Consider the following 71,382-nt stretch of genomic DNA (forward strand, 5'->3'; position numbering starts at 1 on the left):
AAGGTAAGAATGCCGGTCCATACATCATCAAAAGCGAGAGAGGTGGTGTTCTGCTGAAAGTAGGTGTGAATGTCCAGCTATAATTACTCACAAACAGGTAAGAAAATGTAGTATTGCCAGATCATACATGATCAAAACAGGGAGCGGAGGTGGTTCAGCTGCAAGAAGGTGTGAATGTCCGACTAAAGTTCAAATATATTCACAAAAGCGGGAGGAGAGGTCTTGGGATGAGAGTGGTTGAGAATTTCCAACCATAATCCATAAAATGCGGTGAAAAAAAGGTGTGATAGAACACTAAAAGGTGGAGCAGACGTGTTCCGCTGTAAGAAGGTGTGAATGTCCGACCATAGTTTGTAAAAAGCGGGTAAGAAAAGGTTAAAATACCCGACTGTACACCACCAATAGCGGGAGCAGGGTTGTTCGGGTACAAGAAGGTGTGAAAGTCCACCCATGGTTTGTAAAAAGCGGGTAACAAAAGGTTCGAATGCCCGAATATATACTATCAAAAGCGGAAGCGGAGGTGTTCGGCTGCAAGTAGGTGTGAATGTCCAGCCATAATTACTCACAACCGGGTAAGAAAAGGTAGTATTGCCAGACCATACATAATCAAAACAGGGAGCAGAGGTGGTTCAGCTGCAACGTGTGAATGTCTGACTATAGTTTGCAAAAAGCGGGTAAGACAAGGTGCGAATAACCGACAATGTATGATCAAAAGAGGGAGCGGAGGTGTTCGGCTGCGAGGTCTGAATGTCCAACCATAATTTCTAAAAACCAGGTAAGAAAAGGCTCGAAAGCCCGACTATACACCATCAAAAGCGGAAGCGGAGGTGTTCGGCTTCAAGAAGACGTGTACCTCCGAACAAAGTTTGTAAAAAGCAGTTAAGAAAAGGTTCGAATATCCAACCAAACATAATCAAAAGCGGGAGCAGAGCTGTTCGACTGCAAGTAGGTGTGAATGTCAGATCATAATTTGCAAAAAGCTGATGAGAAAGGGTGAGAATGCCCGACTATACACCATCAAATGCGGTAGCGGAGTTGTTCGGCTTTGAGTAGGTGTGAATGTCCAGCCAAAATTACTCACAAACGGGTAAGAAAAGGTAGTATTGCCAGACCATACATGATCAAAACAGGGAGCGGAGGTGGTTCAGCTGCAAGAAGGTCTGAATGTCCGACTAAAGTTTGTAAAAAGCGCGTAAGACAAGGTGCGAATGCCAGACAATGTATGATCAAAAGAGGGAGCGGAGGTGTTAGGTTGCAAGAAGGTCTGAATGTCCAACCATAATTTGTAAAAACCGGGAAGAAAAGGCTCGAAAGCCCTACTATACACCATCAAAAGCGCGAGCAGAGGGGTTCAGCTGCAAGAAGGTCTGAATGTCCATCAATAATTTCTTTAAAACATGAAAGAAAATTTTCGAATATCAAACCGCACATGATCATAAGCGGGAGAGGATGTTTTCAGCTGCAAGACGGTGTGAATGTCCACCCATAATTCCTGAAAAATGGGTAAAAAAAGGTGCGAATGCCCAACCATACATTATCAAAAGCAGCTGTGAATATCAGATCATAATTTGCAAAAAGCTGATGAGAAAGAGTGAGAATGCCCGACTATACACCATCAAATGCGGGAGCGGAGTTGTTTGTCTGTGAGTAGGTGGGAATGTCCGACCATAATTGCTGAAAAATGTGTTAGAAAAGGTAAGAATGCCGGTCCATACATCATCAAAAGCGAGAGAGGTGGTGTTCTGCTGAAAGTAGGTGTGAATGTCCAGCCATAATTACTCACAAACGGGTAAGAAAAGGTAGTATTGCCAGACCATACATAATAAAAACAGGGAGCGGAGGTGATTCAGCTGCAAGAAGGTCTGAATGTCCGAGCATAGTTTGTAAAAAGCGGGTAAGAAAAGGTTTGAATGCCCGAAAATACACCATCAAAAGAGGGAGCGGACGTGTTCCACTGTAAGAAGGTGTGAATGTCCGACCAGAGCTGGTAAAAAGCGGGTAAGAAAAGGTTAAAAAACCCAACTGTACACAATCGATAGCGGGAGCAGATGTGTTCGGCTACAAGAAGTTGTGACAGTCCGACCATGGTTTTATAAAAAGCGGGTAAGAAAGGGTGCGAATGCCCGACAATGTATGATCAAAAGAGGCAGCGGAGGCTTTCGGCTACAAGAAGGTTTGAATGTCCGACCATAGTTTGTAAAAAGCGGGTAAGAAAAGGTTCGAATGCCCGACTATACACCATCAAAAGCGGAAGCGGAGGTGTTCCGCTGTAAGACGGTGTGAATGTCCGACCATAGTTGGTAAAAAGCGGGTAAGAAAAGGTTAAACTACCCGACTGTACACAATAAATAGCGGGAGTGGAGTTGTTCGGCTGCAAGAAGGTGTGAACGTCCGACCAAAGTTTGTAAAAAGCAGTTAAGAAAAGGTTCGAATATCCAACCAAACAAAATCAAAAGCGGGAGCAGAGCTGTTCGACTGCAAGTAGGTGTGAATGTCCAGCCATAATTACTCACAACCGGGTAAGAAAAGGTAGTATTGCCAGACCATACATAATCAAAACAGGGAGCAGAGGTGGTTCAGCTGCAACGTGTGAATGTCTGACTATAGTTTGTAAAAAGCGGGTAAGACAAGGTGCGAATAACCGACAATGTATGATCAAAAGAGGGAGCGGAGGTGTTCGGCTGCGAGGTCTGAATGTCCAACCATAATTTCTAAAAACCAGGTAAGAAAAGGCTCGAAAGCCCGACTATACACCATCAAAAGCGGAAGCGGAGGTGTTCGGCTTCAAGAAGACGTGTACCTCCGAACAAAGTTTGTAAAAAGCAGTGAAGAAAAGGTTCGAATATCCAACCAAACATAATCAAAAGCGGGAGCAGAGCTGTTCGACTGCAAGTAGGTGTGAATGTCAGATCATAATTTGCAAAAAGCTGATGAGAAAGGGTGAGAATGCCCGACTATACACCATCAAATGCGGTAGCGGAGTTGTTCGGCTTTGAGTAGGTGTGAATGTCCAGCCAAAATTACTCACAAACGGGTAAGAAAAGGTAGTATTGCCAGACCATACATGATCAAAACAGGGAGCGGAGGTGGTTCAGCTGCAAGAAGGTCTGAATGTCCGACTAAAGTTTGTAAAAAGCGCGTAAGACAAGGTGCGAATGCCAGACAATGTATGATCAAAAGAGGGAGCGGAGGTGTTAGGTTGCAAGAAGGTCTGAATGTCCAACCATAATTTGTAAAAACCGGGAAGAAAAGGCTCGAAAGCCCTACTATACACCATCAAAAGCGCGAGCAGAGGGGTTCAGCTGCAAGAAGGTCTGAATGTCCATCAATAATTTCTTTAAAACATGAAAGAAAATTTTCGAATATCAAACCGCACATGATCATAAGCGGGAGAGGATGTTTTCAGCTGCAAGACGGTGTGAATGTCCACCCATAATTCCTGAAAAATGGGTAAAAAAAGGTGCGAATGCCCAACCATACATTATCAAAAGCAGCTGTGAATATCAGATCATAATTTGCAAAAAGCTGATGAGAAAGAGTGAGAATGCCCGACTATACACCATCAAATGCGGGAGCGGAGGTGTTCGGCTCTGAGTAGGTGGGAATGTCCGACCATAATTGCTGAAAAATGTGTTAGAAAAGGTAAGAATGCCGGTCCATACATCATCAAAAGCGAGAGAGGTGGTGTTCTGCTGAAAGTAGGTGTGAATGTCCAGCCATAATTACTCACAAACGGGTAAGAAAAGGTAGTATTGCCAGACCATACATGATCAAAACAGGGAGCGGAGGTGGTTCAGCTGCAAGAAGGTGTGAATGTCCGACTAAAGTTCAAATATATTAACAAAAGCGGGAGGAGAGGTCTTCGGATGACAATGGTTGAGAATTTCCAACCATAATCTATAAAATGCGGTGAAAAAAAGGTGTTATAGAACACTAAAAGGTGGAGCGGAAGTGTTCGGCTGCAAGAAGGTGTGAATGTCCGACTATATTTGGTGAAAAGCAGGGGAAGCAAGGTCTGAATGCCCAACCTTACATCATCAAAAGCGAGATCAGAGGTGTTTGGCTGCAAGAAGGCCATAGTTTGCCAAAAGCGGGTAAGGTGCGAATGACCGACTAAATATCAACAAAAGTGGGGGCGGAGGTCTTCGGATGCAAGTGGGTGTGAATCTTCCACCATACAAGTATGGTGGAGAGGAAGCTGTGAATTGCTGACCATAGTTTGCAAAAAGCGGTTGAGAAAAGGTGCGAATGTCCAACCATACATGATCAAAACAGGGAGCGGAGGTGTTTGGCTGCGACAAGGTGTGAATGTCCACCCATAATTAATGAAAAGCGGGCAAGAAGTAGGTTCGAATGCCCAACCACACATCATCAAAAGCAGGAGTGGATGTGTTCGGCTACAAGAAGGTTTGAATGTCCGAGCATAGTTTGTAAAAAGCGGGTAAGAAAAGTTTCGAATGCCCAAACATACACCATCAAAAGAGGGAGCGGACGTGTTCCGCTTTAAGAAGGTGTGAATGTCCGACCAGAGTTGGTAAGAAGCGGGTAAGAAAACGTTAAAAAACCTGACTGTACACAATCAATAGTGGGAGCGGATGTGTTCAGCTACAAGAAGGTGTGACAGTCCGACTATGGTTTGTAAAAAGTGGGTAAGAAAAGTTGCAAATGCCCGACAATGTATGATCAAAAGAGGGAGCGGAGCTTTTCGGCTACAAGAAGGATTGAATGTCCGACCATAGTTTGTAAAAAGCGGGTAAGAAAAGGTTCGAATGCCCGACTATACACCATCAAAAGCGGAAGCGGAGGTGTTCCGCTGTAAGACGGTGTGAATGTCCAACCATAGTTGGTAAAAAGCGGGTAAGAAAAGGTTAAACTACCCGACTGTACACAATCAATAGCGTGAGTGGAGTTGTTCGGCTACAAGAAGGTGTGAAAGTCCGACCATGGTTTGTAAAAAGCGGGTAAGAAAAGGTTCGAATTCCCGAATATATACCATCAAAAGCGGAAGCGGAGGTGTTCGGTTGCAAGAAGGTTTGAACGTCCGACCAAAGTTTGTAAAAAGCAGTTAAGAAAAGCGTCGAATATCCAACCAAACAAAATCAAAAGCGGGAGCAGAGCTGTTCGACTGCAAGTAGGTGTGAATGTCCAGCCATAATTACTCACAAATGGGTAAGAAAAGCTAGTATTGCCAGACCATACATGATCAAAACAGGGAGCGGAGGTGGTTCAGCTGCAACGTGTGAATGTCTGACTATAGTTTGTAAAAAGCGGGTAAGACAAGGTGCGAATGCCCAACAATGTATGATCAAAAGAGGGAGCGGAGGTGTTCGGCTACAAGAAGGTGTGAAAGTCCGACCATGGTTTGTAAAAAGCAGGTAAGAAAAGGTTCGAATGCCCGAACATACACCATCAAAAGAGGGAGCGGACGTGTTCCGCTGTAAGAAGGTGTGAATGTCCGACCATAGTTGGTAAAAAGCGGGTAAGAAAAGGTTAAAATACCCGACTGTACACAATCAATAGCGGGAGCAGAGTTGTTCGGCTACAAGAAGGTGTGAAAGTCCACCCATGGTATGTAAAAAGCGGGTAACAAAAGGTTCGAATGCCCAAATATGTACCATCAAAAGCGGAAGCAGAGGTGTTCGACTGCAAGTAGGTGTGAATATCAGATCATATGCAAAAAGTTGATGAGAAAGGGTGAGAATGCCTGACTAAACACCATCAAATGCGGGAGCGGAAGTGTTTGGCTGTGAGTAGGTGTGAATGTCCGACCATAATTGCTGAAAAATGTGTTAGAAAAGGTAAGAATGCTGGACCATACATCATCAAAAGCGGGAGAGGTGGTGTTCGGCTGCAAGAAGGTGTGAAAGTCCGACCATGGTTTGTAAAAAGCGGGTAAGAAAAGGTTTGAATGCCCGAATATACACCATCAAAAGTGGAAGCGGAATTGTTCGGCTGCAAGAAGGTGTGAACGTCCGACCAGTTTGTAAAAAGCAGTGAAAAGCGAGAAAAAGCTTTTCGTTAGTTTTGCATGATTTGGGATTTTGCTTATAAAATGCATTCCTTCACTCAAACTATGTTAAAACTGATTTGTCCTTCATATTTACCTTGTCTAGAAAGATTTAAACAAAAAAAAACACAACGTACTTTGCAGTAAAAGAAAGAGCAAATCTAAGATCTAAAAGTTTCAGGAATCCGAGTATAAGCTTGCTTTCATGAGTTCTTCACGATTTCGGATTTTGCTACAAAATGAATTGCTTTGCTCAAACCAAGTTAAACCTGCTTTGTCCTTCCATATTTATCAATGTCGAGATAGATTTAAACAAAACAAAGAAAACACGTTGTACTTTGCAATATAACAAATAGCAACACTGAAGGATCAGGAATCCGAGAATAAGCTTTTCATGTGTTGTGCATGTTTTGAGATTTTGTTTTAAAATGAATTCCTTCACTCAAACTATGTTAAAACTGCGTTGACATTGATAAATATGAAGACAAAGCAATTTTAACTTGGTTTGAGCAAAGCAATTCATTTTATAGCAAAATCCCAAATCATGCAGAACGTATGAAAAGAAGCTTATTCTCGGATTCCTGTTCCTTCAGTGTCTCTCTTTCTTCTACTGCAATATACAATGTTGTTCTTTGTTGAAGTCGATCTAGACATTGATAAATATGAAGGACAAAGAAGTTTTCACTTGGTTTGAGTGAAGGAATTCATTTTATACATAAAATCCCAAATCATGCAGAACGTATGAAAGTAAGCTTATTCTCGGATTCCTGTTCCTTCAGTGTTGCTCTTTCTTCTACTGCAATATACAATGTTGTTCTTTGTTGAAGTCGATCTAGACATCGATAAATATGAAGGTAAAAGCAGTTTTAACATAGTTTGAGTGAAGGAATTCATTTTATAGCAAAATCCCAAATCATGCAGAACGTATGAAAATAAGCTTATTCTCGGATTCCTGATCCTTCAGTGTCTCTCTTTCTTCTACTGCAAAATCTAATGTTGTTCTTTGTTGAAGTCGATCTAGACATTGATAAATATGAAGGTAAAAGCCGTTTTACCATAGTTTGATTGAAGGAATGCATTTTATAAGCAAAATCCCAAATCATGCAGAACTCATGAAAAGCTTTTTCTCGGATTTCTGAACCTGAACTTTCTTTTACTGCAAAATACTACGTTGTTTTTTGTTCAAATCTATCTAGACATTTATAAATACCAGCCGAACATCTCTGCTGCCGCTTTTGATAATTTATGGTTTGGTATTCTTACCTTTTCTTACCCGTTTGTGAGTAATTATGGCTGGATATTCACACCTTCTTGCAGCCGAACACCACCTCTCCCGCTTTTGATGATGTATGGGCTGGCATTCTTACCTTTTCTAACACATTTTTCAGCAACTAGGGTGGGACATTCACACCTACTCACAGACAAACACCTCCGCTCTCGCATTTGATGGTGTATAGTAGGGCATTCTCACCCTTTCTCATCAGCTTTTTGCAAATTATGATCTGACATTCACACCTACTGCTTTTTACAAACTATGGTCAGACATTCACACCGTCTTACAGTGCAACACCTCCGCTCCAGCTTTTGATGGTGTATAGTCGGGCATTCAAACCTTTCTTACCCGCTTTTTACAAACTTTGGTCGGACATTCAGACCTTCTTGTAGCCGAAAACCTCCGCTCCCTCTTTTGATCATACATTGTCGGGCATTCGCACCTTTTCTTACCCGCTTTTTACAAACCATGGTGAGACTTTCACACCTTCTTGTAGCCGAACACATCCGCTCCCGCTATTGATTGTGTACAGTCGGATATTTGAACCTTTTCTTACCTTCTTTTTACCAACTATGGTTGGGCATTCACACCTACTTACAGCGGAACACGTCCGGTCTGTCTTTTGATGGTGTATGTTCGGGCATTCGAAGCTTTTCTTACCCGCTTTTTACAAACTATGCTCGGACATTCAAACCTTCTTGTAGCCGAACACATCCACTCCTGCTTTTGATGATGTATGGTTGGGCATTGGAACCTACTTGTTGCCCGCTATTCATTAATTATGGGTGGACATTAAAACCTTGTCGCAGCCAAACACGTCCGCTCCCTGTTTTGATCATGTATGGTTGGACATTCGCACCTTTTCTCACCCGCTTTTTGCAAACAATGGTCAGCAATTCATAGCTTCCTCTCCACCATACTTGTATGGTGGAATATTCACACCCACTTGCATCCGAAGACCTCCGCCCCCACTTTTGTTGATATTTAGTCGGTCATTCGCACCTTACCCGCTTTTGGCAAACTATGGCCTTCTTGCAGCCAAACACCTCTGATCTCGCTTTTGATGATGTAAGGTTGGGCATTCAGACCTTGCTTCACATGCTTTTCACCAAATATAGTCGGACATTCACACCTTCTTGCAGCCGAACACTTCCGCTCCACCTTTTAGTGTTCTATAACACCTTTTTTTCACCGCATTTTATAGATTATGGTTGGAAATTCTCAAACACTCTCATCCGAAGACTTCTCCTCTCGCTTTTGTTAATATATTTGAACTTTAGTCGGACATTCACACCTCCGCTCCCTGTTTTGATCATGTATGGTCTGGCAATACTACATTTTCTTACCCGTTTGTGAGTAATTATGGCTGGACATTCACACCTACTTTCAGCAGAACACCACTTCTCTCGCTTTTGATGATGTATGGACCGGCATTCTTACCTTTTCTAACACATTTTTCAGCAATTATGGTCGGAGATTCACACCTACTCACAGACGAACAACTCCGCTCCCGCATTTGATGGTGTATAGTTGGGCATTCTCACCCTTTCTCATCAGCTTTTTGCAAATTATGATCTGACATCCCTCCCTCCTGAGCTGTCACCTTATCGTGGTGGGGGAGTTTGCGTGCCCCAATGAGTCCGGGAGCTATGTTGCTCGGGGCTTTAAGCCCCTGGTAGGGTCACCCAAGGCAAGCAGATCCTAGATGAGGGACCAGACAAAGAACAGCTCAAAAGACCCCTTATGATGAACAAAAAATTTGGACCTCGTGATCCCTTGCCCGGATATGGGACACCGGGGCCTCCCCCCGGAGCCAGGCCCGGGGGTGGGGCCCGGCAGCGGGCGCCTGGTGGCCGGGTCTGTGCCCATGGGGCTCGGTCGGGCATAGCCCGAAATGATGACGTGGGTCCCCCTTCCGACGGGCTCACCACCCGTGGGAGGGGCCAAGGGGGTCGGGTGCGATGTGAGCTGGGTAGCGGCCGTAGGCAGAGGCCTTGGCGGTCTGATCCTCGGCTACTGAAGCTAGCTCTTGGGACGTGGAATGTCACCTCTCTGTTGGGGAAGGAGCCGGAGCTGGTGCGCGAGGCTGAGCGGTTCCGGCTAGATATAGTCGGACTCACCTCGACGCACGGCTTGGGCTCTGGAACCAGTCCTCTTGAGAGGGGTTGGACTCTCTTCCACTCTGGAGTTGCCCGTGGTGAGAGGCGCAGAGCAGGTGTGGGCATACTTATTGCCCCCCGGCTGTGTGCCAGTACATTGGGGTTTACCCCAGTGAACGAGAGGGTAGCCTCCCTCCGCCTTCGGGTGGGGGGACGAGTCCTGACTGTTGTTTGTGCCTATGCGCCAAACAGCAGTTCAGAGTACCCACCCTTTTTGGAGTCTCTGGGGGAGGCACTGGAGAATGCTCCTACCGGAGACTCCCTCGTTCTGCTGGGGGACTTCAATGCTCACGTGGGCAATGACAGTGAGACCTGGAGGGGTGTGATTGGGAGGAACGGCCCCCCCGATCTGAACCAGAGTGGTGTTATGTTGTTGGACTTCTGTGCTGGTCATGGACTGTCCATAACGAACACCATGTTCAGACATAAGGGTGTCCATATGTGCACTTGGCACCAGGACACCCTTGGCCGCAGTTCGATGATCGACTTTGTGGTTGTATCAGCGGACTTGCGGCCGTATGTCCTGGACACTCGGGTGAAGAGAGGGGCGGAGCTGTCAACTGATCACCACCTGGTGGTGAGTTGGCTCCGCTGGTGGGGGAGGATGCCGATCAGACCTGGCAGGCCCAAACGTATTGTGAGGGTCTGCTGGGAGCGTTTGTCAGAATCCCCCGTCAGAAGGAGCTTTAACTCCCACCTCCGGCAGAGCTTCAACCATATCCCGGGGGAGGTGGGGGACATTGAGTCCGAATGGGCCATGTTCCGTGACTCCATTGCCGAGGCAGCTGATCGGAGTTGTGGCCGTAAGGTGGTCGGTGCCTGTCGTGGCGGCAACCCTCGAACCTGCTGGTGGACACCAGTGGTGAGGGAAGCCGTCAAGCTGAAGAAGGAGTCCTATCGGGCCTTTTTGGCCAGTGGGACCCTGGAAGCAGCTGATAGGTACCGACAGGCCAGACGGGCTGCGGCTTCGGCGGTTGCTGAGAAAAAAACTCGGGCCTGGGAGGAGTTCGGTGAGACCATGGAGAACGATTTCCGGACGGCCTCGAAGAGATTCTGGTCCACCATCCGGCGTCTCAGGGGGGGGAAGCGGCTCACAGTCAACACTGTTTACAGTGGGGACGGGGCTTTGCTGACCTCAACTAGGGATGTTGTGAGTCGGTGGGGGGAGTACTTCGAGGAACTCCTCAATCCTACCAACACGTGCTCGGAAGAGGCAGAGTCGGAGAGCTCGGAGACGGGGCCTCCCATTTCTGGGGCTGAGGTTGCCGAGGTGGTCAAAAAGCTCCTCGGTGGCAAGGCCCCGGGGGTGGATGAGGTCCGTCCTGAGTTTCTCAAGGCTCTGGATGTTGTAGGGCTGTCTTGGCTGACACGCCTCTGCAGCATCGCGTGGACATCGGGGACAGTGCCTCTGGACTGGCAGATTGGGGTGGTGGTCCCCCTCTTTAAAAAGGGGGACCGGAGGGTGTGTTCCAACTATAGGGGTATCACACTCCTCAGCCTCCCTGGTAAGGTCTATTCGGGGGTATTGGAGAGGAGGATCCGTCGGATAATCGAGCCTCGGATTCAGGAGATGCAGTGTGGCTTTCGTCCTGGCCGTGGAACAGTGGACCAGCTCTATACCCTCGGCAGGATCCTGGAGGGTGCATGGGAGTTCGCCCAACCAGTCTACATGTGTTTTGTGGACTTGGAGAAAGCGTTCGACCGTGTCCCTCGTGGAGTCCTGTGGGGGGTGCTCCGGGAATATGGAGTGCCGGACCCCTTGATAGGGTCCGTTCGGTCTCTGTATGACCGGTGCCAGAGTTTGGTCCGCATTGCCGGCAGTAAGTCGGATACGTTTCCGGTGAGAGTTGGACTCCGTCAGGGCTGCCCTTTGTCACCGATTCTGTTCCTAACTTTTATGGACAGAATTTCTAGGCGCAGCCAGGGCGTTGAGGGTGTCCGATTTGGCGACCTCAGAATCGGGTCTCTGCTTTTTGCAGATGATGTGGTTCTGTTAGCGTCGTCAGGCCGTGACCTTCAGCTCTCACTGGAGCGATTCGCAGCCGAGTGTGAAGCGGCTGGGATGAGAATCAGCACCTCCAAATCCGAGACTATGGTTCTCAGCCGGAAAAGGGTGGAATGCTCTCTCCGGGTCGGGAATGAGATCCTTCCCCAAGTGGAGGAGTTCAAGTATCTCGGGGTCTTGTTCACGAGTGAGGGACGAATGGAGCGGGAGATTGACGGGCGGATCGGTGCGGCGTCTGCAGTGTTGCGGGCTCTGCACCGACCCGTCGTTGTGAAGAGGGAGCTGAGCCAGAAGGCGAAGCTCTCTACTTACTGGTCAATCTACGTTCCCATCCTCACCTATGGTCACGAGTTGTGGGTAGTGACCGAAAGAACAAGATCGCGAATACAAGCGGCCGAAATGGGTTTCCTCCGCAGGGTGTCTGGGCTCTCCCTTAGAGATAGGGTGAGAAGCTCAGTCATCCGGGAGGGGCTAGGAGTAGAACCGCTGCTCCTCCGCATTGAGAGGAGTCAGATGAGGTGGCTCGGGCATCTGGTTAGGATGCCCCCTGGGCGCCTCCCTGGGGAGGTGTTCCGGGCACGTCCCACTGGGAGGAGACCCCGGGGAAGACCCAGGACACGCTGGAGAGACTATGTCTCTCGGCTGGCCTGGGAACGCCTCGGGGTCCCCCCGGAAGAGCTGGAGGAAGTGGCCGGGGACAGAGACGTCTGGGTTTCTCTGCTCAAGCTGCTGCCCCCGCGACCCGACCCCCGGATAAGCGGCAGATGATGGATGGATGGATGGATCTGACATCCACACCTACTTGCAGTCGAACAGTTCTGCTCCCGCTTTTGATTATGTTTGGTTGGATATTCGAACCTTTTCTTAACTGCTTTTTACAAACTTTGGTTGGACGTTCACACCTTCTTGTAGCCGAACACATCTACAGCTGCTTTTGATGATGTATGGTTGGGCATTCGCACCATTTTTTTCCCCTTTTTTCAGGAATTATGGGTGGATATTCACATCTTCTTGCAGCGGAACACCTCCTCTCCCACTTATGATCATGTGCGGTTTGATTTTCGAAATTTTTACTTTCATGTTTTCTAGCAATTATTGATGGACATTCAGACCTTCTTGCAGCTGAACACCTCCGCTCCCGCTTTTGATCATACATTGTTGGGCATTCGCACCTTGTCTTACCAGATTTTTACGAACTTTAGTCGAACATTCACACCTTCTTGCAGCTGAACACCTCCGCTCCCGCTTTTGATGGTGTAAAGTCGGGCTTTCGAGCCTTTTCTTACCCGGTTTTTAGAAATTATGGCTGGACATTCAGACCTTGCAGCCAAACACCTCCGCTCCCTCTTTTGATCATACATGGCAAATGGATTTAATTTTAACAAGTCAGGGGTGAAACTGTTCACCTCCAACATATTTTATTTCCTACGTCATCCATCTGTGCTCGGGGCCAAGGCTGAGATAAACAAGGAGTTATCTCATAGAGAGGAACAAACAAATCCCAGCAGAAACCTTGAGGAGGAACTCCATCTGCCCCCACCCAAGAGGAACTTTGGAAAGGAGAGACATCAGAGGCAAGAAGAGAGGTCTTTATTTGCCCCAAACCCTCTCAACAGCACTAATGACCAGGACCAGGGACCAGGACCAGGACCTTCCCCAGCCCCCCAAACCCCTGACAGGTCATTGTGCTCCTCACCCTCCCTTTCTCCCTCCTCCTCCCCTCACCTGAAATTCACTGAGGAGATGATGGAACGGGTCAATGCTGGGCTTAGATCTACCCCCCAGCCCAATCCCTTTTTATCCCCCATAAACCCCCCACCAAAGCGGCCAAAGGTTCCCCGCCGAGCCCCGCCCCTACTAGAGCAGCCGAAGCGACGGAGCCCAGCCCCACCCCCTTCTGTCCCTTCACGCTGCCACCATGTACTGTCTCCGCAGTCTGATGTGTGATGTGTGAGGGGTCCAGGCTGTGTGAATTCTGACAGTCGTGACTTTTCCCAGGACAAGCTGGGACCCTGTTTATTAGAAGATCTTAAAATTTCTGTACTTTTAGGTGACAGAAGGAGAAATGTGACCCAGTCAAAACACAGAGAGTTGCACTCAAAAAGATCTTTAAATAAAGTAAACATACCTTGTGTGCCACAGACTGCACCCAAACACGAGGGGGCAAATAATACCTCTAAAACACTTAAGTTGGCTTTATTAAATGTTAGGTCTTTAGCTGGGAAAACATTCTTAATTGATGATTTTATCACTGAGCACACCCTGGATTTTATGTTTTTAACTGAAACTTGGTTGGAACAAAATAACAGTGCTGCTGTTCTTATTGAGTCAACCCCTCCTGGTTACAGTTTTATCAGCGAGGCCAGAGTGAGCAGGAGAGGAGGAGGGGTCGCAGTCTTATTCAATGAATCCTTTCAATGTAAGCAGTTATCTCCTGGAAGTTTTCAGTCCTTTGAATATATGGCTATACAGGTGAAGGCCTCACCCAGTGTCCTGTTTCTGAATATTTACAGGCCCCCTAAATACTGTTCAGATTTTTCTGAAGACCTCAGTGAACTGCTGTCTATGATCTGTGTTGATTTTGACTGTATAATTATTGTTGGTGATTTTAACATCCATATGGACAATCCTCAGGACAGAGGGACTAAAGACCTGAGTAACACTCTGGACAACTTTGGGCTGACTCAGCATATAACAGAGCCTACGCACAATAGGGGGCACACTCTAGACTTAGTGATCTCCAAGGGTCTAAGCATTTCAAAGATTACTGTGTCTGATGTGGGCCTGTCTGACCATTCCTGTGTTTTCTTTGAGAGTACGATTTCAGTGCACACAAATGTCTCAACAGCAGTGATCTCAAAACTGAAAACAGTAGTAAGATCTTTAACCAGGTTTTCTCCTTAGCACCTGCCCTGTCCGGGGGTTCAGTCAGTGAGCTCGTCAGTAGCTTTAATACTAAAATGTTAAATGTTATGGATACTATTGCTCCCATTAAGGTGAAGGTTATCTCTGGAAGGAAGAAGTCTCCATGGCGAAATTCCACACTGGTGAAAAATGGGAAAAGAGTGTGTCGGAAAGCTGAGCGCCGATGGAGAAAAACAAATCTCCAGGTTCATTATGACATCTATAAAGAGAAACTTCACTCTTATAATTTACAACTGAGGAATGCAAGGAAATCCTACTTCCCTGACATCATCACCAAAAACAGTCATAATGCTCGGGCCTTATTTGCTACAGTTGACAGGCTAACAAACCCTCCTGTGTCAGTGGCAAATGAACTCCATTCCACCATGGCCTGCAATGACTTTGCCAAATTCTTCATAGACAAAGTCCAAAATATTAGACAAGCAGTTGGTACATCAGCAGCAGGTTCAGCATATGTACTGTGTCCACCGAAAACCGGTTTAAACACCATGACACTATTTCAACCCATTAACAGTAAAGACCTGGAGGACATCTTACGTCACCTGAAGTCCTCCTCTTGCTGTTTAGACATCCTACCAACAGGTTTTTTCAAAGGGGTCTCAGAGACTTTGGAGTCAGACCTGTTACTGATTGTGAACCTGTCCTTAACGTCAGGTGTGTTTCCAGAGCCACTAAAAACAGCTGTAATTAAACCTCTGCTGAAAAAGGACAATCTTGATAAGACGCAAATGAACAACTACAGGCCCATCTCAAATCTCCCATTTTTAAGTAAGATCATTGAAAAAGCGGTTTTTCAACAGCTTAATTACTTTTTAACACAAAATAACTGCTATGATACCTTCCAGTCAGGCTTTAGACAGCACCACAGCACTGAGACTGCTCTGACCAAAGTGTTTAATGACATATGTCTGAATACAGACAGTGGAAAAATGTCAGTCTTAGTTTTACTGGATCTCAGTGCTGCCTTTGATACAGTTGACCACAATATATTACTCAAACAACTGGAGAACTGGGCTGGTCTTTCCGGAACTGTACTAAACTGGTTCAAAACATACTTAGAGAACAGGAAGTACTTTGTGTCAATAGGTAACTTTACATCTGAGCAGACAAGAATCACAAGTTCCCCAAGGTTCCATCCTGGGACCTCTTCTGTTTAACATCTACATGCTCCCACTGGCACAGATTATAAAAAACAACCAAATAAACTACCATAGCTATGCAGATGACACACAAATGTATATAACAATGTCACCAGGAGACAGAGGGCCTGTACAGGCCCTTGGAAAATGCATTGAGGAGATTAATGACTGGATGTGCCACAACTTCCTCCAGCTAAACAAAAACAAAACTGAGGTAATTGTCTTTGGAGCCAAAGATAAACGATTGAAAGTCACCACAGAGCTTCAATCTATAAATCTAAAAACGACCAACCAGGCCAGAAATCTGGGTGTAGTGATGGACTCAGACCTAAATTTGGACAAACACATTAAGGCATTAACAAAGTCAGCCTACTATCACCTTAAGAATATATCAAGGCTAAAAGATCTGATGTCTCAGCAGGACCTGGAAAAACTAGTCCATGCATTCATCTTTAGTAGGCTTGATTATTGTAATAGCATCTTTACAGGTCTGCCTAAAAAGTCAGTTAGACAACTGCAGCTCATCCAGAACTCAGCTGCTCGAGTCCTCACTAAGACCAAAAAAGTGGAGCACATCACAGTCCAGCTCTCAAGTCTTTACACTGGCTGCCTGTCCATCAGAGGATAGACTTTAAAGTTCTGATGCTGGTCTATAAAGCTCTGAATGGTCAAGGACCAAAATACATCAGTGACCTCCTGACCCACTATGAACCTTCCAGACCCCTCAGGTCATCTGGATCCGGTATTTTATCAGTTCCCAGAGTCAAAACCAGACATGGAGAAGCTGCATTCAGCTTCTATGCTCCACATGTCTGGAACAAAGTCCCAGAAAGCCTCAGATCAGCTGAAACACTCAGTGTATTGAAGTCCAGGTTGAAGACACATCTATTTTCAGCTGCATTTGAATAAGCTTGAGTTTCAAAACGGAATCATGTTTTAACTATTGATTTTATCTTTCATATATATAATTTTTTCTGATTTTATCTATTGTTCTTATTTCCTTCTTTTGTTTAAATTTTAAATCATGCTTTTTATTTCTTCTGTTTTAATGTCTCTGTGAAGCACTTTGAATCACCTTGTTGTTGAATTGTGCTATACAAATATACTTGCCTTGTCTTGCCTTGCCTTACATTGTCGGGCATTCGCACCTTGTCTTACCTGCTTTTTACAAACTATAGTCAGACATCCACACCTTCTTGCAGCTGAACCACCTCCGCTTACTGTTTTGATCATGTATGGTCTGGCAATACTACCTTTTCTTACCCGTTTGTGAGTAATTATGGCTGGACATTCACACCTACTTTCAGCAGAACACCACCTCTCTCGCTTTTGATGATGTATGGACCGGCATTCTTACCTTTTCTAACACATTTTTCAGCAATTATGTTCGGAGATTCACACCTACTCACAGACGAACAACTCCGCTCCCGCATTTGATGGTGTATAGTCGGGCATTCTCACCCTTTCTCATCAGCTTTTTGCAAATTATGATCTGACATCCACACCTACTTGCAGTCGAACAGTTCTGCTCCCGCTTTTGATTATGTTTGGTTGGATATTCGAACCTTTTCTTAACTGCTTTTTACAAACTTTGGTTGGACGTTCACACCTTCTTGTAGCCGAACACATCCACAGCTGCTTTTGATGATGTATGGTTGGGCATTCGCACCTTTTTTTTACCCATTTTTCAGTAATTATGGGTGGATATTCACACCTTCTTGCAGCTGAACACCTCCTCTCCCACTTATGATCATGTGCGGTTTGATTTTAGAAATTTTTACTTTCATGTTTTCTAGCAATTATTGATGGACATTCACACCTTCTTGCAGCTGAACACCTCCTCTCCCACTTATGATCATGCGCGGTTTGATTTTAGAAATTTTTACTTTCATGTTTTCTAGCAATTATTGATGGACATTCAGACCTGCTTGCAGATGAACACCTCCGCTCCCGCTTTTGATCATACATTGTCGGACATTCATACCTTGTCTTACCAGATTTTTACAAACTTTAGTCGAACATTCACACCTTCTTGCAGCTGAACACCTCCGCTCCCGCTTTTGATGGTGTAAAGTCGGGCTTTCGAGCCTTTTCTTACCCGGTTTTTAGAAATTATGGTTGGATATTCAGACCTTGCAGCCGAACACCTCCGCTCCCACTTTTGATCATACATTGTCGGGCATTCGCACCTTGTCTTACCCGCTTTTTACAAACTATAGTCAGACATTCACACGTTGCAGCTGAACCACCTCCGCTCCCTGTTTTGATCATGTATGGAGTGGCAATACTACCTTTTCTTACCCGTTTGTGAGTAATTATGGCTGGACATTCACACCTACTTGCAGTCGAACAGCTCTGCTCCTGCTTTTGATTTTGTTTGGTTGGATATTCGAACCTTTTCTTAACTGCTTTTTACAAACTTTGGTCGGACGTTCACACCTTCTTGCAACCGAACACCTCCGCTTCCGCTTTTGATGGTATATATTCGGGAATTCGAACCTTTTCTTACCCGTTTTTTACAAACCATGGTCGGACTTTCACACCTTCTTGTAGCCGAACAACTCCACTCCCGCTATTGATTGTGTACAGTCGTGTAGTTTAACCTTTTCTTACCCGCTTTTTAACAACTATGGTCGGACATTCACACCGTCTACAGCGGAACACCTCCGCTTCCGCTTTTGATGGTGTATAGTCGGGCATTCGAACCTTTTCTTACCCGCTTTTTACGAACTATGGTCGGACATTCAAACCTTCTTGTAGCCGAAAAGCTCCGCTCCCTCTTTTGATCATACATTGTCGGGCATTTGCACCTTTTCTTACCCGCTTTTTACAAACCATGGTCGGACTGTCACACCTTCTTGTAGCCGAACACATCTGCTCCCGCTATTGATTGTGTACAGTCGGGTTTTTTAACCTTTTCTTACCCGCTTTTTACCAACTCTGGTCGGACATTCACACCTTCTTACAGCGGAACACCTCCGCTCCCTCTTTTGATGGTGTATGTTCGGGCATTCGAACCTTTTCTTACCCGCTTTTTACAAATTATGCTCGGATATTCAAACCTTTTTATAGCCGAACACATCCACTCCTGCTTTTGATGATGAGTGGTTGGGCATTCGAACCTACTTCTTGCCCGCTTTTCATTAATTATGGGTGGACATTCACACCTTGTCGCAGCCAAACACCTCCGCTCCCTGTTTTGATGGTGTATGGTTGGACATTCGCACCTTTTCTCACCCGCTTTTTGCCAACTATGGTCAGCAATTCACAGCTTCCTCTCCACCATACTTGTATGGTGGGATATTCACACCCACTTGCATCCGAAGACCTCCGCCCCCACTTTTGTTGATATTTAGTCGGTCATTCGCACCTTACCCGCTTTTGGCAAACTATGGCCTTCTTGCAGCCAAACACCTCTGATCTCACTTTTGATGATGTAAGGTTGGGCATTCAGACCTTGCTTCACCTGCTTTTCACCAAATATAGTCGGACATTCACACCTTCTTGCAGCCGAACACTTCCGCTCCACCTTTTAGTGTTCTATCACACCTTTTTTTCACCGCATTTTATAGATTATGGTTGGAAATTCTCAACCAATCTATCCGAAGACCTCTCCTCCCGCTTTTGTTAATATATTTGAACTTTAGTCAGACATTCACACCTTCTTGCAGCTGAACCACCTCCGCTCCCTGTTTTGATCATGTATGGTCTGGCAATACTACTTTTTTTTACCCGTTTGTGAGTAATTATGGCTGGACATTCACACCTACTTTCAGCAGAACACCACCTCTCTCGCTTTTGATGATGTATGGACCGGCATTCTTACCTTTTCTAACACATTTTTCAGCAATTATGGTCGGAGATTCACACCTACTCACAGACAAACAACTCCGCTCCCGCATTTGATGGTGTATAGTCGGGCATTCTCACCCTTTCTCATCAGCTTTTTGCAAATTATGATCTGACATTAACACCTGCTTTTGATGATGTATGGTTGGGTATTCGCACCTTTTTTTTTACCCATTTTTAAGGAATTATGGATGGACATTCACACCTTCTTGCAGCTGAACACCTCCTCTCCCACTTATGATCATGTGCGGTTTGATTTTCGAAATTTTTACTTTAATTTTTTCTAGCAATTATTGATGGACATTCAGACCTTCTTGCAGCTGAACATCTCCGCTCCCGCTTTTGATCATACATTGTCGGACATTCATACCTTGTCTTACCAGATTTTTACAAACTTTAGTCGAACATTCACACCTTCTTGCAGCTGAACACCTCCGCTCCCGCTTTTGATGGTGTAAAGTCGGGCTTTTGAGCCTTTTCTTACCCGGGTTTTAGAAATTATGGTTGGACATTCAGACCTTGCAGCCGAACACCTCCGCTCCCTCTTTTGATTATACATTGTCGGGCATTCGCACCTTGTCTTACCCGCTTTTTACAAACTATAGTCAGACATTCACACGTTGCAGCTGAACACCTCCGCTCCCGCTTTTGATGGTGTAAAGTCGGGCTTTTGAGCCTTTTCTTACCCGGTTTTTAGAAATTATGGTTGGACATTCAGACCTTGCAGCCGAACACCTCCGCTCCCTCTTTTGATTATACATTGTCGGGCATTCGCACCTTGTCTTACCCGCTTTTTACAAACTATAGTCAGACATTCACACGTTGCAGCTGAACACCTCCGCTCCCGCTTTTGATGGTGTAAAGTCGGGCTTTTGAGCCTTTTCTTACCCGGTTTTTAGAAATTATGGTTGGACATTCAGACCTTGCAGCCGAACACCTCCGCTCCCTCTTTTGATTATACATTGTCGGGCATTCGCACCTTGTCTTACCCGCTTTTTACAAACTATAGTCAGACATTCACACGTTGCAGCTGAACCACCTCCGCTCCCTGTTTTGATCATGTATGGTCTGGCAATACTACCTTTTCTTACCCGTTTGTGAGTAATTATGGCTGGACATTCACACCTACTTTCAGCAGAACACCACCTCTCTCGCTTTTGATGATGTATGGACCGGCATTCTTACCTTTTCTAACACATTTTTCAGCAATTATGGTCGCAGATTCACACCTACTCACAGACAAACAACTCCGCTACCGCATTTGATGGTGTATAGTCGGGCATTCTCACCCTTTCTCATCAGCTTTTTGCAAATCATGATCTGACATTCACACCTACTTGCAGTCGAAAAGCTCTGCTCCCGCTTTTGATTATGTTTGGTTGGATATTCGAACCTTTTCTTAACTGCTTTTTACAAACTTTGTTCGGAGGTTCACGTCTTCTTGAAGCCGAACACCTCCGCTTCCGCTTTTGATGGTGTACAGTCGGGCATTTTAACCTTTTCTTACCCGCTTTTTACCAACTATGGTCGGACATTCACACCTTCTTGCAGCTGAACACCTCCGCTCCCGCTTTTGATGGTGTATAGTCGGGCTTTTGAGCCTTTTCTTCCCCGGTTTTTACAAATTATGGTTGGACATTCAGACCTTGCAGCCGAAAACCTCCGCTCCCTCTTTTGATCATACATTGTTGGGCATTCGCACCTTGTCTTACGCGCTTTTTACAAACTTTAGTCAGAAATTCACACCTTGCAGCTGAACCACCTCCGCTCCCTGTTTTGATCATGTATTGTCTGGCAATACTACCATTTCTTACCCGTTTGTGAGTAATCTTCTAAAAGGTCATACCTGTCATTTTTTCCATTGAAACCATAAATATTTAAGAGGTTAAAGTCTTGCCCCATAAAATTCAAGTGTGCTAAAAGTGCCCGTCCGTCTCGCACCAGAACATGCGGATTTTTAATTAGAATGGCCACACCATCATTTTTAATTTGATTTGAGCCACTCCATATCGATAAATTGGGCCACATTTCCTCCCATTGTCTATGGTTTTTCAAAAAAGGTAGTCCACATTCTTGTATTAAAAACACATCTGATTTTATGGAGTCTAAGAAGGATATAATACTCTGGGCTCTTGTCTTTGATTTCACACTTCTCACATTTAGTGTTGAGAAGGTGAGAACCATTAAAAGGATAAAGGAAAGTAGGTATGTCATTTTCGTTTTTCTAAGTTATCAAAACAAATTACACACTCAGGTTATTTCTTGGGAAACTAGCTCTCCTTTTCGGACTCTCGTGTTGGCCTCTGATGCAATGTTGCATTTAACTTTGAGTCCCTGGGGGTTGATTGCAGAGCTAAAGGGAATCAGAGGACAACTCAGATGCCGTCCTCCTCGGCTGTTGACCTTCGGGGAGGTGAGTACCTTCACTAGACTCACCTGTCTGCTCTTCCTCCTCATTTAGCTTAGCTCCACCCTCTGCCTGTGAATTCTCACAGACTTCAGCACTGAGTGGTGAGGCCTCTACAGGCCCCTCTCCTTTTTGCTCCTCACTTCCAATCCAAGCTTTTAGCGGGAAGTTTGAATTTATTGGGTCAACCTCTTCACTTTGTTCACCAACTGCCACCTCTGGTCCTTCTCTTTGTTGGCTTGACTGTGGCTTTACCGTCTTTAATTTGTTGGCAAAAGATTTAGGGCAATCTCAGAAGAGGTGATTTAATTCTCCACAGAGATTACATTTCCTGCCATTTGGACACTCTCCAAAAGTGTCCCCAATTTCTCTGCACTTCCCACATATCACCTTGGTACAAGCCTCAACCAGGTGCCCATGCTCACCACACTTGCGGCAGAGCTTGGGCTGCCCCTGGTACTGGATGTAACCTCGGTTTTCGAGGTGGCCAGAGTGTCACTTTGCATCTCCGCCCACCCGCTGCACTGAGCACTCTTCAGCCCTTTTAAATGGTATAACTTTGCACTCCCGCACGCTCCAGCGAGCACCATTCAAGCAACAACTTTGCACTCCAGCTTCAAACATCGGCACAGTCGCAACAAGTAAGGCAACTCTACTCAGAGAAGTCACTCTGCACAGTAACAAGATTTCTTTTGCACAGACAGAAAGGGCTTCACCCGCAAAGGTAAAGCCTGCCAAAAATAGCAACAACTCATTAGTGCTGCTCTCCACGGAAGTCTTTAGTAAAAGGCGAAAGACTTGTACATTATGAAGAGAAACCAGAGTACGATTATCTGTCACTGCGGGAGCAGGGCATCAGGCTAGTTGGCATAGCCACCTTCCCCATGGTGAGCTTTGCTTGGTTGAGACGCTTGCTCCCCCTCCTTGCTCCTCGGCTGACCAAGTAGGAAAAATCGGGCCCTATTCGATGGCTGCCTTGTCTTTTACTCTGTGCAAAAGACAAGGCAGCCACAAACACCACGGGAACACCGTATTGAGGCTTTGTTCTGACCGCTCATTCAGTGTCGCGTTTCTTTCAAGCAATTCTCCCGGTTAGCCCGCACTCGGCTCGCCCCCAGAGCTGTGTTAAAGTCTACTTCGCATTCACTCTCTTTTCTCAGCAGACTAAAAGAAAGTTTCATCTTGGGCTCCCTGAAACTTCCATCCTGCACCACTGTTTGCTTTTTCACAAGAGCAGAGAAGAGCGCACCGTTCCCAGCGGCACTGCAGTACCGGGTCGATGCTTAGAGTGAACGGAGCAAGCTCCTTTTTCAACTCCTATTGCTAAAAATCCATTTAATATGTAGTCCTCGTACAAAGGCCATATCAGATATTAAACTGATAAGAACAGGTACTACACTTGATCTTAGCCAAAAGGCCGAGAAGCGATAACTGTCCACTGGTTCACGTCCGAGGGCCCTTCCTGGCACAATACACACTTGTAGCGGTGTTCTTTTTATGGCCATACGTGGCCAGAGTGTCACTTTGCACCTCCGCCCACCCGCTGCACTGAGCACTCTTCAGCCCTTTTAAATGGTATAACTTTGCACTCCCGCACGCTCCAGCAAGCACCATCCAAGCAACAACGTTGCACTCCAGCTTCAAACATCGGCACAGTCGCAACAAGTAAGGCGACTCTACTCAGAGAAGTCACTCTGCACAGTAACAAGATTTCTTTTGCACAGACGGAAAGGGCTTCACCCGCAAAGGTAAAGCCTGCCAAAAATAGAAACAACTCATTAGTGCTGCTTTCCACGGAAGTCTTTAGTAAAAGGCGAAAGACTTGTACGTTATGAAGAGAAACCAGAGTACGATTATCCGTCACTGCGGGAGCAGGGCATCAGGCTAGTTGGCATAGCCACCTTCCCCATGGTGAGCTTTGCTTGGTTGAGACGCTTGCTCCCCCTCCATGATCCTCGGCTGACCAAGTAGGAAAAATCGGGCCCTATTCGATGGCTGCCTTGTCTTTTACTCTGTGCAAAAGACAAGGCAGCCACAAACACCACGGGAACACTGTATTGAGGCTTTGTTCTGACCGCTCATTCAGTGTCGCGTTTCTTTCAAGTAATTCTCCCGGTTAGCCCGCACTCGGCTTGCCCCCAGAGCTGTGTTAAAGTCTACTTCGCATTCACTCTCTTTTCTCAGCAGACTAAAAGAAAGTTTCATCTTGGGCTCCCTGAAACTTCCATCCTGCACCACTGTTTGCTTTTTCACAAGAGCAGAGAAGAGCGCACCGTTCCCAGCGGCACTGCAGTACCGGGTCGATGCTTGGAGTGAACGGAGCAAGCTCCTTTTTCAACTCCTATTGCTAAAAATCAATTTAATATGTAGTCCTCGTACAAAGGCCATATCAGATATTAAACTGATAAGAACAGGTACTACACTTGATCTTAGCCAAAAGGCCGAGAAGTGATATCTGTCCACTGGTTCACGTCCAAGGGCCCTTCCTGGCACAATGCGCACTTGTAGCGGTGTTCTTTTTATGGCCATAGGTGGCCAGAGTGTCACTTTGCACCTCCGCCCACCCGCTGCACTGAGCACTCTTCAGCCCTTTTAAATGGTATAACTTTGCACTCCCGCACGCTCCAGCAAGCACCATCCAAGCAACATCGGCACAGTTGCAACAAGTAAGGCGACTCTACTCAGAGAAGTCACTCTGCACAGTAACAAGATTTCTTTTGCACAGACGGAAAGGGCTTCACCCGCAAAGGTAAAGCCTGCCAAAAATAGAAACAACTCATTAGTGCTGCTTTCCACGGAAGTCTTTAGTAAAAGGCGAAAGACTTGTACGTTATGAAGAGAAACCAGAGTACGATTATCCATCACTGCGGGAGCAGGGCATCAGGCTAGTTGGCATAGCCACCTTCCCCATGGTGAGCTTTGCTTGGTTGAGACGCTTGCTCCCCCCCTTGCTCCTCGGCTGACCAAGTAGGAACAATCGGGCCCTATTCGATGGCTGCCTTGTCTTTTACTCTGTGCAAAAGACAAGGCAGCAACAAAAACACCACGGGAAAACCGTATTGAGGCTTTGTTCGGACCGCTCATTCGGTGTCGCGTTTCTTTCAAGCAATTCTCCCGGTTAGCCCACACTCGGCTCGCTCCTAGAGCCGTGTTAAAGTCTACTTCGCATTCATTCTTGATTCTCAGCAGACTCTTGGGATTTTATCTATAAAATGAATTCCTTCACTCAAACTATGTTAAAACTGCTTTGTCCTTCATATTTACCATGTCTAGAAAGATTTAAACAAAAAAAACAACGTTGTACTTTGCAGTAAAAGACAGAGCAAATCTAAAGTTTCATGAATCCGAGAATAAGCTTACTTTCATGAGTTCTTCACGATTTGGGATTTTGCTATAAAATGAATTCCTTCACTCAAACTAAATCGCTAATCTGTTACATGTAAGGCAGATGTCAAATTCACCGAAATAGGATCTAAGGGTATTCGGCCAATCGAGCTGTAGCAGCTTCGGTAAAAGAGTATAAGTTGAAGAGTTTGTGAATAAAGGTGTGCGCACACATAGTGAGCTGTAGGAAAATAGGCAGGGAGCAATGCCGGCTGGGTTATATGTTCTTGTATGTTGTCTGACTGTTTGATTTGAATGTGTTGTGTAAGTGTCCCGTTGAATGTTACATGTTTGGGCTTTGACACGCTTCACTGTGGTTGTTAACTGTGTGGTGTGTCCTGAAATGTTATATGTTTGGGCTGTGTGACATGCTTAATGCTTGTCAGTAGCTACCCACTTATTCATATATAGCAACTGACAACATAAGAAGTCCGGACATACTTTGATAGTAGTTGTAGAAGTATCCTTATTGATAATAGATAAACTAATTCATAGTGATAGAACAGTAGATGAACAGGTGCCTGCACATGTCTCACGAAAATAAAATGGGTGTATGATTGCTGACGGCAGAGCAATACTGCCAAACTTATGAGTTCTTGTGGCAAACTTGATTCAGTGTCTTGACGTGTATACGCTGTTTCGCTGACTTGATTGTCACAAGAAACAAAGTGTGTTTGATAAGATCCGACCATTTTATTACGGGAGGATCAGTATCAGTATTCGGCTGCAAGTAGGTGTGAATGTCCAACCATAATTTGTAAAAAGCGGGTAAGAAAAGGTTCTCATGCCCGACTATACATTAACAAAAGCGGGAGGAGAGGTCTTCGGATGAGAGTGGGTGAGAATTTCCAACCATAATCTATAAAATGCGGTGAAGAAAAAGGTGTGAATGCTACATAGAACACTCAAAAGTGGAGCGGAAGTGTTCGGCTGCAAGAAGGTGTGAATGTCCGACTATATTTGGTGAAAAGTAGGTGAAGCAAGGTCTGAATGCCCAACCTTACATCATCAAAAGCGAGATCAGGTGTTTGGCTGCAAGAAGGCCATAGTTTGCCAAAAGCGGGTAAGGTGCGAATGACCGACTAAATATCAACAAAAGTGGGGGCGGAGGTCTTCGGATGCAAGTGGGTGTGAATATCCCACCATACAAGTATGGTGGAGAGGAAGCTGTGAATGGCCGACCATAGTAAAAAGCGGGTGAGAAAAGGTGCGAATGTCCACCATTATACACCATCAAAACAGGGAGCGGAGGTGTTTGGCTGCGACAAGGTGTGAATGTCCACCCATAATTAATGAAAAGCGGGCAACAAGTAGGTTTGAATGCCCAACCATACATCATCAAAATAAGGAGCGGAGGTGTTCCGTTGTAAGAAGTTATGAATGTCCGACCATAGTTGGTAAAAAGCGGGTAAGAAAAGGTTAAAATACCCGACTGTACACAATCAATAGCGGGAGCGGAGTTGTTCGGCTACTAAAAGGTGTGAAAGTCCGACCAAGTTTTGTAAAAAGCGGGTAAGAAAAGGTTCGAATGCCCGACAATTTATGATCAAAAGAGGGAGCGGAGTTGTTCAGCTGCAAGAAGGTCTGAATGTCCATCAATAATTGCTAGAAAAAATTAAAGTAAAAATTTTGAAAATCAAACCGCACATGATCATAAGTGGGAGAGGAGGTGTTCAGCTGCAAGAAGGTGTGAATGTCCACCCATAATTACTGAAAAATGGGTAAAAAAAAGGTGCGAATACCCAACCATACATCATCAAAAGCAGGTGTGGATGTGTTCGGCTACAAGAAGGTTTGAACGTCCAACCAAAGTTTGTAAAAAGCAGTTAAGAAAAGTTTCGAATATCCAACCAAACATAATCAAAAGCGGGAGCAGAACTGTTCAACTGCAAGTAAGTGTGAATGTCAGATCATAATTTGCAAAACAACAACTATACACCATCAAATGCGGGAGCGGAGTTGTTCGTCTGTTAGTAGGTGTGAATCTCCGACCATAATTGCTGAAAAATGTGTTAGAAAAGGTAAGAATGCCGGTCCATACATCATCAAAAGCGAGAGAGGTGGTGTTCTGCTGAAAGTAGGTGTGAATGTCCAGCCATAATTACTCACAAACGGGTAAGAAAAGGTAGTATTGCCAGACCATACATAATCAAAACAGGGAGCGGAGGTGATTCAGCTGCAAGAAGGTCTGAATGTCCGAGCATAGTTTGTAAAAAGCGGGTAAGAAAAGGTTTGAATGCCCGAAAATTCACCATCAAAAGAGGGAGCGGACATGTTCCGCTGTAAGAAGGTGTGAATGTCCGACCAGAGCTGGTAAAAAGCGGGTAAGAAAAGGTTAAAAAACCCAACTGTACACAATCGATAGCGGGAGCAGATGTGTTCGGCTACAAGAAGTTGTGACAGTCCGACCATGGTTTTATAAAAAGCGGGTAAGAAAGGGTGCGAATGCCCGACAATGTATGATCAAAAGAGGCAGCGGAGGCTTTCGGCTACAAGAAGGTTTGAATGTCCGACCATAGTTTGTAAAAAGCGGGTAAGAAAAGGTTCGAATGCCCGACTATACACCATCAAAAGCGGAAGCGGAGGTGTTCCGCTGTAAGACGGTGTGAATGTCCGACCATAGTTGGTAAAAAGCGGGTAAGAAAAGGTTAAACTACCCGACTGTACACAATAAATAGCGGGAGTGGAGTTGTTCGGCTGCAAGAAGGTGTGAACGTCCGACCAAAGTTTGTAAAAAGCAGTTAAGAAAAGGTTCGAATATCCAACCAAACAAAATCAAAAGCGGGAGCAGAGCTGTTCGACTGCAAGTAGGTGTGAATGTCCAGCCATAATTACTCACAACCGGGTAAGAAAAGGTAGTATTGCCAGACCATACATAATCAAAACAGGGAGCAGAGGTGGTTCAGCTGCAACGTGTGAATGTCTGACTATAGTTTGTAAAAAGCGGGTAAGACAAGGTGCGAATAACCGACAATGTATGATCAAAAGAGGGAGCGGAGGTGTTCGGCTGCGAGGTCTGAATGTCCAACCATAATTTCTAAAAACCAGGTAAGAAAAGGCTCGAAAGCCCGACTATACACCATCAAAAGCGGAAGCGGAGGTGTTCGGCTTCAAGAAGACGTGTACCTCCGAACAAAGTTTGTAAAAAGCAGTGAAGAAAAGGTTCGAATATCCAACCAAACATAATCAAAAGCGGGAGCAGAGCTGTTCGACTGCAAGTAGGTGTGAATGTCAGATCATAATTTGCAAAAAGCTGATGAGAAAGGGTGAGAATGCCCGACTATACACCATCAAATGCGGTAGCGGAGTTGTTCGGCTTTGAGTAGGTGTGAATGTCCAGCCAAAATTACTCACAAACGGGTAAGAAAAGGTAGTATTGCCAGACCATACATGATCAAAACAGGGAGCGGAGGTGGTTCAGCTGCAAGAAGGTCTGAATGTCCGACTAAAGTTTGTAAAAAGCGCGTAAGACAAGGTGCGAATGCCAGACAATGTATGATCAAAAGAGGGAGCGGAGGTGTTAGGTTGCAAGAAGGTCTGAATGTCCAACCATAATTTGTAAAAACCGGGAAGAAAAGGCTCGAAAGCCCTACTATACACCATCAAAAGCGCGAGCAGAGGGGTTCAGCTGCAAGAAGGTCTGAATGTCCATCAATAATTTCTTTAAAACATGAAAGAAAATTTTCGAATATCAAACCGCACATGATCATAAGCGGGAGAGGATGTTTTCAGCTGCAAGACGGTGTGAATGTCCACCCATAATTCCTGAAAAATGGGTAAAAAAAGGTGCGAATGCCCAACCATACATTATCAAAAGCAGCTGTGAATATCAGATCATAATTTGCAAAAAGCTGATGAGAAAGAGTGAGAATGCCCGACTATACACCATCAAATGCGGGAGCGGAGGTGTTCGGCTCTGAGTAGGTGGGAATGTCCGACCATAATTGCTGAAAAATGTGTTAGAAAAGGTAAGAATGCCGGTCCATACATCATCAAAAGCGAGAGAGGTGGTGTTCTGCTGAAAGTAGGTGTGAATGTCCAGCCATAATTACTCACAAACGGGTAAGAAAAGGTAGTATTGCCAGACCATACATGATCAAAACAGGGAGCGGAGGTGGTTCAGCTGCAAGAAGGTGTGAATGTCCGACTAAAGTTCAAATATATTAACAAAAGCGGGAGGAGACAATGGTTGAGAATTTCCAACCATAATCTATAAAATGCGGTGAAAAAAAGGTGTTATAGAACACTAAAAGGTGGAGCGGAAGTGTTCGGCTGCAAGAAGGTGTGAATGTCCGACTATATTTGGTGAAAAGCAGGGGAAGCAAGGTCTGAATGCCCAACCTTACATCATCAAAAGCGAGATCAGAGGTGTTTGGCTGCAAGAAGGCCATAGTTTGCCAAAAGCGGGTAAGGTGCGAATGACCGACTAAATATCAACAAAAGTGGGGGCGGAGGTCTTCGGATGCAAGTGGGTGTGAATCTTCCACCATACAAGTATGGTGGAGAGGAAGCTGTGAATTGCTGACCATAGTTTGCAAAAAGCGGTTGAGAAAAGGTGCGAATGTCCAACCATACATGATCAAAACAGGGAGCGGAGGTGTTTGGCTGCGACAAGGTGTGAATGTCCACCCATAATTAATGAAAAGCGGGCAAGAAGAAGGTTCGAATGCCCAACCACACATCATCAAAAGCAGGAGTGGATGTGTTCGGCTACAAGAAGGTTTGAATGTCCAAGCATAGTTTGTAAAAAGCGGGTAAGAAAAGGTTCGAATGCCCAAACATACACCATCAAAAGAGGGAGCGGACGTGTTCCGCTTTAAGAAGGTGTGAATGTCCGACCAGAGTTGGTAAGAAGCGGGTAAGAAAACGTTAAAAAACCTGACTGTACACAATCAATAGTGGGAGCGGATGTGTTCAGCTACAAGAAGGTGTGACAGTCCGACCATGGTTTGTAAAAAGCGGGTAAGAAAAGTTGCAAATGCCCGACAATGTATGATCAAAAGAGGGAGCGGAGCTTTTCGGCTACAAGAAGGATTGAATGTCCGACCATAGTTTGTAAAAAGCGGGTAAGAAAAGGTTCGAATGCCCGACTATACACCATCAAAAGCGGAAGCGGAGGTGTTCCGCTGTAAGACGGTGTGAATGTCCAACCATAGTTGGTAAAAAGCGGGTAAGAAAAGGTTAAACTACCCGACTGTACACAATCAATAGCGTGAGTGGAGTTGTTCGGCTACAAGAAGGTGTGAAAGTCCGACCATGGTTTGTAAAAAGCGGGTAAGAAAAGGTTCGAATTCCCGAATATATACCATCAAAAGCGGAAGCGGAGGTGTTCGGTTGCAAGAAGGTTTGAACGTCCGACCAAAGTTTGTAAAAAGCAGTTAAGAAAAGCGTCGAATATCCAACCAAACAAAATCAAAAGCGGGAGCAGAGCTGTTCGACTGCAAGTAGGTGTGAATGTCCAGCCATAATTACTCACAAACGGGTAAGAAAAGCTAGTATTGCCAGACCATACATGATCAAAACAGGGAGCGGAGGTGGTTCAGCTGCAACGTGTGAATGTCTTACTATAGTTTGTAAAAAGCGGGTAAGACAAGGTGCGAATGCCCAACAATGTATGATCAAAAGAGGGAGCGGAGGTGTTCGGCTACAAGAAGGTGTGAAAGTCCGACCATGGTTTGTAAAAAGCAGGTAAGAAAAGGTTCGAATGCCCGAACATACACCATCAAAAGAGGGAGCGGACGTGTTCCGCTGTAAGAAGGTGTGAATGTCCGACCATAGTTGGTAAAAAGCGGGTAAGAAAAGGTTAAAATACCCGACTGTACACAATCAATAGCGGGAGCAGAGTTGTTCGGCTACAAGAAGGTGTGAAAGTCCACCCATGGTATGTAAAAAGCGGGTAACAAAAGGTTCGAATGCCCAAATATGTACCATCAAAAGCGGAAGCAGAGGTGTTCGACTGCAAGTAGGTGTGAATATCAGATCATATGCAAAAAGTTGATGAGAAAGGGTGAGAATGCCTGACTAAACACCATCAAATGCGGGAGCGGAAGTGTTTGGCTGTGAGTAGGTGTGAATGTCCGACCATAATTGCTGAAAAATGTGTTAGAAAAGGTAAGAATGCTGGACCATACATCATCAAAAGCGGGAGAGGTGGTGTTCGGCTGCAAGAAGGTGTGAAAGTCCGACCATGGTTTGTAAAAAGCGGGTAAGAAAAGGTTTGAATGCCCGAATATACACCATCAAAAGTGGAAGCGGAATTGTTCGGCTGCAAGAAGGTGTGAACGTCCGACCAGTTTGTAAAAAGCAGTGAAAAGCGAGAAAAAGCTTTTCGTTAGTTTTGCATGATTTGGGATTTTGCTTATAAAATGCATTCCTTCACTCAAACTATGTTAAAACTGATTTGTCCTTCATATTTACCTTGTCTAGAAAGATTTAAACAAAAAAAAACCCCAACGTACTTTGCAGTAAAAGAAAGAGCAAATCTAAGATCTAAAAGTTTCAGGAATCCGAGTATAAGCTTGCTTTCATGAGTTCTTCACGATTTCGGATTTTGCTACAAAATGAATTGCTTTGCTCAAACCAAGTTAAACCTGCTTTGTCCTTCCATATTTATCAATGTCGAGATAGATTTAAACAAAACAAAGAAAACACGTTGTACTTTGCAATATAACAAATAGCAACACTGAAGGATCAGGAATCCGAGAATAAGCTTTTCATGTGTTGTGCATGTTTTGAGATTTTGTTTTAAAATGAATTCCTTCACTCAAACTATGTTAAAACTGCTTTGACATTGATAAATATGAAGACAAAGCAATTTTAACTTGGTTTGAGCAAAGCAATTCATTTTATAGGAAAATCCGAAATCATGCAGAACGTATGAAAATAAGCTTATTCTCGGATTCCTGTTCCTTCAGTGTTGCTCTTTCTTCTACTGCAATATACAATGTTGTTCTTTGTTGAAGTCGATCTAGACATTGATAAATATGAAGTTAAAAGCAGTTTTAACATAGTTTGAGTGAAGGAATTCATTTTATAGCAAAATCCCAAATCATGCAGAACGTATGAAAAGAAGCTTATTCTCGGATTCCTGTTCCTTCAGTGTCTCTCTTTCTTCTACTGCAATATACAATGTTGTTCTTTGTTGAAGTCGATCTAGACATTGATAAATATGAAGGACAAAGTAGTTTTCACTTGGTTTGAGTGAAGGAATTCATTTTATACATAAAATCCCAAATCATGCAGAACGTATGAAAGTAAGCTTATTCTCGGATTCCTGTTCCTTCAGTGTTGCTCTTTCTTCTACTGCAATATACAATGTTGTTCTTTGTTGAAGTCGATCTAGACATTGATAAATATGAAGGACAAAGTAGTTTTCACTTGGTTTGAGTGAAGGAATTCATTTTATACATAAAATCCCAAATCATGCAGAACGTATGAAAGTAAGCTTATTCTCGGATTCCTGTTCCTTCAGTGTTGCTCTTTCTTCTACTGCAATATACAATGTTGTTCTTTGTTGAAGTCGATCTAGACATTGATAAATATGAAGGTAAAAGCAGTTTTAACATAGTTTGAGTGAAGGAATTCATTTTATAGCAAAATCCCAAATCATGCAGAACGTATGAAAATAAGCTTATTCTCGGATTCCTGATCCTTCAGTGTCTCTCTTTCTTCTACTGCAAAATCTAATGTTGTTCTTTGTTGAAGTCGATCTAGACATTGATAAATATGAAGGTAAAAGCCGTTTTACCATAGTTTGATTGAAGGAATGCATTTTATAAGCAAAATCCCAAATCATGCAGAACTCATGAAAAGCTTTTTCTCGGATTTCTGAACCTTTCTTTCTTTTACTGCAAAATACTACGTTGTTTTTTGTTCAAATCTATCTAGACATTTATAAATACCAGCCGAACATCTCTGCTGCCGCTTTTGATAATTTATGGTTTGGTATTCTTACCTTTTCTTACCCGTTTGTGAGTAATTATGGCTGGATATTCACACCTTCTTGCAGCCGAACACCACCTCTCCCGCTTTTGATGATGTATGGGCTGGCATTCTTACCTTTTCTAACACATTTTTCAGCAACTAGGGTGGGACATTCACACCTACTCACAGACAAACACCTCCGCTCTCGCATTTGATGGTGTATAGTAGGGCATTCTCACCCTTTCTCATCAGCTTTTTGCAAATTATGATCTGACATTCACACCTACTGCTTTTTACAAACTATGGTCAGACATTCACACCGTCTTACAGTGCAACACCTCCGCTCCCGCTTTTGATGGTGTATAGTCGGGCATTCAAACCTTTCTTACCCGCTTTTTACAAACTTTGGTCGGACATTCAGACCTTCTTGTAGCCGAAAACCTCCGCTCCCTCTTTTGATCATACATTGTCGGGCATTCGCACCTTTTCTTACCCGCTTTTTACAAACCATGGTGAGACTTTCACACCTTCTTGTAGCCGAACACATCCGCTCCCGCTATTGATTGTGTACAGTCGGATATTTGAACCTTTTCTTACCTTCTTTTTACCAACTATGGTTGGGCATTCACACCTATTTACAGCGGAACATGTCCGGTCTGTCTTTTGATGGTGTATGTTCGGGCATTCGAAGCTTTTCTTACCCGCTTTTTACAAACTATGCTCGGACATTCAAACCTTCTTGTAGCCGAACACATCCACTCCTGCTTTTGATGATGTATGGTTGGGCATTGGAACCTACTCGTTGCCCGCTATTCATTAATTATGGGTGGACATTAAAACCTTGTCGCAGCCAAACACGTCCGCTCCCTGTTTTGATCATGTATGGTTGGACATTCGCACCTTTTCTCACCCGCTTTTTGCAAACAATGGTCAGCAATTCATAGCTTCCTCTCCACCATACTTGTATGGTGGAATATTCACACCCACTTGCATCCGAAGACCTCCGCCCCCACTTTTGTTGATATTTAGTCGGTCATTCGCACCTTACCCGCTTTTGGCAAACTATGGCCTTCTTGCAGCCAAACACCTCTGATCTCGCTTTTGATGATGTAAGGTTGGGCATTCAGACCTTGCTTCACATGCTTTTCACCAAATATAGTCGGACATTCACACCTTCTTGCAGCCGAACACTTCCGCTCCACCTTTTAGTGTTCTATAACACCTTTTTTTCACCGCATTTTATAGATTATGGTTGGAAATTCTCAAACACTCTCATCCGAAGACTTCTCCTCTCGCTTTTGTTAATATATTTGTACTTTAGTCGGACATTCACACCTTCTTGCAGCTGAACCAACTCCGCTCCCTGTTTTGATCATGTATGGTCTGGCAATACTACCTTTTCTTACCCGTTTGTGAGTAATTATGGCTGGACATTCACACCTACTTTCAGCAGAACACCACTTCTCTCGCTTTTGATGATGTATGGACCGGCATTCTTACCTTTTCTAACACATTTTTCAGCAATTATGGTCGGAGATTCACACCTACTCACAGACGAACAACTCCGCTCCCGCATTTGATGGTGTATAGTTGGGCATTCTCACCCTTTCTCATCAGCTTTTTGCAAATTATGATCTGACATCCCTCCCTCCTGAGCTGTCACCTTATCGTGGTGGGGGAGTTTGCGTGCCCCAATGAGTCCGGGAGCTATGTTGCTCGGGGCTTTAAGCCCCTGGTAGGGTCACCCAAGGCAAGCAGATCCTAGATGAGGGACCAGACAAAGAACAGCTCAAAAGACCCCTTATGATGAACAAAAAATTTGGACCTCGTGATCCCTTGCCCGGATATGGGACACCGGGGCCTCCCCCCGGAGCCAGGCCCGGGGGTGGGGCCCGGCAGCGGGCGCCTGGTGGCCGGGTCTTTGCCCATGGGGCTCGGTCGGGCATAGCCCGAAATGATGACGTGGGTCCCCCTTCCGACGGGCTCACCACCCGTGGGAGGGGCCAAGGGGGTCGGGTGCGATGTGAGCTGGGTAGCGGCCGAAGGCAGAGGCCTTGGCGGTCTGATCCTCGGCTACTGAAGCTAGCTCTTGGGACGTGGAATGTCACCTCTCTGTTGGGGAAGGAGCCGGAGCTGGTGCGCGAGGCTGAGCGGTTCCGGCTAGATATAGTCGGACTCACCTCGACGCACGGCTTGGGCTCTGGAACCAGTCCTCTTGAGAGGGGTTGGACTCTCTTCCACTCTGGAGTTGCCCGTGGTGAGAGGCGCAGAGCAGGTGTGGGCATACTTATTGCCCCCCGGCTGTGTGCCAGTACATTGGGGTTTACCCCAGTGAACGAGAGGGTAGCCTCCCTCCGCCTTCGGGTGGGGGGACGAGTCCTGACTGTTGTTTGTGCCTATGCGCCAAACAGCAGTTCAGAGTACCCACCCTTTTTGGAGTCTCTGGGGGAGGCACTGGAGAATGCTCCTACCGGAGACTCCCTCGTTCTGCTGGGGGACTTCAATGCTCACGTGGGCAATGACAGTGAGACCTGGAGGGGTGTGATTGGGAGGAACGGCCCCCCCGATCTGAACCAGAGTGGTGTTATGTTGTTGGACTTCTGTGCTGGTCATGGACTGTCCATAACGAACACCATGTTCAGACATAAGGGTGTCCATATGTGCACTTGGCACCAGGACACCCTTGGCCGCAGTTCGATGATCGACTTTGTGGTTGTATCATCGGACTTGCGGCCGTATGTCCTGGACACTCGGGTGAAGAGAGGGGCGGAGCTGTCAACTGATCACCACCTGGTGGTGAGTTGGCTCCGCTGGTGGGGGAGGATGCCGATCAGACCTGGCAGGCCCAAACGTATTGTGAGGGTCTGCTGGGAGCGTTTGTCAGAATCCCCCGTCAGAAGGAGCTTTAACTCCCACCTCCGGCAGAGCTTCAACCATATCCCGGGGGAGGTGGGGGACATTGAGTCCGAATGGGCCATGTTCCGTGACTCCATTGCCGAGGCAGCTGATCGGAGTTGTGGCCGTAAGGTGGTCGGTGCCTGTCGTGGCGGCAACCCTCGAACCTGCTGGTGGACACCAGTGGTGAGGGAAGCCGTCAAGCTGAAGAAGGAGTCCTATCGGGCCTTTTTGGCCAGTGGGACCCTGGAAGCAGCTGATAGGTACCGACAGGCCAGACGGGCTGCGGCTTCGGCGGTTGCTGAGAAAAAAACTCGGGCCTGGGAGGAGTTCGGTGAGACCATGGAGAACGATTTCCGGACGGCCTCGAAGAGATTCTGGTCCACCATCCGGCGTCTCAGGGGGGGGAAGCGGCTCACAGTCAACACTGTTTACAGTGGGGACGGGGCTTTGCTGACCTCAACTAGGGATGTTGTGAGTCGGTGGGGGGAGTACTTCGAGGAACTCCTCAATCCTACCAACACGTGCTCGGAAGAGGCAGAGTCGGAGAGCTCGGAGACGGGGCCTCCCATTTCTGGGGCTGAGGTTGCCGAGGTGGTCAAAAAGCTCCTCGGTGGCAAGGGCCCGGGGGTGGATGAGGTCCGTCCTGAGTTTCTCAAGGCTCTGGATGTTGTAGGGCTGTCTTGGCTGACACGCCTCTGCAGCATTGCGTGGACATCGGGGACAGTGCCTCTGGACTGGCAGATTGGGGTGGTGGTCCCCCTCTTTAAAAAGGGGGACCGGAGGGTGTGTTCCAACTATAGGGGTATCACACTCCTCAGCCTCCCTGGTAAGGTCTATTCGGGGGTATTGGAGAGGAGGATCCGTCGGATAATCGAGCCTCGGATTCAGGAGATGCAGTGTGGCTTTCGTCCTGGCCGTGGAACAGTGGACCAGCTCTATACCCTCGGCAGGATCCTGGAGGGTGCATGGGAGTTCGCCCAACCAGTCTACATGTGTTTTGTGGACTTGGAGAAAGCGTTCGACCGTGTCCCTCGTGGAGTCCTGTGGGGGGTGCTCCGGGAATATGGAGTGCCGGACCCCTTGATAGGGTCCGTTCGGTCTCTGTATGACCGGTGCCAGAGTTTGGTCCGCATTGCCAGCAGTAAGTCGGATACGTTTCCGGTGAGAGTTGGACTCCGTCAGGGCTGCCCTTTGTCACCGATTCTGTTCCTAACTTTTATGGACAGAATTTCTAGGCGCAGCCAGGGCGTTGAGGGTGTCCGATTTGGCGACCTCAGAATCGGGTCTCTGCTTTTTGCAGATGATGTGGTTCTGTTAGCGTCGTCAGGCCGTGACCTTCAGCTCTCACTGGAGCGATTCGCAGCCGAGTGTGAAGCGGCTGGGATGAGAATCAGCACCTCCAAATCCGAGACTATGGTTCTCAGCCGGAAAAGGGTGGAATGCTCTCTCCGGGTCGGGAATGAGATCCTTCCCCAAGTGGAGGAGTTCAAGTATCTCGGGGTCTTGTTCACGAGTGAGGGACGAATGGAGCGGGAGATTGACGGGCGGATCGGTGCGGCGTCTGCAGTGTTGCGGGCTCTGCACCGACCCGTCGTTGTGAAGAGGGAGCTGAGCCAGAAGGCGAAGCTCTCTACTTACTGGTCAATCTACGTTCCCATCCTCACCTATGGTCACGAGTTGTGGGTAGTGACCGAAAGAACAAGATCGCGAATACAAGCGGCCGAAATGGGTTTCCTCCGCAGGGTGTCTGGGCTCTCCCTTAGAGATAGGGTGAGAAGCTCAGTCATCCGGGAGGGGCTCGGAGTAGAACCGCTGCTCCTCCGCATTGAGAGGAGTCAGATGAGGTGGCTCGGGCATCTGGTTAGGATGCCCCCTGGGCGCCTCCCTGGGGAGGTGTTCCGGGCACGTCCCACTGGGAGGAGACCCCGGGGAAGACCCAGGACACGCTGGGGAGACTATGTCTCTCGGCTGGCCTGGGAACGCCTCGGGGTCCCCCCGGAAGAGCTGGAGGAAGTGGCCGGGGACAGAGACGTCTGGGTTTCTCTGCTCAAGCTGCTGCCCCCGCGACCCGACCCCCGGATAAGCGGCAGATGATGGATGGATGGATGGATCTGACATCCACACCTACTTGCAGTCGAACAGTTCTGCTCCCGCTTTTGATTATGTTTGGTTGGATATTCGAACCTTTTCTTAACTGCTTTTTACAAACTTTGGTTGGACGTTCACACCTTCTTGTAGCCAAACACATCTACAGCTGCTTTTGATGATGTATGGTTGGGCATTCGCACCATTTTTTTCCCCTTTTTTCAGGAATTATGGGTGGATATTCACATCTTCTTGCAGCGGAACACCTCCTCTCCCACTTATGATCATGTGCGGTTTGATTTTCGAAATTTTTACTTTCATGTTTTCTAGCAATTATTGATGGACATTCAGACCTTCTTGCAGCTGAACACCTCCGCTCCCGCTTTTGATCATACATTGTTGGGCATTCGCACCTTGTCTTACCAGATTTTTACAAACTTTAGTCGAACATTCACACCTTCTTGCAGCTGAACACCTCCGCTCCCGCTTTTGATGGTGTAAAGTCGGGCTTTCGAGCCTTTTCTTACCCGGTTTTTAGAAATTATGGCTGGACATTCAGACCTTGCAGCCAAACACCTCCGCTCCCTCTTTTGATCATACATGGCAAATGGATTTAATTTTAACAAGTCAGGGGTGAAACTGTTCACCTCCAACATATTTTATTTCCTACGTCATCCATCTGTGCTCGGGGCCAAGGCTGAGATAAACAAGGAGTTATCTCATAGAGAGGAACAAACAAATCCCAGCAGAAACCTTGAGGAGGAACTCCATCTGCCCCCACCCAAGAGGAACTTTGGAAAGGAGAGACATCAGAGGCAAGAAGAGAGGTCTTTATTTGCCCCAAACCCTCTCAACAGCACTAATGACCAGGACCAGGGACCAGGACCAGGACCTTCCCCAGCCCCCCAAACCCCTGACAGGTCATTGTGCTCCTCACCCTCCCTTTCTCCCTCCTCCTCCCCTCACCTGAAATTCACTGAGGAGATGATGGAACGGGTCAATGCTGGGCTTAGATCTACCCCCCAGCCCAATCCCTTTTTATCCCCCATAAACCCCCCACCAAAGCGGCCAAAGGTTCCCCGCCGAGCCCCGCCCCTACTAGAGCAGCCGAAGCGACGGAGCCCAGCCCCACCCCCTTCTGTCCCTTCACGCTGCCACCATGTACTGTCTCCGCAGTCTGATGTGTGATGTGTGAGGGGTCCAGGCTGTGTGAATTCTGACAGTCGTGACTTTTCCCAGGACAAGCTGGGACCCTGTTTATTAGAAGATCTTAAAATTTCTGTACTTTTAGGTGACAGAAGGAGAAATGTGACCCAGTCAAAACACAGAGAGTTGCACTCAAAAAGATCTTTAAATAAAGTAAACATACCTTGTGTGCCACAGACTGCACCCAAACACGAGTGGGCAAATAATACCTCTAAAACACTTAAGTTGGCTTTATTAAATGTTAGGTCTTTAGCTGGGAAAACATTCTTAATTGATGATTTTATCACTGAGCACACCCTGGATTTTATGTTTTTAACTGAAACTTGGTTGGAACAAAATAACAGTGCTGCTGTTCTTATTGAGTCAACCCCTCCTGGTTACAGTTTTATCAGCGAGGCCAGAGTGAGCAGGAGAGGAGGAGGGGTCGCAGTCTTATTCAATGAATCCTTTCAATGTAAGCAGTTATCTCCTGGAAGTTTTCAGTCCTTTGAATATATGGCTATACAGGTGAAGGCCTCACCCAGTGTCCTGTTTCTGAATATTTACAGGCCCCCTAAATACTGTTCAGATTTTTCTGAAGACCTCAGTGAACTGCTGTCTATGATCTGTGTTGATTTTGACTGTATAATTATTGTTGGTGATTTTAACATCCATATGGACAATCCTCAGGACAGAGGGACTAAAGACCTGAGTAACACTCTGGACAACTTTGGGCTGACTCAGCATATAACAGAGCCTACGCACAATAGGGGGCACACTCTAGACTTAGTGATCTCCAAGGGTCTAAGCATTTCAAAGATTACTGTGTCTGATGTGGGCCTGTCTGACCATTCCTGTGTTTTCTTTGAGAGTACGATTTCAGTGCACACAAATGTCTCAACAGCAGTGATCTCAAAACTGAAAACAGTAGTAAGATCTTTAACCAGGTTTTCTCCTTAGCACCTGCCCTGTCCGGGGGTTCAGTCAGTGAGCTCGTCAGTAGCTTTAATACTAAAATGTTAAATGTTATGGATACTATTGCTCCCATTAAGGTGAAGGTTATCTCTGGAAGGAAGAAGTCTCCATGGCGAAATTCCACACTGGTGAAAAATGGGAAAAGAGTGTGTCGGAAAGCTGAGCGCAGATGGAGAAAAACAAATCTCCAGGTTCATTATGACATCTATAAAGAGAAACTTCACTCTTATAATTTACAACTGAGGAATGCAAGGAAATCCTACTTCCCTGACATCATCACCAAAAACAGTCATAATGCTCGGGCCTTATTTGCTACAGTTGACAGGCTAACAAACCCTCCTGTGTCAGTGGTAAATGAACTCCATTCCACCATGGCCTGCAATGACTTTGCCAAATTCTTCATAGACAAAGTCCAAAATATTAGACAAGCAGTTGGTACATCAGCAGCAGGTTCAGCATATGTACTGTGTCCACCGAAAACCGGTTTAAACACCATGACACTATTTCAACCCATTAACAGTAAAGACCTGGAGGACATCTTACGTCACCTGAAGTCCTCCTCTTGCTGTTTAGACATCCTACCAACAGGTTTTTTCAAAGGGGTCTCAAAGACTTTGGAGTCAGACCTGTTACTGATTGTGAACCTGTCCTTAACGTCAGGTGTGTTTCCAGAGCCACTAAAAACAGCTGTAATTAAACCTCTGCTGAAAAAGGACAATCTTGATAAGACGCAAATGAACAACTACAGGCCCATCTCAAATCTCCCATTTTTAAGTAAGATCATTGAAAAAGCGGTTTTTCAACAGCTTAATTACTTTTTAACACAAAATAACTGCTATGATACCTTCCAGTCAGGCTTTAGACAGCACCACAGCACTGAGACTGCTCTGACCAAAGTGTTTAATGACATATGTCTGAACACAGACAGTGGAAAAATGTCAGTCTTAGTTTTACTGGATCTCAGTGCTGCCTTTGATACAGTTGACCACAATATATTACTCAAACAACTGGAGAACTGGGCTGGTCTTTCCGGAACTGTACTAAACTGGTTCAAAACATACTTAGAGAACAGGAAGTACTTTGTGTCAATAGGTAACTTTACATCTGAGCAGACAAGAATCACAAGTTCCCCAAGGTTCCATCCTGGGACCTCTTCTGTTTAACATCTACATGCTCCCACTGGCACAGATTATAAAAAACAACCAAATAAACTACCATAGCTATGCAGATGACACACAGATGTATATAACAATGTCACCAGGAGACAGAGGGCCTGTACAGGCCCTTGGAAAATGCATTGAGGAGATTAATGACTGGATGTGCCACAACTTCCTCCAGCTAAACAAAAACAAAACTGAGGTAATTGTCTTTGGAGCCAAAGATAAACGATTGAAAGTCACCACAGAGCTTCAATCTATAAATCTAAAAACGACCAACCAGGCCAGAAATCTGGGTGTAGTGATGGACTCAGACCTAAATTTGGACAAACACATTAAGGCATTAACAAAGTCAGCCTACTATCACCTTAAGAATATATCAAGGCTAAAAGATCTGATGTCTCAGCAGGACCTGGAAAAACTAGTCCATGCATTCATCTTTAGTAGGCTTGATTATTGTAATAGCATCTTTACAGGTCTGCCTAAAAAGTCAGTTAGACAACTGCAGCTCATCCAGAACTCAGCTGCTCGAGTCCTCACTAAGACCAAAAAAGTGGAGCACATCACAGTCCAGCTCTCAAGTCTTTACACTGGCTGCCTGTCCATCAGAGGATAGACTTTAAAGTTCTGATGCTGGTCTATAAAGCTCTGAATGGTCAAGGACCAAAATACATCAGTGACCTCCTGACCCACTATGAACCTTCCAGACCCCTCAGGTCATCTGGATCCGGTATTTTATCAGTTCCCAGAGTCAAAACCAGACATGGAGAAGCTGCATTCAGCTTCTATGCTCCACATGTCTGGAACAAAGTCCCAGAAAGCCTCAGATCAGCTGAAACACTCAGTGTATTTAAGTCCAGGTTGAAGACACATCTATTTTCAGCTGCATTTGAATAAGCTTGAGTTTCAAAACGGAATCATGTTTTAACTATTGATTTTATCTTTCATATATATAATTTTTTCTGATTTTATCTATTGTTCTTATTTCCTTCTTTTGTTTAAATTTTAAATCATGCTTTTTATTTCTTCTGTTTTAATGTCTCTGTGAAGCACTTTGAATCACCTTGTTGTTGAATTGTGCTATACAAATATACTTGCCTTGTCTTGCCTTGCCTTACATTGTCGGGCATTCGCACCTTGTCTTACCCGCTTTTTACAAACTATAGTCAGACATCCACACCTTCTTGCAGCTGAACCACCTCCGCTTACTGTTTTGATCATGTATGGTCTGGCAATACTACCTTTTCTTACCCGTTTGTGAGTAATTATGGCTGGACATTCACACCTACTTTCAGCAGAACACCACCTCTCTCGCTTTTGATGATGTATGGACCGGCATTCTTACCTTTTCTAACACATTTTTCAGCAATTATGTTCGGAGATTCACACCTACTCACAGACGAACAACTCCGCTCCCGCATTTGATGGTGTATAGTCGGGCATTCTCACCCTTTCTCATCAGCTTTTTGCAAATTATGATCTGACATCCACACCTACTTGCAGTCGAACAGTTCTGCTCCCGCTTTTGATTATGTTTGGTTGGATATTCGAACCTTTTCTTAACTGCTTTTTACAAACTTTGGTTGGACGTTCACACCTTCTTGTAGCCGAACACATCCACAGCTGCTTTTGATGATGTATGGTTGGGCATTCGCACCTTTTTTTTACCCATTTTTCAGGAATTATGGGTGGATATTCACACCTTCTTGCAGCTGAACACCTCCTCTCCCACTTATGATCATGTGCGGTTTGATTTTAGAAATTTTTACTTTCATGTTTTCTAGCAATTATTGATGGACATTCACACCTTCTTGCAGCTGAACACCTCCTCTCCCACTTATGATCATGCGCGGTTTGATATTAGAAATTTTTACTTTCATGTTTTCTAGCAATTATTGATGGACATTCAGACCTTCTTTGCAGCTGAACACCTCCGCTCCCGCTTTTGATCATACATTGTCGGGCATTCATAACTTGTCTTACCAGATTTTTACAAACTTTAGTCGAACATTCACACCTTCTTGCAGCTGAACACCTCCGCTCCCGCTTTTGATGGTGTAAAGTCGGGCTTTCGAGCCTTTTCTTACCCGGTTTTTAGAAATTATGGTTGGATATTCAGACCTTGCAGCCGAACACCTCCGCTCCCTCTTTTGATCATACATTGTCGGGCATTCGCACCTTGTCTTACCCGCTTTTTACAAACTATAGTCAGACATTCACACGTTGCAGCTGAACCACCTCCGCTCCCTGTTTTGATCATGTATGGAGTGGCAATACTACCTTTTCTTACCCATTTGTGAGTAATTATGGCTGGACATTCACACCTACTTGCAGTCGAACAGCTCTGCTCCTGCTTTTGATTTTGTTTGGTTGGATATTCCAACCTTTTCTTAACTGCTTTTTACAAACTTTGGTCGGACGTTCACACCTTCTTGCAACCGAACACCTCCGCTTCCGCTTTTGATGGTATATATTCGGGAATTCGAACATTATCTTACCCGTTTTTTACAAACCATGGTCGGACTTTCACACCTTCTTGTAGCCGAACAACTCCACTCCCGCTATTGATTGTGTACAGTCGTGTAGTTTAACCTTTTCTTACCCGCTTTTTACCAACTATGGTCGGACATTCACACCGTCTACAGCGGAACACCTCCGCTTCCGCTTTTGATGGTGTATAGTCGGGCATTCGAACCTTTTCTTACCCGCTTTTTACAAACTATGGTCGGACATTCAAACCTTCTTGTAGCCGAAAAGCTCCGCTCCCTCTTTTGATCATACATTGTCGGGCATTTGCACCTTTTCTTACCCGCTTTTTACAAACCATGGTCGGACTGTCACACCTTCTTGTAGCCGAACAGATCTGCTCCCGCTATTGATTGTGTACAGTCGGGTTTTTTTAACCTTTTCTTACCCGCTTTTTACCAACTCTGGTCGGACATTCACACCTTCTTACAGCGGAACACCTCCGCTCCCTCTTTTGATGGTGTATGTTCGGGCATTCGAACCTTTTCTTACCCGCTTTTTACAAACTATGCTCGGACATTCAAACCTTCTTATAGCCGAACACATCCACTCCTGCTTTTGATGATGTGTGGTTGGGCATTCGAACCCACTTCTTGCCCGCTTTTCATTAATTATGGGTGGACATTCACACCTTGTCGCAGCCAAACACCTCCGCTCCCTGTTTTGATGGTGTATGGTTGGACATTCGCACCTTTTCTCACCCGCTTTTTGCAAACTATGGTCAGCAATTCACAGCTTCCTCTCCACCATACTTGTATGGTAGGATATTCACACCCACTTGCATCCGAAGACCTCCGCCCCCACTTTTGTTGATATTTAGTCGGTCATTCGCACCTTACCCGCTTTTGGCAAACTATGGCCTTCTTGCAGCCAAACACCTCTGATCTCGCTTTTGATGATGTAAGGTTGGGCATTCAGACCTTGCTTCCCCTGCTTTTCACCAAATATAGTCGGACATTCACACCTTCTTGCAGCCGAACACTTCCGCTCCACCTTTTAGTGTTCTATCACACCTTTTTTTCACCGCATTTTATAGATTATGGTTGGAAATTCTCAACCACTCTCATCCGAAGACCTCTCCTCCCGCTTTTGTTAATATATTTGAACTTTAGTCGGACATTCACACCTTCTTGCAGCTGAACCACCTCCGCTCCCTGTTTTTATCATGTATGGTCTGGCAATACTACTTTTTCTTACCCGTTTGTGAGTAATTATGGCTGGACATTCACACCTACTTTCAGCAGAACACCACCTCTCTCGCTTTTGATGATGTATGGACCGGCATTCTTACCTTTTCTAACACATTTTTCAGCAATTATGGTCGGAGATTCACACCTACTCACAGACAAACAACTCCGCTCCCGCATTTGATGGTGTATAGTTGTTGTTTTGCAAATTATGATCTGACATTCACACTTACTTGCAGTCGAACAGTTCTGCTCCCGCTTTTGATTATGTTTGGTTGGATATTCGAAACTTTTCTTAACTGCTTTTTACAAACTTTGGTTGGACGTTCAAACCCTCTTGTAGCCGAACACATCCACAGCTGCTTTTGATGATGTATGGTTGGGTATTCGCACCTTTTTTTTACCCATTTTTCAGGAATTATGGGTGGATATTCACATCTTCTTGCAGCTGAACACCTCCTCTCCCACTTATGATCATGTGCGGTTTGATTTTCGAAATTTTTACTTTATTTTTTTCTAGCAATTATTGATGGACATTCAGACCTTCTTGCAGCTGAACACCTCCGCTCCCGCTTTTGATCATACATTGTCGGGCATTCGCACCTTGTCTTACCAGATTTTTACAAACTTTAGTCGAACATTCACACCTTCTTGCAGCTGAACACCTCCGCTCCCTCTTTTGATTATACATTGTCGGGCATTCGCACCTTGTCTTACCCGCTTTTTACAAACTATAGTCAGACATTCACACGTTGCAGCTGAACCACCTCCGCTCCCTGTTTTGATCATGTATGGTCTGGCAATACTACCTTTTCTTACCCGATTGTGAGTAATTATGGCTGGACATTCACACCTACTTTCAGCAGAACACCACCTCTCTCGCTTTTGATGATGTATGGACCGGCATTCTTACCTTTTCTAACACATTTTTCAGCAATTATGGTCGGAGATTCACACCTACTCACAGACAAACAACTCCGCTCCCGCATTTGATGGTGTATAGTCGGGCATTCTCACCCTTTCTCATCAGCTTTTTGCAAATCATGATCTGACATCCACACCTACTTGCAGTCGAAGAGTTCTGCTCCCGCTTTTGATTATGTTTGGTTGGATATTCGAACCTTTTCTTAACTGCTTTTTACAAACTTTGGTTGGACGTTCACACCTTCTTGTAGCCGAACACATCCACAGCTGCTTTTGATGATGTATGGTTGGGCATTCGCACCTTTTTTTTACCCATTTTTCAGGAATTATGGGTGGATATTCACACCTTCTTGCAGCTGAACACCTCCTCTCCCACTTATGATCATGTGTGGTTTGATTTTAGAAATTTTTACTTTCATGTTTTCTAGCAATTATTGATGGACATTCAGACCTGCTTGCAGATGAACACCTCCGCTCCCGCTTTTGATCATACATTGTCGGACATTCATACCTTGTCTTACCAGATTTTTACAAACTTTAGTCGAACATTCACACCTTCTTGCAGCTGAACACCTCCGCTCCCGCTTTTGATGGTGTAAAGTCGGGCTTTCGAGCCTTTTCTTACCCGGTTTTTAGAAATTATGGTTGGATATTCAGACCTTGCAGCCGAACACCTCCGCTCCCACTTTTGATCATACATTGTCGGGCATTCGCACCTTGTCTTACCCGCTTTTTACAAACTATAGTCAGACATTCACACGTTGCAGCTGAACCACCTCCGCTCCCTGTTTTGATCATGTATGGAGTGGCAATACTACCTTTTCTTACCCGTTTGTGAGTAATTATGGCTGGACATTCACACCTACTTGCAGTCGAACAGCTCTGCTCCTGCTTTTGATTTTGTTTGGTTGGATATTCGAACCTTTTCTTAACTGCTTTTTACAAACTTTGGTCGGACGTTCACACCTTCTTGCAACCGAACACCTCCGCTTCCGCTTTTGATGGTATATATTCGGGAATTCGAACCTTTTCTTACCCGTTTTTTACAAACCATGGTCGGACTTTCACACCTTCTTGTAGCCGAACAACTCCACTCCCGCTATTGATTGTGTACAGTCGTGTAGTTTAACCTTTTCTTACCCGCTTTTTAACAACTATGGTCGGACATTCACACCGTCTACAGCGGAACACCTCCGCTTCCGCTTTTGATGGTGTATAGTCCGGCATTCGAACCTTTTCTTACCCGCTTTTTACAAACTATGGTCGGACATTCAAACCTTCTTGTAGCCGAAAAGCTCCGCTCCCTCTTTTGATCATACATTGTCGGGCATTTGCACCTTTTCTTACCCGCTTTTTACAAACCATGGTCGGACTGTCACACCTTCTTGTAGCCGAACACATCTGCTCCCGCTATTGATTGTGTACAGTCGGGTTTTTTAACCTTTTCTTACCCGCTTTTTACCAACTCTGGTCGGACATTCACACCTTCTTACAGCGGAACACCTCCGCTCCCTCTTTTGATGGTGTATGTTCAGGCATTCGAACCTTTTCTTACCCGCTTTTTACAAATTATGCTCGGACATTCAAACCTTCTTATAGCCGAACACATCCACTCCTGCTTTTGATGATGAGTGGTTGGGCATTCGAACCTACTTCTTGCCCGCTTTTCATTAATTATGGGTGGACATTCACACCTTGTCGCAGCCAAACACCTCCGCTCCCTGTTTTGATGGTGTATGGTTGGACATTCGCACCTTTTCTCACCCGCTTTTTGCAAACTATGGTCAGCAATTCACAGCTTCCTCTCCACCATACTTGTATGGTGGGATATTCACACCCACTTGCATCCGAAGACCTCCGCCCCCACTTTTGTTGATATTTAGTCGGTCATTCGCACCTTACCCGCTTTTGGCAAACTATGGCCTTCTTGCAGCCAAACACCTCTGATCTCGCTTTTGATGATGTAAGGTTGGGCATTCAGACCTTGCTTCACCTGCTTTTCACCAAATATAGTCGGACATTCACACCTTCTTGCAGCCGAACACTTCCGCTCCACCTTTTAGTGTTCTATCACACCTTTTTTTCACCGCATTTTATAGATTATGGTTGGAAATTCTCAACCACTCTATCCGAAGACCTCTCCTCCCGCTTTTGTTAATATATTTGAACTTTAGTCAGACATTCACACCTTCTTGCAGCTGAACCACCTCCGCTCCCTGTTTTGATCATGTATGGTCTGGCAATACTACTTTTTCTTACCCGTTTGTGAGTAATTATGGCTGGACATTCACACCTACTTTCAGCAGAACACCACCTCTCTCGCTTTTGATGATGTATGGACCGGCATTCTTACCTTTTCTAACACATTTTTCAGCAATTATGGTCGGAGATTCACACCTACTCACAGACAAACAACTCCGCTCCCGCATTTGATGGTGTATAGTCGGGCATTCTCACCCTTTCTCATCAGCTTTTTGCAAATTATGATCTGACATTAACACCTGCTTTTGATGATGTATGGTTGGGTATTCGCACCTTTTTTTTACCCATTTTTCAGCAATTATGGGTGGACATTCACACCTTCTTGCAGCTGAACACCTCCTCTCCCACTTATGATCATGTGCGGTTTGATTTTCGAAATTTTTACTTTAATTTTTTCTAGCAATTATTGATGGACATTCAGACCTTCTTGCAGCTGAACACCTCCGCTCCCGCTTTTGATCATACATTGTCGGGCATTCGCACCTTGTCTTACCAGATTTTTACAAACTTTAGTCGAACATTCACACCTTCTTGCAGCTGAACACCTCCGCTCCCGCTTTTGATGGTGTAAAGTCGGGCTTTCGAGCCTTTTCTTACCCGTTTTTTAGAAATTATGGTTGGACATTCAGACCTTGCAGCCGAACACCTCCGCTCCCTCTTTTGATTATACATTGTCGGGCATTCGCACCTTGTCTTACCCGCTTTTTACAAACTATAGTCAGACATTCACACGTTGCAGCTGAACCACCTCCGCTCCCTGTTTTGATCATGTATGGTCTGGCAATACTACCTTTTCTTACCCGTTTGTGAGTAATTATGGCTGGACATTCACACCTACTTTCAGCAGAACACCACCTCTCTCGCTTTTGATGATGTATGGACCGGCATTCTTACCTTTTCTAACACATTTTTCAGCAATTATGGTCGCAGATTCACACCTACTCACAGACAAACAACTCCGCTCCCGCATTTGATGGTGTATAGTCGGGCATTCTCACCCTTTCTCATCAGCTTTTTGCAAATTATGATCTGACATCCACACCTACTTGCAGTCGAAGAGTTCTGCTCCCGCTTTTGATTATGTTTGGTTGGATATTCGAACCTTTTCTTAACTGCTTTTTACAAACTTTGGTTGGACGTTCACACCTTCTTGTAGCCGAACACATCCAGAGCTGCTTTTGATGATGTATGGTTGGGCATTCGCATCTTTTTTTTATCCATTTTTCAGGAATTATGGGTGGACATTCACACCTTCTTGCAGCTGAACACCTCCTCTCCCACTTATGATCATGTGCGGAATGATTTTCGAAATTTTTACTTTAATTTTTTCTAGCAATTATTGATGGACATTCAGACCTTCTTGCAGCTGAACACCTCCGCTCCCGCTTTTGATCATACATTGTCGGGCATTCGCACCTTGTCTTACCAGCTTTTTACAAACTTTAGTCGAACATTCACACCTTCTTGCAGCTGAACACCTCCGCTCCCGCTTTTGATGGTGTATAGTCGGGCTTTCGAGCCTTTTCTTACCCGGTTTTTAGAAATTATGGTTGGACATTCAGACCTTGCAGCCGAACACCTCCGCTCCCTCTTTTGATCATACATTGTCGGGCATTCTTACCTTTTCGCTTTTGATGATGTATGGTCCGGCATTCTTACCTTTTCTAATACATTTTTCAGCACTTATGGTCGGACATTCACACCTACTCAGAGCCGAACACCTCCGCTCCCGCATTTGATGGTGTAGAGTCGGGCATTGTCACCCTTTCTCATCAGCTTTTTGCAAATTATGATCTGACATTCAGACCTGCTTTTGATAATGTATGGTTGGGCATTGGCACCTTTTTTTACCCATTTTTCAGGAATTATGGGTGGACATTCACACCGTCTTGCAGCTGAACACCTCCTCTCCCGCTTATGATCATGTGCGGTTTGATATTCGAAAATTTTCTTTCATGTTTTAAAGAAATTATTGATGGACATTCAGACCTTCTTGCAGCTGAACCCCTCTGCTCGCGCTTTTGATGGTGTATAGTCGGGCATTCGCACCTTGTCTTACCCGCTTTTTACAAACTTTAGTCGGACAATCAGACCTTCTTGCAGCTGAACCACCTCCGCTCCCTGTTTTGATCATGTATGGTCTGGCAATACTACCTTTTCTTACCCGTTTGTGAGTAATTTTGGCTGGACATTCACACCTACTCACAACCGAACAACTCCGCTACCGCATTTTATGGTGTATAGTCGGGCATTCTCACCCTTTCTCATCAGCTTTTTGCAAATTATCATCTGACATTCACACCTACTTGCAGTCGAAAAGCTCTGCTCCCGCTTTTGATTATGTTTGGTTGGATATTCGAACCTTTTCTTAACTGCTTTTTACAAACTTTGTTCGGAGGTTCACGTCTTCTTGAAGCCGAACACCTCCGCTTCCGCTTTTGATGGTGTACAGTCGGGCATTTTAACCTTTTCTTACCCGCTTTTTACCAACTATGGTCGGACATTCACACCTTCTTACAGCGGAACACCTCCGCTCCCTCTTTTGATGGTGTATGTTCGGGCATTCGAACCTTTTCTTACCCGCCTTTTAAAAACTATGGTCGGACATTCAAACCTTCTTGTAGCCGAACACATCCACTCCTGCTTTTGATGATGTATGGTTGGGCATTCGCACCTTTTCTTAACCATTTTTCAGTAATTATTGGTGGACATTCAGACCTTCTTGCAGCTGAACACCTCCGCTCCCGCTTTTGATGGTGTATAGTCGGGCTTTCGAGCCTTTTCTTCCCCGGTTTTTAGAAATTATGGTTGGACATTCAGACCTTGCAGCCGAAAACCTCCGCTCCCTCTTTTGATCATACATTGTTGGGCATTCGCACCTAGTCTTACGCGCTTTTTACAAACTTTAGTCAGAAATTCACACCTTGCAGCTGAACCACCTCCGCTCCCTGTTTTGATCATGTATTGTCTGGCAATACTACCATTTCTTACCCGTTTGTGAGTAATCTTCTAAAAGGTCCTCCTCGGCTGTTGACCTTCGGGGAGGTGAGTACCTTCACTAGACTCACCTGTCTGCTCTTCCTCCTCATTTAGCGTAGCTCCACCCTCTGCCTGTGAATTCTCACAGACTTCAGCACTGAGTGGTGAGGCCTCTACACGCCCCTCTCCTTTTTGCTCCTCACTTCCAATCCAAGCTTTTAGCGGGAAGTTTGAATTTATTGGGTCAACCTCTTCACTTTGTTCACCAACTGCCACCTCTGGTCCTTCTCTTTGTTGGCTTGACTGTGGCTTTACCGTCTTTAATTTGTTGGCAAAAGATTTAGGGCAATCTCAGAAGAGGTGATTTAATTCTCCACAGAGATTACATTTCCTGCCATTTGGACACTCTCCAAAAGTGTCCCCAATTTCTCTGCACTTCCCACATATCACCTTGGTACAAGCCTCAACCAGGTGCCCATGCTCACCACACTTGCGGCAGAGCTTGGGCTGCCCCTGGTACTGGATGTAACCTCGGTTTTCGAGGTGGCCAGAGTGTCACTTTGCATCTCCGCCCACCCGCTGCACTGAGCACTCTTCAGCCCTTTTAAATGGTATAACTTTGCACTCCCGCACGCTCCAGCGAGCACCATCCAAGCAACAACTTTGCACTCCAGCTTCAAACATCGGCACAGTCGCAACAAGTAAGGCAACTCTACTCAGAGAAGTCACTCTGCACAGTAACAAGATTTCTTTTGCACAGACAGAAAGGGCTTCACCCGCAAAGGTAAAGCCTGCCAAAAATAGCAACAACTCATTAGTGCTGCTCTCCACGGAAGTCTTTAGTAAAAGGCGAAAGACTTGTACATTATGAAGAGAAACCAGAGTACGATTATCTGTCACTGCGGGAGCAGGGCATCAGGCTAGTTGGCATAGCCACCTTCCCCATGGTGAGCTTTGCTTGGTTGAGACGCTTGCTCCCCCTCCTTGCTCCTCGGCTGACCAAGTAGGAAAAATCGGGCCCTATTCGATGGCTGCCTTGTCTTTTACTCTGTGCAAAAGACAAGGCAGCCACAAACACCACGGGAACACCGTATTGAGGCTTTGTTCTGACCGCTCATTCAGTGTCGCGTTTCTTTCAAGCAATTCTCCCGGTTAGCCCGCACTCGGCTCGCCCCCAGAGCTGTGTTAAAGTCTACTTCGCATTCACTCTCTTTTCTCAGCAGACTAAAAGAAAGTTTCATCTTGGGCTCCCTGAAACTTCCATCCTGCACCACTGTTTGCTTTTTCACAAGAGCAGAGAAGAGCGCACCGTTCCCAGCGGCACTGCAGTACTGGGTCGATGCTTGGAGTGAACGGAGCAAGCTCCTTTTTCAACTCCTATTGCTAAAAATCCATTTAATATGTAGTCCTCGTACAAAGGCCATATCAGATATTAAACTGATAAGAACAGGTACTACACTTGATCTTAGCCAAAAGGCCGAGAAGCGATAACTGTCCACTGGTTCACGTCCGAGGGCCCTTCCTGGCACAATGCGCACTTGTAGCGGTGTTCTTTTTATGGCCAGAGGTGGCCAGAGTGTCACTTTGCACCTCCGCCCACCCGCTGCACTGAGCACTCTTCAGCCCTTTTAAATGGTATAAATTTGCACTCCCGCACGCTCCAGCAAGCACCATCCAAGCAACAACGTTGCACTCCAGCTTCAAACATCGGCACAGTTGCAACAAGTAAGGCGACTCTACTCAGAGAAGTCACTCTGCACAGTAACAAGATTTCTTTTGCACAGACGGAAAGGGCTTCACCCGCAAAGGTAAAGCCTGCCAAAAATAGAAACAACTCATTAGTGCTGCTTTCCACGGAAGTCTTTAGTAAAAGGCGAAAGACTTGTACGTTATGAAGAGAAACCAGAGTACGATTATCCGTCACTGCGGGAGCAGGGCATCAGGCTAGTTGGCATAGCCACCTTCCCCATGGTGAGCTTTGCTTGGTTGAGACGCTTGCTCCCCCTCCTTGCTCCTCGGCTGACCAAGTAGGAAAAATCGGGCCCTATTCGATGGCTGCCTTGTCTTTTACTCTGTGCAAAAGACAAGGCAGCCACAAACACCACGGGAACACCGTATTGAGGCTTTGTTCTGACCGCTCATTCAGTGTCGCGTTTCTTTCAAGTAATTCTCCCGGTTAGCCCGCACTCGGCTCGCCCCCAGAGCTGTGTTAAAGTCTACTTCGCATTCACTCTCTTTTCTCAGCAGACTAAAAGAAAGTTTCATCTTGGGCTCCCTGAAACTTCCATCCTGCACCACTGTTTGCTTTTTCACAAGAGCAGAGAAGAGCGCACCGTTCCCAGCGGCACTGCAGTACCGGGTCGATGCTTGGAGTGAACGGAGCAAGCTCCTTTTTCATCTCCTATTGCTAAAAATCCATTTAATATGTAGTCCTCGTACAAAGGCCATATCAGATATTAAACTGATAAGAACAGGTACTACACTTGATCTTAGCCAAAAGGCCGAGAAGCGATAACTGTACACTGGTTCACGTCCGAGGGCCCTTCCAGGCACAATGCGCACTTGTAGCGGTGTTTTTTTTATGGCCATAGGTGGCCAGAGTGTCACTTTGCACCTCCGCCCACCCGCTGCACTGAGCACTCTTCAGCCCTTTTAAATGGTATAACTTTGCACTCCCGCACGCTCCAGCAAGCACCATCCAAGCAACAACGTTGCACTCCAGCTTCAAACATCGGCACAGTTGCAACAAGTAAGGCGACTCTACTCAGAGAAGTCACTCTGCACAGTAACAAGATTTCTTTTGCACAGACGGAAAGGGCTTCACCCGCAAAGGTAATGCCTGCCAAAAATAGAAACAACTCATTAGTGCTGCTTTCCACGGAAGTCTTTAGTAAAAGGCGAAAGACTTGTACGTTATGAAGAGAAACCAGAGTACGATTATCCGTCACTGCGGGAGCAGGGCATCAGGCTAGTTGGCATAGCCACCTTCCCCATGGTGAGCTTTGCTTGGTTGAGACGCTTGCTCCCCCCCTTGCTCCTCGGCTGACCAAGTAGGAACAATCGGGCCCTATTCGATGGCTGCCTTGTCTTTTACTCTGTGCAAAAGACAAGGCAGCAACAAAAACACCACGGGAAAACCGTATTGAGGCTTTGTTCTGACCGCTCATTCAGTGTCGCGTTTCTTTCAAGCAATTCTCCCGGTTAGCCCGCACTCGGCTCGCCCCCAGAGCTGTGTTAAAGTCTACTTTGCATTCACTCTCTTTTCTCAGCAGACTAAAAGAAAGTTTCATCTTGGGCTCCCTGAAACTTCCATCCTGCACCACTGTTTGCTTTTTCACAAGAGCAGAGAAGAGCGCACCGTTCCCAGCGGCACTGCAGTACCGGGTCGATGCTTGGAGTGAACGGAGCAAGCTCCTTTTTCAACTCCTATTGCTAAAAATCCATTTAATATGTAGTCCTCGTACAAAGGCCATATCAGATATTAAACTGATAAGAACAGGTACTACACTTGATCTTAGCCAAAAGGCCGAGATGCGATAACTGTCCACTGGTTCACGTCCGAGGGCCCTTCCTGGCACAATGCGCACTTGTAGCGGTGTTCTTTTTATGGCCAGAGGTGGCCAGAGTGTCACTTTGCACCTCCGCCCACCCGCTGCACTGAGCACTCTTCAGCCCTTTTAAATGGTATAACTTTGCACTCCCGCACGCTCCAGCAAGCACCATTCAAGCAACAACGTTGCACTCCAGCTTCAAACATCGGCACAGTCGCAACAAGTAAGGCGACTCTACTCAGAGAAGTCACTCTGCACAGTAACAAGATTTCTTTTGCACAGACGGAAAGGGCTTCACCCGCAAAGGTAAAGCCTGCCAAAAATAGAAACAACTCATTAGTGCTGCTTTCCACGGAAGTCTTTAGTAAAAGGCGAAAGACTTGTACGTTATGAAGAGAAACCAGAGTACGATTATCCGTCACTGCGGGAGCAGGGCATCAGGCTAGTTGGCATAGCCACCTTCCCCATGGTGAGCTTTGCTTGGTTGAGACGCTTGCTCCCCCCCTTGCTCCTCGGCTGACCAAGTAGGAACAATCGGGCCCTATTCGATGGCTGCCTTGTCTTTTACTCTGTGCAAAAGACAAGGCAGCAACAAAAACACCACGGGAAAACCGTATTGAGGCTTTGTTCTGACCGCTCATTCGGTGTCGCGTTTCTTTCAAGCAATTCTCCCGGTTAGCCCACACTCGGCTCGCTCCTAGAGCCGTGTTAAAGTCTACTTCGCATTCATTCTTGTTTCTCAGCAGACTCTTGGGATTTTATCTATAAAATGAATTCCTTCACTCAAACTATGTTAAAACTGCTTTGTCCTTCATATTTACCATGTCTAGAAAGATTTAAACAAAAAAAACAACGTTGTACTTTGCAGTAAAAGACAGAGCAAATCTAAAGTTTCATGAATCCGAGAATAAGCTTACTTTCATGAGTTCTTCACGATTTGGGATTTTGCTATAAAATGAATTCCTTCACTCAAACTAAATTAAAACTGCTAAACCGCTAATCTGTTACATGTAAGGCAGATGTCAAATTCACCGAAATAGGATTTAAGGGTATTCGGCCAATCGAGCTGTAGCAGCTTCGGTAAAAGAGTATAAGTTGAAGAGTTTGTGAATAAAGGTGTGCGCACACATAGTGAGCTGTAGGAAAATAGGCAGGGAGCAATGCCGGCTGGGGTATATGTTCTTGTATGTTGTCTGACTGTTTGATTTGAATGTGTTGTGTAAGTGTCCTGTTGAATGTTACATGTTTGGGCTTTGACACGCTTCACTGTGGTTGTTAGCTGTGTGGTGTGTCCTGAAATGTTATATGTTTGGGCTGTGTGACATGCTTAATGCTTGTCAGTAGCTACCCACTTATTCATATATAGCAACTGACAACATAAGAAGTCCGGACATACTTTGATAGTAGTTGTAGAAGTATCCTTATTGATAATAGATAAACTAATTCATAGTGATAGAACAGTAGATGAACAGGTGCCTGCACATGTCTCACGAAAATAAAATGGGTGTATGATTGCTGACGGCAGAGCAATACTGCCAAACTTATGAGTTCTTGTGGCAAACTTGATTCAGTGTCTTGACGTGTATACGCTGTTTCGCTGACTTGATTGTCACAAGAAACAAAGTGTGTTTGATAAGATCCGACCATTTTATTACGGGAGGATCAGTATCAGTATTCGGCTGCAAGTAGGTGTGAATGTCCAACCATAATTTGTAAAAAGCGGGTAAGAAAAGGTTCTCATGCCCGACTATACATTAACAAAAGCGGGAGGAGAGGTCTTCGGATGAGAGTGGGTAAGAATTTCCAACCATAATCTATAAAATGCGGTGAAGAAAAAGGTGTGAATGCTACATAGAACACTCAAAAGTGGAGCGGAAGTGTTCGGCTGCAAGAAGGTGTGAATGTCCGACTATATTTGGTGAAAAGTAGGTGAAGCAAGGTCTGAATGCCCAACCTTACATCATCAAAAGCGAGATCAGGTGTTTGGCTGCAAGAAGGCCATAGTTTGCCAAAAGGTGCGAATGACCGACTAAATATCAACAAAAGTGGGGGTGGAGGTCTTCGGATGCAAGTGGGTGTGAATATCCCACCATACAAGTATGGTGGAGAGGAAGCTGTGAATGGCCGACCATAGTAAAAAGCGGGTGAGAAAAGGTGCGAATGTCCACCATTATACACCATCAAAACAGGGAGCGGAGGTGTTTGGCTGCGACAAGGTGTGAATGTCCACCCATAATTAATGAAAAGCGGGCAACAAGTAGGTTTGAATGCCCAACCATACATCATCAAAATAAGGAGCGGAGGTGTTCCGTTGTAAGAAGTTATGAATGTCCGACCATAGTTGGTAAAAAGCGGGTAAGAAAAGGTTAAAATACCCGACTGTACACAATCAATAGCGGGAGCGGAGTTGTTCGGCTACTAAAAGGTGTGAAAGTCCGACCAAGTTTTGTAAAAAGCGGGTAAGAAAAGGTGCGAATGCCCGACAATTTATGATCAAAAGAGGGAGCGGAGTTGTTCAGCTGCAAGAAGGTCTGAATGTCCATCAATAATTGCTAGAAAAAATTAAAGTAAAAATTTTGAAAATCAAACCGCACATGAGAGGAGGTGTTCGGCTGCAACAAGGTGTGAATGTCCACCCATAATTACTGAAAAATGGGTAAAAAAAAGGTGCGAATACCCAACCATACATCATCAAAAGCAGCTGTGGATGTGTTCGGCTACAAGAAGGTTTGAACGTCCAACCAAAGTTTGTAAAAAGCAGTTAAGAAAAGTTTCGAATATCCAACCAAACATAATCAAAAGCGGGAGCAGAACTGTTCGACTGCAAGTAAGTGTGAATGTCAGATCATAATTTGCAAAAAGCTGATGAGAAAGGGTGAGAATGCCCGACTATACACCATCAAATGCGGGAGCGGAGTTGTTCGTTTGTTAGTAGGTGTGAATCTCCGACCATAATTGCTGAAAAATGTGTTAGAAAAGGTAAGAATGCCGGTCCATACATCATCAAAAGCGAGAGAGGTGGTGTTCTGCTTAAAGTAGGTGTGAATGTCCAGCCATAATTACTCACAAACGGGTAAGAAAAGGTAGTATTGCCAGACCATACATGATCAAAACAGGGAGCGGAGGTGGTTCAGCTGCAAGAAGGTGTGAATGTCCGACTAAAGTTCAAATATATTCACAAAAGCGGGAGGAGAGGTCTTCGGATGAGAGTGGTTGAGAATTTCCAACCATAATCCATAAAATGCGGTGAAAAAAAGGTGTGATAGAACACTAAAAGGTGGAGCAGACGTGTTCCGCTGTAAGAAGGTGTGAATGTCCGACCATAGTTTGTAAAAAGCGGGTAAGAAAAGGTTAAAATACGCGACTGTACACCACCAATAGCGGGAGCAGGGTTGTTCGGGTACAAGAAGGTGTGAAAGTCCACCCATGGTTTGTAAAAAGCGGGTAAGAAAAGGTTCGAATGCCCGAATATATACTATCAAAAGCGGAAGCGGAGGTGTTCGGCTGCAAGAAGGTGTGAACGTCCGACCAAAGTTCGTAAAAAGCAGTTAAGAAAAGGTTCGAATATCCAACCAAACATAATCAAAAGCGGGAGCAGAGCTGTTCGACTGCAAGTAGGTGTGAATGTCAGATCATAATATGCGAAAAGCTGATGAGAAAGGGTGAGAATACCAGACTATACACCATCAAATGCGGGAGCGGAAGTGTTTGGCTGTGAGTAGGTGTGAATGTCCGACCATAATTGCTGAAACATGTGTTAGAAAAGGTAAGAATGCTGGACCATACATCATCAAAAGCGGGAGAGGTGGTGTTCGGCTGCAAGAAGGTGTGAAAGTCCGACCATGGTTTGTAAAAAGCGGGTAAGAAACCAAAAGAAACCAAAGTTTGTAAAAAGTAGTGAAAAGGTAGAAAAAGCTTTTCGTGAGTTTTGCATGATTTGGGATTTTGCTTATAAAATGCATTCCTTCACTCAAACTATGTTAAAACCGATTTGTCCTTCATATTTACCATGTCTAGAAAGATTTAAACAAAAAAAACAACGTTGTACTTTGCAGTAAAAGAAAGAGCAAATCTAAAGTTTTAGGAATCCGAGCATAAGCTTGCTTTCATGAGTTCTGCACGATTTCGGATTTTGCTATAAAATGACTTGCTTTGCTCAAACCAATTCCAAACCACCCGACTTTATCCTTTTAATGGTTCTCACCTTCTCAACACTAAATGTGAGAAGTGTGAAATCAAAGACAATAGCCCAGAGTATTATATCCTTCTTAGACTCCATAAAATCAGATGTGTTTTTAATACAAGAATGTGGACTACCTTTTTTGAAAAACCATAGACAATGGGAAGAAATGTGGCCCCATTTATCGATATGGAGTGGCTCAAATAAAAATAAAAATGATGGTGTGGCCATTCTAATTAAAAATCTGCATGTTCTGGTGAAAGGTAGCACAGTGGTGAGAGACGGACGGGCACTTTTAGCACACTTGAATTTTATGGGGCAAGACTTTAACCTCTTAAATATTTATGGTTTCAATGGAAAAAATGACAGGTATGACCTTTTAGAAGATTACTCACAAACGGGTAAGAAATGGTAGTATTGCCAGACAATACATGATCAAAACAGGGAGCGGAGGTGGTTCAGCTGCAAGGTGTGAATTTCTGACTAAAGTTTGTAAAAAGCGCGTAAGACAAGGTGCGAATGCCCAACAATGTATGATCAAAAGAGGGAGCGGAGGTTTTCGGCTGCAAGGTCTGAATGTCCAACCATAATTTGTAAAAACCGGGGAAGAAAAGGCTCGAAAGCCCGACTATACACCATCAAAAGCGGGAGCGGAGGTGTTCAGCTGCAAGAAGGTCTGAATGTCCACCAATAATTACTGAAAAATGGTTAAGAAAAGGTGCGAATGCCCAACCATACATCATAAAAAGCAGGAGTGGATGTGTTCGGCTACAAGAAGGTTTGAATGTCCGACCATAGTTTTTAAAAGGCGGGTAAGAAAAGGTTCGAATGCCCGAACATACACCATCAAAAGAGGGAGCGGAGGTGTTCCGCTGTAAGAAGGTGTGAATGTCCGACCATAGTTGGTAAAAAGCGGGTAAGAAAAGATTAAAATGCCCGACTGTACACCATCAAAAGCGGAGGTGTTCGGCTTCAAGAAGACGTGAACCTCCGAACAAAGTAAGTAAAAAGCAGTTAAGAAAAGGTTCGAATATCCAACCAAACATAATCAAAAGCGGGAGCAGAGCTGTTCGACTGCAAGTAGGTGTGAATGTCAGATCATAATTTGCAAAAAGCTGATGAGGAAGGGTGAGAATGCCCGACTATACACCATCAAATGCGGTAGCGGAGTTGTTCGGCTGTGAGTAGGTGTGAATGTCCAGCCAAAATTACTCACAAACGGGTAAGAAAAGGTAGTATTGCCAGACCATACATGATCAAAACAGGGAGCGGAGGTGGTTCAGCTGCAAGAAGGTCTGAATGTCCGACTAAAGTTTGTAAAAAGCGGGTGAGACAAGGTGCGAATGCCCGACAATGTATGATCAAAAGAGGGAGCGGAGCTGTTAGGTTGCAAGAAGGTCTGAATGTCCAACCATAATTTGTAAAAACCGGGAAGAAAAGGCTCGAAAGCCCGACTATACACCATCAAAAGCGGGAGCGGAGGTGTTCAGCTGCAAGAAGGTCTGAATGTCCACCAATAATTACTGAATAATGGTTAAGAAAAGGCGCGAATGCCCAACCATACATCATCAAAAGCAGGAGTGGATGTGTTCGGCTACAAGAAGGTTTGAATGTCCGACCATAGTTTTTAAAAGGCGGGTAAGAAAAGGTTCGAATGCCCGATCATACAACATCAAAAGAGGGAGCGGAGGTGTTCCGCTGTAAGAAGGTGTGAATGTCCGACCATAGTTGGTAAAAAGCGGGTAAGAAAAGGTTAAAATGCCCGACTGTACACCATCAAAAGCGGATGCGGAGGTGTTCGGCTTCAAGATGACGTGAACCTCCGAACAAAGTTTGTAAAAAGCAGTTAAGAAAAGGTTCGAATATCCAATCAAACATAATCAAAAGCGGGAGCAGAGCTGTTCGACTGCAAGTAGGTGTGAATGTCCGACCATAGTTTTTAAAAGGCGGGTAAGAAAATGTGCGAATGCCCAAATATACATCATCAAAAGAGGGAGCGGAGGTGTTCGGCTACAAGAAGGTTTGAATGTCCAACCATGGTTGGTAAAAAGCGGGTAAGAAAAGGTTCGTATGCCCGAATATACACCATCAAAAGCGGAAGCGGAGGTGTTCGGCTTCAAGAAGACGTGAACGTCAAATGCGGGAGCGGAAGTATTCGGCTGTGAGTAGGTGTGAATATCCGACCATAATTGCTGAAAATGTGTTAGAAAAGGTAAGAATGCCGGACCATACATCATCAAAAGCGAAAAGGTGCGAATGCCCGACATTGTATGATAAAAAGAGGGAGCGGAGGTTTTCGGCTGCAAGGTCTGAATGTCCAACCATAATTAGTAAAAACGGGGGAAGAAAAGGCTCGAAAGCCCGACTATACACCATCAAAAGCGGGAGCGGAGGTGTTCAGCTGCAAGAAGGTCTGAATGTCCACCAATAATTACTGAAAAATGGTTAAGAAAAGGCACGAATAGCCAACCATACACCATCAAAAGCAGGAGTGGATGTGTTCGGCTACAAGAAGGTTTGAATGTCCGACCATAGTTTTTAAAAGGCGGGTAAGAAAAGGTTCGAATACCCGAACATACACCATCAAAAGAGGGAGCGGAGGTGTTCCGCTGTAAGAAGACGTGAACCTCCGAACAAAGTTTGTAAAAAGCAGTTAAGAAAAGGTTCGAATATCCAACCAAACATAATCAAAAGCGGGAACAGAGCTGTTCGACTGCAAGTAGGTGTGAATGTCAGATCATAATTTGCAAAAAGCTGATGAGAAAGGGTGAGAATGCCCGACTATACACCATCAAATGCGGTAGCGGAGTTGTTCGGCTGTGAGTAGGTGTAAATGTCCAGCCAAAATTACTCACAAACGGGTAAGAAAAGGTAGTATTGCCAGACCATACATAATCAAAACAGGGAGCGGAGGGGATTCAGCTGCAAGAAGGTCTGAATGTCCACCAATAATTACTGAAAAATGGTTAAGAAAAGGCACGAATAGCCAACCATACACCATCAAAAGCAGGAGTGGATGTGTTCGGCTACAAGAAGGTTTGAATGTCCGAGCATAGTTTTTAAAAGGCGGGTAAGAAAAGGTTCGAATACCCGAACATACACCATCAAAAGAGGGAGCGGAGGTGTTCCGCTGTAAGAAGGTGTGAATGTCCGACCAGAGTTGGTAAAAAGCGGGTAAGAAAAGGTTAAAAAAGCCAACTGTACACAATCAATAGCGGGAGCGGATGTGTTCGGCTACAAGAAGTTGTGACAGTCCGACCATGGTTTTTTAAAAAGCGGGTAAGAAAGGGTGCGAATGCCCGACAATGTATGATCAAAAGAGGCAGCGGAGGCTTTCGGCTACAAGAAGGTTTGAATGTCCGACCATAGTTTGTAAAAAGCGGGTAAGAAAAGGTTCGAATGCCCGACTATACGCCATCAAAAGCGGAAGCGGAGGTGTTCCGCTGTAAGACGTGTGAATGTCCGACCATAGTTGGTAAAAAGCGGGTAAGAAAAGGTTAAACTACCTGACTGTACACAATAAATAGCGGGAGTGGAGTTGTTCGGCTGCAAGAAGGTGTGAACGTCCGACCAAAGTTTGTAAAAAGCAGTTAAGAAAAGGTTCGAATATCCAACCAAACAAAATGAAAAGCGGGAGCAGAGCTGTTCGACTGCAAGTAGGTGTGAATGTCCAGCCATAATTACTCACAACCGGGTAAGAAAAGGTAGTATTGCCAGACCATACATAATCAAAACAGGGAGCAGAGGTGGTTCAGCTGCAACGTGTGAATGTCTGACTATAGTTTGTAAAAAGCGGGTAAGACAAGGTGCGAATGCCCGACAATGTATGATCAAAAGAGGGAGCGGAGATGTTCGGCTGCAAGGTCTGAATGTCCAACCATAATTTCTAAAAACCAGGTAAGAAAAGGCTCGAAAGCCCGACTATACACCATCAAAAGCGGAAGCGGAGGTGTTCGGCTTCAAGAAGACGTGTACTTCCGAACAAAATTTGTAAAAAGCAGTTAAGAAAAGGTTCGAATATCCAACCAAACATAATCAAAAGCGGGAGCAGAGCTGTTCGACTGCAAGTAGGTGTGAATGTCAGATCATAATTTGCAAAAAGCTGATGAGAAAGGGTGAGAATGCCCGACTATACACCATCAAATGCGGTAGCGGAGTTTTTCGGCTTTGAGTAGGTGTGAATGTCCAGCCAAAATTACTCACAAACGGGTAAGAAAAGGTAGTATTGCCAGACCATACATGATCAAAACAGGGAGCGAAGGTGGTTCAGCTGCAAGAAGGTCTGAATGTCCGACTAAAGTTTGTAAAAAGCGCGTAAGACAAGGTGCGAATGCCAGACAATGTATGATCAAAAGAGGGAGCGGAGGTGTTAGGTTGCAAGAAGGTCTGAATGTCCAACCATAATTTGTAAAAACCGTGAAGAAACGGCTCGAAAGCCCTACTATACACCATCAAAAGCGCGAGCAGAGGGGTTCAGCTGCAAGAAGGTCTGAATGTCCATCAATAATTTCTTTAAAACATGAAAGAAAATTTTCGAATATCAAACCGCACATGATCATAAGCGGGAGAGGATGTTTTCAGCTGCAAGACGGTGTGAATGTCCACCCATAATTCCTGAAAAATGGGTAAAAAAAGGTGCGAATGCCCAACCATACATTATCAAAAGCAGCTGTGAATATCAGATCATAATTTGCAAAAAGCTGATGAGAAAGAGTGAGAATGCCCGACTATACACCATCAAATGCGGGAGCGGAGGTGTTCGGCTCTGAGTAGGTGTGAATGTCCGACCATAATTGCTGAAAAATGTGTTAGAAAAGGTAAGAATGCCGGTCCATACATCATCAAAAGCGAGAGAGGTGGTGTTCTGCTGAAAGTAGGTGTGAATGTCCAGCCATAATTACTCACAAACGGGTAAGAAAAGGTAGTATTGCCAGACCATACATGATCAAAACAGGGAGCGGAGGTGGTTCAGCTGCAAGAAGGTGTGAATGTCCGACTAAAGTTCAAATATATTAACAAAAGCGGGAGGAGAGGTCTTCGGATGACAATGGTTGAGAATTTCCAACCATAATCTATAAAATGCGGTGAAAAAAAGGTGTGATAGAAAACTAAAAGGTGGAGCGGAAGTATTCGGCTGCAAGAAGGTGTGAATGTCCGACTATATTTGGTGAAAAGCAGGTGAAGCAAGGTCTGATTGTCCAACCTTACATCATCAAAAACGAGATCAGTGGTGTTTGGCTGCAAGAAGGCCATAGTTTGCCAAAAGCGGGTAAGGTGCGAATGACCGACTAAATATCAACAAAAGTGGGGGCGGAGGTCTTCGGATGCAAGTGGGTGTGAATCTTCCACCATACAAGTATGGTGGAGAGGAAGCTGTGAATTGCTGACCATAGTTTGCAAAAAGCGGTTGAGAAAAGGTGCGAATGTCCAACCATACATGATCAAAACAGGGAGCGGACGTGTTTGGCTGCGACAAGGTGTGAATGTCCACCCATAATTAATGAAAAGCGGGCAAGAAGTAGGTTCGAATGCCCAACCACACATCATCAAAAGCAGGAGTGGATGTGTTCGGCTACAAGAAGGTTTGAATGTCCGAGCATAGTTTGTAAAAAGCGGGTAAGAAAAGGTTCGAATGCCCAAACATACACCATCAAAAGAGGGAGCGGACGTGTTCCGCTGTAAGAAGGTGTGAATGTCCGACCAGAGTTGGTAAGAAGCGGGTAAGAAAACGTTAAAAAACCTGACTGTACACAATCAATAGCGGGAGCGGATGTGTTCAGCTACAAGAAGGTGTGACAGTCCGACCATGGTTTGTAAAAAGCGGGTAAGAAAAGGTGCAAATGCCCGACAATGTATGATCAAAAGAGGGAGCGGAGCTTTTCGGCTACAAGAAGGTTTGAATGTCCGACCATAGTTTGTAAAAAGCGGGTAAGAAAAGGTTCGAATGCCCGACTATACACCATCAAAAGCGGAAGCGGAGGTGTTCCGCTGTAAGACGGTGTGAATGTCCAACCATAGTTGGTAAAAAGCGGGTAAGAAAAGGTTAAACTACCCGACTGTACACAATCAACAGCGTGAGTGGAGTTGTTCGGCTACAAGAAGGTGTGAAAGTCCGACCATGTTTTGTAAAAAGCGGGTAAGAAAAGGTTCGAATTCCCGAATATATACCATCAAAAGCGGAAGCGGAGGTGTTCGGTTGCAAGAAGGTGTGAACGTCCGACCAAAGTTTGTAAAAAGCAGTTAAGAAAAGCGTCAAATATCCAACCAAACAAAATCAAAAGCGGGAGCAGAGCTGTTAGACTGCAAGTAGGTGTGAATGTCCAGACATAATTACTCACAAATGGGTAAGAAAAGGTAGTATTGCCACTCCATACATGATCAAAACAGGGAGCGGAGGTGGTTCAGCTGCAACGTGTGAATGTCTGACTATAATTTGTAAAAAGCGGGTAAGACAAGGTGCGAATGCCCGACAATGTATGATCAAAAGAGGGAGCGGAGGTGTTCGGCTACAAGAAAGTGTGAAAGTCCGACCATGGTTTGTAAAAAGCGGGTAAGAAAAGGTTCGAATGCCCGAACATACACCATCAAAAGAGGGAGCGGACGTGTTCCGCTGTAAGAAGGTGTGAATGTCCGACCATAGTTTGTAAAAAGCGGGTAAGAAAAGGTTAAAATACCCGACTGTACACAATCAATAGCGGGAGCAGAGTTGTTCGGCTACAAGAAGGTGTGAAAGTCCACCCATGGTATGTAAAAAGCGGGTAACAAAAGGTTCGAATGCCCAAATATATACCATCAAAAGCGGAAGCGGTGGTGTTCGACTGCAAGTAGGTGTGAATATCAGATCATATGCAAAAAGTTGATGAGAAAGGGTGAGAATGCCAGACTAAACACCATCAAATGCGGGAGCGGAAGTGTTTGGCTGTGAGTAGGTGTGAATGTCCGACCATAATTGCTGAAAAATGTGTTAGAAAAGGTAAGAATGCTGGACCATACATCATCAAAAGCGGGAGAGGTGGTGTTCGGCTGCAAGAAGGTGTGAAAGTCCGACCATGGTTTGTAAAAAGCGGGTAAGAAAAGGTTTGAATGCCCGAATATACACCATCAAAAGTGGAAGCGGAATTGTTCGGCTGCAAGAAGGTGTGAACGTCCGACCAGTTTGTAAAAAGCAGTGAAAAGCGAGAAAAAGCTTTTCGTTAGTTTTGCATGATTTGGGATTTTGCTTATAAAATGCATTCCTTCACTCAAACTATGTTAAAACTGATTTGTCCTTCATATTTACCTTGTCTAGAAAGATTTAAACAAAAAAAACCCAACGTACTTTGCAGTAAAAGAAAGAGCAAATCTAAGATCTAAAAGTTTCAGGAATCCGAGTATAAGCTTGCTTTCATGAGTTCTTCACGATTTCGGATTTTGCTACAAAATGAATTGCTTTGCTCAAACCAAGTTAAACCTGCTTTGTCCTTCCATATCTATCAATGTCGAGATAGATTTAAACAAAACAAAAAAAACACGTTGTACTTTGCAATATTCACTCAAACTATTCACTCAAACTATGTTAAAACTGCTTTGACATTGATAAATATGAAGACAAAGCAATTTTAACTTGGTTTGAGCAAAGCAATTCATTTTATAGGAAAATCCGAAATCATGCAGAACGTATGAAAATAAGCTTATTCTCGGATTCCTGTGCCTTCAGTGTTGCTCTTTCTTCTACTGCAATATACAATGTTGTTCTTTGTTGAAGTCGATCTAGACATTGATAAATATGAAGGACAAAGAAGTTTTCACTTGGTTTGAGTGAAGGAATTCATTTTATACATAAAATCCCAAATCATGCAGAACGTATGAAAGTAAGCTTATTCTCGGATTCCTGATCCTTCAGTGTCTCTCTTTCTTCTACTGCAAAATCTAATGTTGTTCTTTGTTGAAGTTGATCTAGACATTGATAAATATGAAGGTAAAAGCCGTTTTACCATAGTTTGATTGAAGGAATGCATTTTATAAGCAAAATCCCAAATCATGCAGAACTGATGAACAGAAGCTTATTCTCGGATTCCTGATCCTACAGTGTCTCTCTTTCTTCTACTGCAATATACAATGTTGTTCTTTGTTGAAGTCGATCTAGACATTGATAAATATGAAGGACAAAGAAGTTTTCACTTGGTTTGAGTGAAGGAATTCATTTTATAGCAACATCCCAAATCATGCAGAACGTATAAAAATAAGCTTATTCTCGGATTCCTGTTCCTTCAGTGTTGCTCTTTCTTCTACTGCAATATACAATGTTGTTCTTTGTTGAAGTCGATCTAGACATTGATAAATATGAAGGTAAAAGCAGTTTTAACATAGTTTGAGTGAAGGAATTCATTTTATAGCAAAATCCCAAATCATGCAGAACGTATGAAAATAAGCTTATTCTCGGATTCCTGATCCTTCAGTGTCTCTCTTTCTTCTACTGCAAAATCTAATGTTGTTCTTTGTTGAAGTCGATCTAGACATTGATAAATATGAAGGTAAAAGCCGTTTTACCATAGTTTGATTGAAGGAATGCATTTTATAAGCAAAATCCCAAATCATGCAGAACTCATGAAAAGCTTTTTCTCGGATTTCTGAACCTTTCTTTCTTTTACTGCAAAATACTACGTTGTTTTTTGTTCAAATCTATCTAGACATTTATAAATACCAGCCGAACATCTCTGCTGCCGCTTTTGATAATTTATGGTTTGGCATTCTTACCTTTTCTTACCCGTTTGTGAGTAATTATGGCTGGATATTCACACCTTCTTGCAGCCGAACACCACCTCTCCCGCTTTTGATGATGTATGGGCCGGCATTCTTACCTTTTCTAACACATTTTTCAGCAACTAGGGTGGGACATTCACGCCTACTCACAGACAAACACCTCCGCTCTCGCATTTGATGGTGTATAGTAGGGCATTCTCACCCTTTCTCATCAGCTTTTTGCAAATTATGATCTGACATTCACACCTACTGCTTTTTACAAACTATGGTCGGACATTCACACCGTCTTACAGTGCAACACCTCCGCTCCCGCTTTTGATGGTGTATAGTCGGGCATTCAAACCTTTCTTACCCGCTTTTTACAATCTTTGGTCGGACATTCAGACCAAAGCCGAAAACCTCCGCCTGTAGCCGAAAACCTCCGCTCCCTCTTTTGATCATACATTGTCGGGCATTCGCACCTTTTCTTACCCGCTTTTTACAAACCATGGTGATACTTTCACACCTTCTTGTAGCCGAACACATCCGTTCCCGCTATTGATTGTGTACAGTCGGATATTTGAACCTTTTCTTACCTTCTTTTTACCAACTATGGTCGGGCATTCACACCTACTTACAGCGGAACACGTCCGCTCTGTCTTTTGATGGTGTATGTTCGGGCATTCGAAGCTTTTCTTACCCGCTTTTTACAAACTATGCTCGGACATTCAAACCTTCTTGTAGCCGAACACATCCACTCCTGCTTTTGATGATGTATGGTTGGGCATTGGAACCTACTTGTTGCCCGCTATTCATTAATTATGGGTGGACATTAAAACCTTGTCGCAGCCAAACACGTCCGCTCCCTGTTTTGATCATGTATGGTTGGACATTCGCACCTTTTCTCACCCGCTTTTTGCAAACAATGTTCAGCAATTCATAGCTTCCTCTCCACCATACTTGTATGGTGGGATATTCACACCCACTTGCATCCGAAGACCTCCGCCCCCACTTTTGTTGATATTGAGTTGGTCATTTGCACCTTACCCGCTTTTGGCAAACTATGGCCTTCTTGCAGCCAAACACCTCTGATCTCGCTTTTGATGATGTAAGGTTGAGCATTCAGACCTTGCTTCACCTGCTTTTCACCAAATATATTCGGACATTCACACCTTCTTCACACTTCCGCTCCACCTTTTAGTGTTCTATAACACCTTTTTTTCACCGCATTTTATAGATTATGGTTGGAAATTTTCAACCACTCTCATCCGAAGACCTCTCCTCCCACTTTTGTTAATATATTTGAACTTTAGTCGGACATTCACACCTTCTTGCAGCTGAACCACCTCCGCTCCCTGTTTTGATCATGTATGGTCTTGCAATACTACCTTTTCTTACCCGTTTGTGAGTAATTATGGCTGGACATTCACACCTACTTTCAGCAGAACACCACCTCTCTCGCTTTTGATGATGTATGGACCGGCATTCTTACCTTTTCTAACACATTTTTCAGCAATTATGGTCGGAGATTCACACCTACTCACAGCCGAACAACTCCGCTACCGCATTTGATGGTGTATAGTCGGGCATTCTCACCCTTTCTCATCAGCTTTTTGCAAATTATGATCTGACATTCACACCTATTTGCAGTCGAACAGTTCTGCTCCCGCTTTTGATTATGTTTGGTTGGATATTCGAACCTTTTTTAACTGCTTTTTACAAACTTTGGTTTGCTCATCCACAGCTGCTTTTGATGATGTATGGATGGGCATTCGCACATTTTTTTTAACCATTTTTCAGTAATTATGGGTGGACATTCACACCTTCTTGCAGCTGAACACCTCCTCTCCCACTTATTATCATGTGCGGTTTGATTTTCGAAATTTTTACATTCATGTTTTCTAGCAATTATTGATGGACATTCACACCTTCTTGCAGCTGAACACCTCCGCTCCCGCTTTTGATGGTGTATGGTTGGGCATTGGAACCTACTTGTTGCCCGCTATTCATTAATTATGGGTGGACATTAAAACCTTGTCGCAGCCAAACACGTCCGCTCCCTGTTTTGATCATGTATGGTTGGACATTCGCACCTTTTCTCACCCGCTTTTTGCAAACAATGTTCAGCAATTCATAGCTTCCTCTCCACCATACTTGTATGGTGGGATATTCACACCCACTTGCATCCGAAGACCTCCGCCCCCACTTTTGTTGATATTGAGTTGGTCATTTGCACCTTACCCGCTTTTGGCAAACTATGGCCTTCTTGCAGCCAAACACCTCTGATCTCGCTTTTGATGATGTAAGGTTGAGCATTCAGACCTTGCTTCACCTGCTTTTCACCAAATATAGTCGGACATTCACACCTTCTTCACACTTCCGCTCCACCTTTTAGTGTTCTATAACACCTTTTTTTCACCGCATTTTATAGATTATGGTTGGAAATTTTCAACCACTCTCATCCGAAGACCTCTCCTCCCGCTTTTGTTAATATATTTGAACTTTAGTCGGACATTCACACCTTCTTGCAGCTGAACCACCTCCGCTCCCTGTTTTGATCATGTATGGTCTTGCAATACTACCTTTTCTTACCCGTTTGTGAGTAATTATGGCTGGACATTCACACCTACTTTCAGCAGAACACCACCTCTCTCGCTTTTGATGATGTATGGACCGGCATTCTTACCTTTTCTAACACATTTTTCAGCAATTATGGTCGGAGATTCACACCTACTCACAGCCGAACAACTCCGCTCCCGCATTTGATGGTGTATAGTCGGGCATTCTCACCCTTTCTCATCAGCTTTTTGCAAATTATGATCTGACATTCACACCTATTTGCAGTCGAACAGTTCTGCTCCCGCTTTTGATTATGTTTGGTTGGATATTCGAACCTTTTTTAACTGCTTTTTACAAACTTTGGTTTGCTCATCCACAGCTGCTTTTGATGATGTATGGATGGGCATTCGCACATTTTTTTTTTACCCATTTTTCAGTAATTATGGGTGGACATTCACACCTTCTTGCAGCTGAACACCTCCTCTCCCACTTATTATCATGTGCGGTTTGATTTTCGAAATTTTTACATTCATGTTTTCTAGCAATTATTGATGGACATTCACACCTTCTTGCAGCTGAACACCTCCGCTCCCGCTTTTGATGGTGTATAGACGGGCTTTCGAGCCTTTTCTTACCCGGTTTTTAGAAATTATGGTTGGACATTCAGACCTTGCAGCCGAACACCTCCGTTCCCTCTTTTGATCATACATTGTCGGGCATTCGCACCTTGTCTTACCCGCTTTTCACAAACTATAGTCAGACATTCACACGTTGCAGCTGAACCACCTCCGCTCCCTATTTTGATCATGTTTGGTCTGGCAATTCTACCTTTTCTTACCCGTTTGTGAGTAATTATGGCTGGACATTTACACCTACTTGCAGTCGAACAGCTCTGCTCCCGCTTTTGATTTTGTTTGGTTGGATATTCGAACCTTTTCTTAACTGCTTTTTACAAACTTTGGTCGGACGTTCACACCTTCTTGCAGCCGAACACCTCCGCTTCCGCTTTTGATCATACATTGTCGGGCATTCGCACCTTTTCTTACCCGCTTTTTACAAACCATGGTCGGACTGTCACACCTTCTTGTAGCCGAACACATCCGCTCCCGCTATTGATTGTGT

At 44.9% G+C, this 71,382-nt stretch overlaps 12 non-coding genes across 12 annotated transcripts; all 12 read right to left on the reverse strand.

The window, feature by feature from the left end:
- Positions 1-22,477: 22,477 nt before the first annotated feature.
- Positions 22,478-22,591, reverse strand: LOC140308304 (U5 spliceosomal RNA). The gene has a single exon (XR_011916263.1). It is a non-coding gene; the product is annotated as a U5 spliceosomal RNA (small nuclear RNA).
- A 411-nt stretch (positions 22,592-23,002) lies between these two features.
- LOC140307981 (U2 spliceosomal RNA) lies at positions 23,003-23,193 on the reverse strand. The gene has a single exon (XR_011915997.1). It is a non-coding gene; the product is annotated as a U2 spliceosomal RNA (small nuclear RNA).
- A 308-nt stretch (positions 23,194-23,501) lies between these two features.
- Positions 23,502-23,615, reverse strand: LOC140308180 (U5 spliceosomal RNA). The gene has a single exon (XR_011916150.1). It is a non-coding gene; the product is annotated as a U5 spliceosomal RNA (small nuclear RNA).
- Positions 23,616-24,026: 411 nt separating this feature from the next.
- LOC140307836 (U2 spliceosomal RNA) lies at positions 24,027-24,217 on the reverse strand. Its single transcript, XR_011915865.1, has one exon. It is a non-coding gene; the product is annotated as a U2 spliceosomal RNA (small nuclear RNA).
- Positions 24,218-24,502: 285 nt separating this feature from the next.
- On the reverse strand, positions 24,503-24,616 carry LOC140308181 (U5 spliceosomal RNA). The gene has a single exon (XR_011916151.1). It is a non-coding gene; the product is annotated as a U5 spliceosomal RNA (small nuclear RNA).
- A 27,406-nt stretch (positions 24,617-52,022) lies between these two features.
- LOC140308305 (U5 spliceosomal RNA) lies at positions 52,023-52,136 on the reverse strand. The gene has a single exon (XR_011916264.1). It is a non-coding gene; the product is annotated as a U5 spliceosomal RNA (small nuclear RNA).
- A 411-nt stretch (positions 52,137-52,547) lies between these two features.
- On the reverse strand, positions 52,548-52,738 carry LOC140307994 (U2 spliceosomal RNA). The gene has a single exon (XR_011916009.1). It is a non-coding gene; the product is annotated as a U2 spliceosomal RNA (small nuclear RNA).
- A 308-nt stretch (positions 52,739-53,046) lies between these two features.
- Positions 53,047-53,160, reverse strand: LOC140308182 (U5 spliceosomal RNA). The gene has a single exon (XR_011916152.1). It is a non-coding gene; the product is annotated as a U5 spliceosomal RNA (small nuclear RNA).
- Positions 53,161-53,571: 411 nt separating this feature from the next.
- On the reverse strand, positions 53,572-53,762 carry LOC140307969 (U2 spliceosomal RNA). Its single transcript, XR_011915986.1, has one exon. It is a non-coding gene; the product is annotated as a U2 spliceosomal RNA (small nuclear RNA).
- Positions 53,763-54,068: 306 nt separating this feature from the next.
- On the reverse strand, positions 54,069-54,184 carry LOC140308369 (U5 spliceosomal RNA). The gene has a single exon (XR_011916322.1). It is a non-coding gene; the product is annotated as a U5 spliceosomal RNA (small nuclear RNA).
- Positions 54,185-54,596: 412 nt separating this feature from the next.
- Positions 54,597-54,787, reverse strand: LOC140307977 (U2 spliceosomal RNA). The gene has a single exon (XR_011915994.1). It is a non-coding gene; the product is annotated as a U2 spliceosomal RNA (small nuclear RNA).
- Positions 54,788-55,095: 308 nt separating this feature from the next.
- Positions 55,096-55,209, reverse strand: LOC140308183 (U5 spliceosomal RNA). Its single transcript, XR_011916153.1, has one exon. It is a non-coding gene; the product is annotated as a U5 spliceosomal RNA (small nuclear RNA).
- Between the last annotated feature and the right edge of the window lie 16,173 nt (positions 55,210-71,382).

Source organism: Leuresthes tenuis, unplaced genomic scaffold (assembly GCF_036924035.1).
Source record: "Leuresthes tenuis unplaced genomic scaffold, fLeuTen1.0.hap1 SCAF_5, whole genome shotgun sequence".
Taxonomy (NCBI): Eukaryota; Metazoa; Chordata; class Actinopteri; order Atheriniformes; family Atherinopsidae; genus Leuresthes; species Leuresthes tenuis.